Below are 72,089 nucleotides of genomic sequence, written 5' to 3' on the forward strand. Positions count from 1 at the left end.
AAAACAGGGAGAGTGAATTTTTTTAACCAACTCTTTTTTAGAGAAAGTAAAATTAAAGAAATTAAAAAAAAAATCTAATCTAAATCCTTCCCCTACATAAAAGATTAAACTTGCACACAGATAATGATCAAAAAGTTAGTGTGGGCTTGCACAAGCCTTAAATGATTTTTCTCGGTTACAAACTTTTTATTTTGCTCTGCTAACCCTATGCGCTAAGCTATTGCACCAATGCACTACATAACAACACAAAAGCACTATAGAAAAGACCCTATGCACTAAATTGTTGCTAGGATGCGCTAGACTGACTTCCTAAAGTGCTATGATTTTACCATTACCAATGGAATAATGATGCGCTAATGTAACTACTCAATCCGCTAAAGATAAGGTCTGATGCGCTAAATAGTGAGAATAATGCACTATAAAATGGTTTTTATGCGCTAACGAAGGAATCCCACATGCTAACTCAATGTTTCTACATACCTACAATATTAGTCCTGCATTTAAAATGATGTTAACTATGGGGTTAATCCCCATAGTGGGCGCCAAAAATGTGTGCAGGAAAAGTGGCGAGATGAAACAAAAAATGTGATTTCAAACTAGTCCACACACCAATGGGACTCTTGGTGCAAGTTAAGGAGTTATTGTAAAGTTCTGATGCCAATAGCTAACAAGATGAGAGGGGGGGTGAATCATACAAACTTAATCTTCTGTAAAATGAATAGATTCAACCTCGGTAACTTATACTTCAGAAATATAACCAAAAAATTGCTAAACATGCTAACTCATAAATACATAATCATCATAACACATATAACACCAGATTTAACATGGAAACCCAAATAGGGAAAAACCACTATGGGATTTTGGACCCACTAAGAAATATACTCTTCTAGAGTGTTGTTCACCAAAAGTGATAACCCAAGTATACCTGCAAATCTATCTCTGAGATAGCCAATCTCAATCAATGAAACACCTCAGGGCTTGGACAACATGACAAGGATATGAATCCTTCTACTCTTTAGGCTCTGTAAAACCTAGGCAGGTATACCTTTGATGCATTTAATTAGACCTATTACACACAAGACTGCATCAATCAAAAGCAGATGGATCTCAAAAGGCTCAAAAACTAAGAGGTAACTACAGATAGGCTAGATCCACACTTGCAACTCAACATTTTTGAATCATGAGATGGAGGGACACTTCCACATAACATAAAATATAATAAGATATTTTTATTTTTTATTTTTAAATGGTGTTCTGACAACCTTTCAATATTACAAGAGACCAGTGCCTTATCCAAGCCACATAGTCATGTATAAAACTGGATGAGAAATCTCAGATGCAAGTTCTTTTCAACATTAAATTTTCATGTATCGATGCCTTACATTAATACAATCCTCTGCTCTGTCACAAAACCATACTTATATGTATATATCCAATATGCATTCAAAATCATAAATGTTGGGTTTTAGGATTTAAATCCTTCCTTGAAGAATACCCAAAAGACAACATTACACTCTTAGAGGAATCTAAAAGAGACAACTCAAATTATCCTTGATAATATGAAATTATATGAATCTGAGTACATTTTGGAGATAATTTCATGGAAACTCACACATGCCTTGCATATGTGTGAACCTGCAAACTGAAACTAAACCTACAATAAAGACAACACTGAAAACATAAACGAACACACTGTCATTTGCATTGATAAAAGGATGCCATCACTGGAACCTTCAATTTTGGATTTCTCCCTTGGAGAAAATCTCTCTAAAACTAGAACCTCTACAACTGAGAAGAATGGGGAATAAGAAGGAGAGGGAACCAAATCAAATCTACAACTGAATTGCCAAGTGTCTCCTCTCTAACTGAATTTCAATCTCGACCAAACTACTTCAAAAATATCTAATATTTGCCAAAATTAACTTCATAATCGGATTTCTCATTTCGAGAGCTTTCTGAAAATATAGAACACTTCATACTTTGGCCAAAAATTGAGCCCTAGGCAAATTAATTTTCAGCATGGATCCATCATTTAAATTTTTTGAATTTTAATATAGTTTAAACTATATCATTTACTGATTTTAATTTTAATTTTTGGCTCTGATTATGCTATGACACTTTGCCATGTGGCAGCCTCTGATTGATCGATGGGGTTGATTGGATGCCACCTGGGATGACAACTCATCTTTTGCCACTTGTCGGCCACGTCACCGCCACTGGGCTGCTTTCTTGTATGTCACATCATCACCACATCATCACCACCTCAGTGTCATTGGGTGCCACCTCACCAGGACCCACCTGCTAGACATTTGACTATACCCGCCATCTGTCTGTCCACTTGGCTTTCGCCATTTCGCAGGCTCTAACTTTCATGTATCTTTGGTCTACAAAATCACGCGGGCTATCGATCTTGATCCAACATGCTCACTGGTTAACCTGTTGCATTTTCACCATTTTTCATTTTGCCATTTCGCAGGCTCTAATAGGCATGCATCTTGCCTTCGCGAAACCGTGTGCACTGTTGATCCATCTCGAACCTGCTCACTGGTTAAGTCGGCTTTTCTCTGCAAAATTTGCCCGTCTGTCTCAGGAAGCATGCCTGCATGGGGTCCACCTAGTCATCGCCCAGTCACCTCCTCCGTCACCTCGGGATCCATGCTCACACATGGGCCCACCTTGGGTGTCATCAAGCACCATCCGTCAAAAGCCTTTATGGCTTAGACATTATACATGCATTTGTTCTTACTTTTAAATATTAAAGAAGACCTCCGCCCAGCCAATGTGGGATTAAGTGATTTGCCTATAGCTACACTCTTGGAGGTTTTCCCTATAAGTTTAATGGAATCTTGGACTTTGCTGAAGATCTTGATGAAATTTTGAATGCAATAGAGAGGGAGGACTGGCAGATTGCAATGGTTCTAAGGTCTTTTTCTTTGCGTGGCCTCTAAACACCATGTAAAGGACCCTTTGTATTTGTCTGCAAGTTTATAAATCTTCCACCATTCACGCACTAGAGGAGAGGGGCTCTATCAAATCACATTTCACTTTCTTTTGCTTGGTCTTTCAATGCTTTAGGCATGCCCACATAGAGGAGAGAACATGGCTTTACAACTGCAAATTGCCTTTTACTGTTTTAACATTCCTCTTTTCACTTGTCACATGGGAGAGTTTTAGTTGCTGCATTTCCCTTTTGAAATTTGAACATTGCTAGTTCATTCACCACACAGAGGCTGGAGGGAGATGAGGAATGCTCTTGGAGGCCCACGCCACACTCCAAACACCATGCCAGCAGAGAAAGAAAAGAGGGAGGCACGTGAGGGATTAATTGGCATTAGTTAGAATGTTTTGTGCCTTCCTTAAGACACAACGCAGGAGGATTTTGGCTCAATTGTGGAGTTTGAGCTTTGCACTTTCCAACGGCCTTTATTTAAAAACATATTTTTCGCCCTCTCTAGCCATCATGTTGCAATTTGTTTGTTTGATGGTTTCTTGTGAGAAAGGGGGGTGCTGATTGCATTTGTTGGAGGTTTTTAGTGCCCAACACTCATGCAGACCAAGCATCTCCTTCATTTGCAGCCACATGAAAGAAGAAAAGTGCTCGTAGAGGTCATGGTAATTCATAGCATACACCTGCTACATTGTGATTTACTTATACTTTCATATGCCCTTCAAAAACTCCACTCTACCTACCATTGGAGTCTTCTACAAGTTTGATTTGCATTTCTATGTTTCAATGGCCTCCAACACCAATCACGTGGGAGGAGAAGCTGATGATAGCAATTTGCCATTTGTTTGAGTTTATTAATGCTTTTTAACAACATTCTACATGCCTCTTTCAACTCCTATACATTCGGAATCTCATATTGCAATATCAAACCATTAAAACTGACATCAAGCAAATTTCCTGTTTTATTTGTTAAAATATACTCCACTTGGCCCAAGTCTTCATTTATCCCTATATTTTCTTAATAGATATGGGAATCATGATTGAGCACAGAAGCTCAAAATGTAGTGGAATGACAATAAACTCATACCATGGCCCATTTCTTGGATATTGTGCATGAGGCAGAATGTTGGTCTTCAATCATCTGCTGGAGATACTTGCTGAATATCTTTCAAACCTGCAGCATATTGAATGTGACACTTGCCAATAGCATTTGATTAAAATTTAAAACCTTTTCACCCATACCATAGTTCACAATAGGGGAAAATGCCAGTGGAGATTAGTTTCGCAGCTATCAATTTACATTTCTAGAAAAATTAAAATGCATTCTCCACACCATTGAAATGAGTTTAATGTCTTCTAATCCATTTGTTGATTTTTTTTACGGCTCCTTTGTTAGCCACGTAGGAAGGAGGAACTTGCTAAATTTCAACATTCCAAAAGCATCACAATCCACATTTAAATATTCTAAAATTCCTCAATAAACAAAGTCGCCAATAAAATAATACGACACAAGCATGAGTCAGGTCAGGCCCCAAAGTGAGTCCGACTAATTTTTTTTTTGTTTTCATGCAACTGACCATCGAAATGCTTCAAACACCTTAAACACACCTCTGGAAACAATCAACATCATTTTTGGATCATTAATCCTCATTTTACAACCTTCAGGCAATTACGCCACAATTTTCGCATTTAATCGCGAAGACGTAATTTTCAAACCTGTCAAAACACCTTTCTGGAGCTTGCCATCTGACAGGCGTGTACTCTGATATACAAGGATGACTTCTACCAAACTGTTTCTCAAGATGAGTCCCAAGCGAAGAGATATTAATTTTTGAAAATGCCCAACTGGCTTTGTCGACAATGTGGACCTGATAAAGTCAATGTTCTGGCAACACATGACACCTTTCTCAAAAATATCAAACGACCTCCGTAGGTGCTCAAATTCAGAACATAGGTACCTTAAAGTACATATTAAATCTTTGAATTCTTAGTTTGATCACCAGACTAACAGAATGCAAATGACGTGCTCACAAAAATGGCTACACTAACTAATATAACAATGGAAGTGCGGATAACTGAAAATGATAGCTAAATGAATCCTTTTGAAAACCGATCAAACGGATTGATAAAGGCTTGAAATTTGAACCGTAGTTCATCATTTACACCAACATTATCTTGGAACACACATTCTGACATGATGCTTACTGAGGCAACTTTTAACCTTATGTGAAACAGGGCTCCGACTAGCTGTCGAAACAGGGACTTGCCAAAACACACAAACTGCAAACGGATTTGGCTATGAAAACTGAGCAAATGGATTCATCAAGACTTGAAATTTTGTAGGGTAACTCAATTTTATGTATAGAATTGAATCCACTTTGAATTTATCCATGACAATCAACAGGGAAAAAGATGTAATCGCTCAAAGTAGGCTACTCAATAAAATCTGCATTTGTGCCTAAAATGCACTTCCAGCTCACCCCTCAAACTGGGTACCTCATAAACTTATCCAAATTGAATTCTGAAAGTTGCACATCACTAAATAGGCCAAATGAAAGGTGTGGGACATGAATCCCGAGCCTTACCCTTTGAAAATCAACTGGCTTCATTTACCCCTTTTCTAACTAGGCCATTCAAATTGACTTATTCAAGTACTTTTCTGACATACAAAGCGAAATTTTGAAATAGGCCTCTAAACTTGGCTCAATTTTAAATAGTCCCAACAGTGGCTCTGACTGGGGATGGCTGATTGCAAGATCAACACAAGAACATAGAATCATTGGTTAAGAAGACCACCCAAAAACGGATCATTCTTCTCTCAATTCTTCTCTTCTCATTTCAAAAACATGGCTTCCTTATTCTACCCAAACAACAGGGCACTTTATTGAAAACCACACAACTGAAAGTAAAGTGACTATACAAAATATACAACTTATAAATGGCCCCAGGCCATCAAAACTGAAATCAATTCTTACCTCTATCAAACACATGATTTTCATTTCCACAAACTGGAGGTAAGTTAAGATCATCATTCCAATCTACCTGATCAAAAACACTTCCACTTCTAATCAGCTGATCACATAAAACATAATCATCAGAATATTCATAATCATGACATCTCTAAAAATCAAACACATGCTGAGAGGATTGGTCACTAGGTGACCAAAGAGTGCCACAGTTTTTACCATTACTTCTCTACTGAAATGAGAAGTAATCTGGCTCCCTCTGAAAGTTGCAAATATCAGATAGATCCTTATTGCTAGTTTGCTGAAATAATAAACACTCTTTCACAATAATATTCTGCAAACTAGAGAGGAAAACTTCCTCATAACATGACTGCACTTCAACTTGTTGATCACAAAAACTATCACCATTTTGCACACATGAAAATACATGATTTTTACTTGCCAATGGTTCATTTCCTCCTTGCAAATCTAAGAAAAACACCCCAGATCTGTCATGCCTTCTAAAAGGTATATCCTCATAATGCATATCAAAGCCAGAATTCATATCAACATATGAACCTTCATTATCATACCTATCAACCATATATGCATTATCATTTTGTCTTTCAAACATAGGAAGAGAATCAACATCATATGTATCATTTTTTACACCCTCAAAAATATCATCAGAATCAAAACATATACTGAGTGGGTATGAAAGATTGGGCACATTTTTGAATCCACATCTCTGAAAATCAGTAGCTAAGAGTTCTAAAATTTGCTCACTACATAGTGAACCTCCTTCTTCATTTTCATTTTCTTTGGCTTCATCCTCTAAGTTGTAAACATTGTCCCAATTTGATAAAGGTATTGGATCTGCAGTGCTCATGTCGTTTATTTCATCATCACAACAATTTGCACCTGCATCATATCCTTTATCATGCTGCTCATAATGTGTTGCTACATGTTGCAACATAGTTTCATAACTGGGGTTGCAAACATCTTGTGGATTGAAATCAACAACAAGGTGATCTACATCATTAGCATCTAAAACCTCAATGGGCTCATAATTAGCTGAACAATTGCTATTCTCACAAATTTCTTCTCACTCTGAATACACATCTGAACTTTCATGTTGAGAATAATCACATTCAGCATCATAGGAGGTACATCCACTTAGGGGCTCATCTCCTTCATTATTTTTAATCTTGTGTATATTTTCAGATTGGTTACTTTCAATCATATCTTTCCATTCTTTAATAGATTCAACACATTCTTCTCTTAAGGCAGTAGACCAATTAACTGAGTAAGGCTCATAAAGCTATAAGAATATCTCAATTAAAATAGACTCAGGGGGTCTATTATCAGTTGAAAGCTCATTCAATGCAGCTAAAAATCTTTCATAGAAGACATATGATGATTCTCCTTTACTTCTTAACCCTACTTTCCCTTTTAATAACCAGACAAATCTCTCTTGGATCATTTGAAGATATTTTTCAATTTCTATATTGATCTCTTTTAAATTTAACAAAGGATTCATGGATCTAGGAACTACATCTGGGTCCATCGGGTTTTATAACAGTCACTGAACCATTATTTTTTGACCATGCATCTTATTGTGTCATAAATTCATTCCAAAACATATGCAGTCACCAATTTTTGGAATCATACACACTTCTCACCATATTTCTGACTAAAAACTTATCTCAATGAAGTATGTAAATTGTAAATTTCTTTTCCTATTAATGGTGACTTTTTCACCTCATAAGGAACATGAATTGTCTATTTAATACTTTGAGGAATACCTAGAGTAAATTTGTTGCTGCTATTGCTACTCTGATATCTGGTAAGATCTCTCTGAGATCTTCTAACATTATACACTGATCTTCATACAGAGTCGCCACCTCCTTCACGGAGGAAAATATCTTCAATAGATTCTTTGGGATCTACAATTATAAAACCCCAAGCAGCCGCTAAATCTTTGATGCAAGTTCACCAAATATTTTAAAACTTTTACCACAATGAACACTAGTGCAGAGATCTTTCAGAGTCGCCACTCACTGTTGTGAGAATTTATAAAATCATTTGTAGAACATGAACATATCTGAACTCACACAAAGATAAAAGGACAACAAGTTTTCCACACTTGGCACAGAACACTACCAGGCACATAACTACAGATCTGAAAATGCTTTCAGATTTATAATACTTTTATGACTCTTTCCTCAAATGGATATGGCACAACTCTAGGATTTGATTCAACATGAGTTATTACAACACTTCCCCAGTAGAGTCGCCATTTTTTTTGTTCACCATAAGTGATAACCCAAGTATACCTGTAAATCTATCTATGAGATAGCCAATCTCAATCAATGAAACACCTCAGGGCTTGGACAACATGACAAGGATATGAATCCTTCTACTCTTCAGGCTCTGTAAAACCTAGGTAGGTATACCTTTGATGTATTTAGTCAGACATATTACACAAAAGACTACATCAATCAGAAGCAGATGGATCTCAAAAGGCTCAAAAACTAAGAGGTAACTACAGATAGGCTAGATCCACACTTGCAACTCAACATTTTTGAATCATGAGATGGAGGGACACTTCCACATAACATAAAATATAAAAAGATATTCTGATTTTTTATTTTTAAATGGTGTTCTGACAACCTTTCAATATTACAAGAGACCAGTACCTTATCCAAGCCACAGAGTCATGCATAAAACTGGATGAGAAATCTCAGATGCAAGTTCTTTTCAACATTAAATTTTCATGTATCGATGCCTTACATTAATACAATCCTCTGCTCTGTCACAAAACCATACTTATATGTATATATCCAATATGTATTCAAAATCATTAATGCTGGGTTTTAGGATATAAATCCTTCCTTGAAGAATACCCAAAAGATAACATTACACTCTTAGAGGAATCTAAAAGAGACAACTCAAATTATCCTTGATAATATGAAATTATATGAATCTGAGTACATTTTGGAGACAATTTCATGGAAACTCACACATGCGTTGCATATGTGTGAACCTGCAAACTGAAACTAAACCTACAGTAAAGACAACACTAAAAACATAGACGAAGACACTATCATTTGCATTGCTAAAAGGATGCCATCACTGGAACCTGCAATTTCAGATTTCTCCTTTGGAGAAAATCTCTCAAAAACTGGAACCTCTACAACTGAGAAGAATGGGGAATGAGAAGGAGACGGAACCAAATCAAATCTACAACTAAATTGCCAAGTGTCTCCTCTCTAACTGTATTTCAATCTCGACCAAACTACTTCCGAAATATCTCATCTTTTCCAAAATTAATTCCATAGTTGGATTCCTCATTCCGAGAACTTTCTGAAAATATATAACGCTTCATACTTTGGCCAAAAGTTGAGCCCTGGGCAAATTAATTTTCAACATGGATCGATCATTTAAATTTTTTGAATTTTAATATAGTTTAAACTATATCATTTACTGATTTTAATTTTAATTTTTGGCTCTGATTATGCTATGACACTTTGCCACGTGGTAGCCTCCGATTGGTCGATGGGGTTGACCGGACGCCACCTGGGATGACACCTCATCTTTCGCCACTTGTCGGCCATGTCACCGCCATTGGGCTGCTTGCTTGTATGCCACATCATCACCACCGTAGAATCATTGGGTGCCACCTCACCGAGACCCACCTATTGGACATCTAACTATACCCGCCATCTGTCTGTCCATTTGGCTTTTGCCATTTCGCAGGCTCTAACTTTTGTGCATCTTTGGCCTGCGAATTCACACGGGCTGTCGATCTTGATCCAACATGCTCACTGGTTAACCTACTACATTTCGCAGGCTCTAACAAGTGTGCATCTTGCCTTCGTGAAACCGTGTGCACCGTTGATCCATCTCGAACTTGCTCACTAGTTAAGTCGGCTTTTCTTTGCAAAATTTGCCTGTCTGCCTCAAGAATCATGCCTATGTGGGGTCCACCTGGTCGCCACCCAGTCACCCCCTTCGTCGCCTCGGGATCCATGCTCGCGCACGGGCCCACCTTGGGTGCCATCAAGCACCATCCGTCAAAAGACTTTATGGCATAGACATTAAAGATGCATTTGTTCTTGCTTTTAAATATTAAAGAAGACCTCCGCCCAGCCAATGTGGGATTAAGTGATTTGCTTGTAGTTGCACTCTTGGAGGTTTTCCCTATAACTTTAATGGCATCTTGGAATTTCCTAAAGATTTTGAAGAAATTTTCAATGCCATAGAGAGGGAGGACTAGTAGATTGCAATGGTTCTAAGGTTTTTTCTCTTTGCCTGGACTCCAAACACCATGTGAAGGCCCCTTTGCATTTGTCTGCAAGTTTATAAATCTTCCACCATTCATGCACTAGAGGAGAGGGGCTTTATCAAATCACATTCTGCATGCTTTTGCTTGGTCTTTCAATGCTTTAGACATGCCCACGGAGAGGAGAGAACATGGCTTTACAACTGCAAATTGCCTTTTACTGTTTTAACATTCCTCTTTTCACCAGTCACATGGGAGAGTTTTAGTTGCTGCATTTCCCTCTTGAAATCTGAACATTGCTAGTTCATTCACCACACAGAGGCTGGAGGGAGATGAGGAATGCTCTTGGAGGCCCACGCCACACTCCAAACACCATGCCAACAGAGAAAGAAAAGAGGGAGGCATGTGAGGAATTAATTGGCATTAGTTAGAATGTTTTGTGCCTTCCTCAAGACACAATGCAGGAGGATTTTGGCTCAGTGGTGGAGTTTGAGCTTTGCACTTACCAATGGCGTTTATTTAAAAACATATTTTTTTCCCTCTCCAGCCATCATGTTGCAATTTGTTTGTTTGATGGTTTCTTGTGAGAAAGGGGGGTGTTGATTGCATTTGTTGGAGGTTTTTAGTGCCCAGCACTCACGCAGACCAAGCATCTCCTTCATTTGCAGCCACATGAAAGAAGGAAAGTGCTCGCAGAGGTCATGGTACTTCATAGCATACACCTGCTACATTGCGATTTACTTATACTTTCATATGCCCTTCAAAAACTCCACTCTATGTGCCATTGGAGTCTTCTGCAAGTTTGATTTGCATTTCTATGTTTCAATGGCCTCGAACACCAATCACGTGGGAGGAGAAGCTGATGCTAGCAATTTTCCATTTGTTTGAGTTTATTAATGCTTTTCAACAGCATTCTCCATCCCTCTTTCAACTCCTATACATTCAGAATCTCATATTGCAATATCAAACCATTAAAACTGACATCAAGCAAATTTTCTATTTTATTTGTTAAAATATACTCCACCTGGCCCAAGTCTTCATTTATCCTTGTATTTTCTTAATAGATATGGGGATCATGATTGAGCACAAAAGCTCAAAACATAGTGGAATGACAATAAACTCACACCATGGCCCATTTCTTGGATATTGCACATGAGGGAGAATGTTGGTCTTCAATCATCTGTTGGAGATACTTGCTGAATATCTTTCAAACCTGTAGCATATTGAATGTGACACCTGCCAATAGCATTTGATTAAAATTTAAAACCCTTTCACCCATACCATAGTTCATGGCAAGGGAAAATGCTAGCAAAATCGATTGAGATTAGTTTCGCAGCTGTTAATTTACATTTCTAGAAAAATTAAAATGCATTCTCCACACCATTGAAATGAGTTTAATGTCTTCTAATCCATTTGTTGAAGTTTTTTACGGCTCCTTTGTTAGCCACGTAGGAAGGAGGAACTTGCTAAATTTCAACATGCTAAAAGCATCACAATCCACATTTAAATATTCTAAAATTCCTCAATAAACAAAGTCGCCAATAAAATAATACGGCACAAGCATGAGTCAGGTCAGGTCCCAAAGTGGGTCCGTCTAAAAAAAAATTTGTTTTCATGCAACTGACCATCGAAATTCTTCAGACAACTTAAACACACCTCTGGAACCGATCGGCATCATTTTTAGATCATTAATCCGCATTTTACAACCTTCAGGCAATTACGCCACAATTTTCGCATTTAATCGCGAAGATGTAATTTTCAAACCTGTCAAAACACCTTTCTGGAGCTCGCCATCTAACAGGCTTGTACTCTGATATACAAGGATGACTTCTAGTAAACAGTTTCTCAAGATGAGTCCCGAGCGAAGAGATATTAATTTTTGAAAATGCCCAACTGGCTTTGTCGACAATGCGGACCTGATGAAGTCAATGTCCTGGCAACACATGATGCCTTTCTCAAAAATATCAAACGACCTCCGTAGGCCCTCAAATTGGGAACATAGGTACCTTAAAGTACATATTAAATCTTTGAATTCTTAGTTCGATCACCAGACTGATAGGATGCAAACGACGCACTCACAAAAATGGCTACATTAATTGATATAACAATGGAAGTGCAGATAACTGAAAATGATAGCTAAATGAATCCTTTTGAAAACCAATCAAATGAATTGATAAAGGCTTGAAATTTGAAACATAGCTCATAATTTATACCAGCATTAGCCCAGAACAAAAATTCTGACATGACTCTTACTGAGGCAACTTTTACACTTATGCGAAACAGGGCTCCAACTAGCTGTCGAAACAGGGACTTGCCAAAGTACACAAACTGCAAATGGATTTGGCTATGAAAACTGAGCAAATGGATTCATCAAGACTTGAAATTTTGTAGGGTAACTCACTTTTATTCATAAAATTGAATCCACTTCAAATTTATCCATGACGATCAACAGGGAAAAAGATGTAATCGCTCAAAGTAGGCTACTCAATAAAATCTGCATTTGTGCCTAAAATGCACTTCCAGCTCACCTCTCAAACTGGGTACCTCATAAACTTATCCAAATTGAATTCTGAAAGTTGCATTTCACTAAATAGGCCAAATGAAAGGTGTGGGACATGAATCCCGAGCCTTACCCTTTGAAAATCAATTGGCTTCGTTTACCCCTTTTCTAACTAGGCCATTCAAATTGACTTATTCAAGTACTTTTTTGACATATAGAGCGAAATTTTGAAATAGGCCTCTAATTTTGACTGAATTTTAAATAGTCCCAACATAGAGTATGCTTGGTTAAAAGAAAATCCTATTAAAGATTACAAACACATTGCTAGATGTGACCCGGTTAAGGGATTTCCCTCAAATCTGTTAGGATCTTCACTTTGTTAGAAGTGAACATGTCAAAGGATTTCAAAAACTCATTTACAATGTTACCTTGCTAGAGGATTTACAAATAAGACTATTAGGTCAACTTGGTTAAGAGATTTTCTGTCACTTTACAAAATAACAGTAATAAAAATATATCTGTAACTTCACATCTAAAATGATAAAGAATATTCTTATTTGCTCAAAACAATCTAATCATAGGACTTATCTTGTCCCTCTGCTGGGCTCCCTACTTTGTTATTCAAACAGGCCTTCAAGCTTCTATGCTCGGTAATCACTATGTAGCATCCTTGTGCTTACACTTGCCCGCATACATTATTTATCAACAATTCCTTATTTATAAACAATTTGCTAACCACTGAATCTCCTTGATCACATTTCCCATGATCAATCATAACCATCAGATCATCAAAATTGACTAGGTTCAATGTATCCTTTGATCTGAAAATGTTTTACCTCACCTTGGAACTTGCATTCCTTCCTAGGAACTTGTGCTAGGTTATTGTGGTTCAATCTGTGCTGTAGATCTTCCTCTTGATTTTCCATTGCCGTAGATCCTTAACAAACTTCATGCGCGGCATACCAATCATTTATTCATATCTAGCTCATCAGCATCCTTCATTAAATAATTCTTTTATCCATCCAATGATGTCTGGCATAACTCAGTTGCAACTCGGTAAATACTAAACTTCGCTCAATAGACATTTTTCCTTCTTTAACCGATATCGATAACCTTAGGGTTTACCGACTAGGTTCTTTGCTTGGTGACATGGTACAGTATTAAACTTACAATCAACAACATATGTAGGATATCAAAACAATCTAAACATCATGATCTCATCATTGTCTAACTCGGTAATAGTTGTCCATTGAATAACTTATTATTCCCCTTAATTATCACATTCTTTCTGTGTCACTTACCTACCTCTTAATACTCATTAATACATACTTCTCAAGATATGGCAACATCATACTAAATCAAAATATCAATTTTATGACATTAATGACAAAATAATGTTATAAAGATAGTTATCATCCTTCTTTAGTTATATCAATAATCTCCAACAACCTTCTCAATATCCTTATTGAAATGCCAACAATCGCCTTTCTATTGTAATGCCAACAATCTCCCCCTTTGGCATTGATGGCAATAACAACTTGTAAATGGTAATAACAACAAGATATTCAAATTGATTCGGATTCAGATTGCTATGGAGACTTCTCTTGTTATCCTTGAGTTGTTTTCTTCTTGTGAAGTCTTCTAGGATTTCTCCCTCTTTCATTAGTTATCTAAGCTATTATCTTGCATTTTAGTCTTCTCCCTTTTTCAGTAATCTTCTCCCCCTGTCATTAGTCTTTTGTTATCTTCTTCATTTAGTCTTCTCCCCCTTTGACAACAATGCCAAAAAGTAAAAGAACTAAATCATGAACTCTTCTACTGTGAAGTGCTTGCTTTGTTATTTCACACATAAAAATGTAACATCTAAAACTCAATCAGAGCAATCTTTCCTTCAATATTATTTCTTGCACACATTTAGAAAACCTCCTAAAGTGTGTAAATCAACATCAATCCACACATGATATTTTGTAGATTCATCGAATTGATGCTTTCACTGAACTCTATCAGTGAATAGAAGATAGGGGTAGGACCCCTAACTTGCCTCTGAGATACTCAAAAGTGTCCCTTGGCAGTGGGTTTGAGAAGATGTCTTGTATTTTCTCCTTTGAACTGATATATTTCAGCACAACTTTCTTTTCTTGAACTTCTTCTCTAAGATAATGATACTTTATAGAGATATGTTTTGTCTTAGAGTACATTACCAGATTCTTTGAAATGTTAATAGCACCAGTATTATCATAGAATATAGTTACTAGCTTGGTAACTTTCTCATTTATACCTTCCAATAGTTGTTTGGTCCATGCAATATTGGTACAATTCAATGCTGCAGTAACATATTCATCTTCAATTGTTGATTGTAAAATGCATCCTTGTTTCTTGCTAGGCCAACTTACTAGTCTATCTCCCAAGAAGAAAGCTCCACCACTTATGCTTTTCCTGTCATCAATGTTTCCTGAACAATCAGCATCAGTATAAACTTTTAAATCAAAATCATTCCTCTTTTCATATACTAAGCCATAGTCTTTAGTGCCTCTCAGGTATCTGAAAAATTCTCTTGATTGTTGTCATATAAGTTTCTTTGGGATCTGCAAAAAATCTTTCAACAATACCTACTGCATGTACTATATTCGATATACTGTGCACAACATATTGCAACTTTCCAATCAAGGATCATTAAAGTGTCTCATCAATAGATACAGATTTATCATTCTTTGATAGTTTACAGTTAGTAGTCATAGGAGTACTTACTGGTTTTGAATCCTCCATTCCAAACTTCTTCAAGATTTCTTTTATGTACTTGGATTGAGTAATGAAAATCTCATCTTTCATTTACAGTATCTGTAAACCTATAAAATACTTTATCTCACCAATTAATGACATCTCAAATTATTTTCACATTTCATTTCCAAAGTTGTTGCATAGAGAATCATTTCCACAAAAAATAATATCATCAACAAAAATGGCTAAGATCAGTATTCCATTGTCCTCATCATTCTTCATGTACATATTGTTGTTTTCACTTGTCCTTATAAATCCAATCTTAATCAAGTAAGAGTGCAGTTGCTCATACCATGCTCTAAGTGCTTGTTTCAGACCATATAAAGCTTTGTTCAATTTACATACCTAATCTTTACTTCTGTCTTCAACAAATCCTTCAAGTTGTTCAATATAAACTTCTTCTTCTAGTATACCATTCAAAAATGCAGATTTAACATCCATTTGATATACATTGAAATTTTTGAAAGCAACATATGCCAACAATGTTCTTACTCCCTCAAGTCTATCCATAGGTGCAAAAGTCTCACCATAATATATTCCTTCTTCTTGAGCATAACCTTTGCAAACTAGTCTTTCTTTATTTCGAATGACCTCACCTTTTTCATTTAGCTTATTTCTGAAAATCCACTTTGTATCAATTACATTTTTGTCCTTCAGTCTTGGGACTAGTGTCCATGTTTCATTCTTCTTGATTTGATCAATCTCTTATGTCATAGCATTTACCCAATCTTCATTGTTAAATGCCTCTTTTACTATTCTTGGTTCAAATTCAGATATCAGACATGTGTTCTATCTCAGTTTGTTCCTTGTCATCACTGGATCATCCTTATCTCATATAATCTGACTTGATGCATGATTCCTTCTGACATATTTGGCTAACATAGGCTCAGTATGATCTTCTTCATCACTCGATAACTGGATATTCTCTTCATTTTATTTAGTAACTCTCTCGGTAGGACTTCTCGGTTGAATATAAACAAATTCTTTGTAATTTTCTAGTTCTTTGGAATTTCCTTCATCATTTCTTTCTGCAAATTCATCAATTTTCACATTTGCACTTTCTACTATTTTGTTAGATGATTTGATCAGACATTTAAATGCTTTACTTCTAGAAGAATAACCAAGAAATGTTCCTTCCTTGCTTTTCTGATCAAACTTTCCATTCTTGTCATCTTTGTGAACATAACATCTACTTCGAAAGATTTTAAAATAACTTACATTAGGTTTCTTGTCATACCAGATTTCATATGGTCTCTTCATAGTTCCTTTCTTTAGTTGTACACGGTTCAGGGTGCAAATAGTAGTGTTGATTGCCTCTCTCCAAAATGTTTGAGGTACCCTCTTTTCTATCATCAGGGTTCTAGCACAATCTACAATTGATCTGTTACTTCTCTCAACTATCCCATTTTCCTTAGGTGTTCTTGGTGCAGACACTTGCCTTTTTATACCATGATCATTATAGAATAAGTTAAATTCATCAAAAGTGAATTCTCCTCCTCTATCAGATCTAAGACATTTCAGCTATCTTCCTATTTCATTTTCAACTCTTGCCTTGTACCATTTAAACATTTGAAAAGCTTCTGATTTTTCTTTTAAAAACAATAACTAACATCATCCTTGAGTAATTATCCTCAAATAATATGAAATATTTATCACCATAATAACTCTGAACTTTCATAGGACCACAAAGATCAGTGTTTACTAGATCTAAAATTCCTTTAGAATTGTAGGACTTACTTGTAAAGCTTGATCTTGTCATCTTACCCATCTTGCATCCTCAGCACATAGCATTCTTAGGTTTAAACAAGCTCGGTAGACCTCTTACTAGATGCTTCTTACTTATTTTGATTAGATTATCAAAATTTACATGACAAAACCATTTATGCCATAGCCAGGTATCTTCTATTTTTGCATATAGGCATTTGTTCCGAGTTGAGTCAAGATGAAATGTATTACCTTTTGTTTGTGTCCCAATAGCAACCAACTTTGCATGTATGTCATGAACTTTGACACATCCCTTCTGGAATTCTATTCGATATCCTATATTGTTTAGCTGTGCTACACTCAACAAATTGTGTTTCAAACCTTCAACCCAGTATACATCATCACATTTAGCATTGTTAAGAAGTGTTATAGATCCTTTACCTTTCACCGGACATGGTGCATCATTACTAAATCTTACATAACCTCCATCATAATCTTCTAATTTAACAAATTTGTGTTTATCACTTGTCATGTGATGTGAGCATCCACTATATATGATCCAAGAATCATTATTATTTATGTGAGATATTAGGGCTTTTTCTTCATACCTTTCTTCATCTGATCCATCTTTAATAGCCACATAAACAACTTCCTCTATATCAGTTTCATCAGATTTATCATCGTTGGATTCCTCATCAGCTACTAGCCATGTCTTTCTGTCTCTCCTTTTGAAGTCTTGGTATCCTCTGTATTGGTTGTCTTTCTGCCTGTTATCATAGTATTCTCTCTTTTCACTAGATTCTTTGTCAGGGCAGTTAGAAGCCATATGTCCTATTTTATCACAATTGAAACATTTTAAAGGCATCTTTCTTTTATACTTACCTTTTCCTCTCAGTAACCTCCTGGCTAATAATGCTTCAAACTCTTCTTGCTTTTTGATTTCTTCATATAGTTTGTGTACCTCCTCCATGTTTTTGCGAAATCTTTCACTTGCTCCACTATGATTCCCTTATGAATAATTACTCATTTTATCATTGTAAACATTAGATTCACCAATATGAAAAGAATTGAATGCAAATTCTACTTTATTTACCGAAGACCCACTGTTATCAAAATTACTTAACTCAAATGCATGTAGCTTACCAATAGTAGCATTCAAAGAAACTGGCATATTTGGTACAGACCTTAGTTCATTGATTGCAGAGACTTGAATTGCATAAGTAGGTAGAAGGGTTCTAAGCAACTTACTTGTTACATCATTTTCTTCAATAGTTCCTCCTGCTCCTTTGATTTGATTGACAGTCTCTTTTAACCTTGTACTGTATTGGGTTATGTTCTCTATTGGCATTATGTGAACCGGTATGAGGACATAATGACATTGTATGTTGTCATTGATGTCAATATGCTGAAGAAGTGAGAACTGGCATATGAGAGAACCAATAGAACACTGTGAGCCGGCATTTGTGCCAAAGTGAAGCATGACATTGTATGTTATCATTGATGTCAACATGCTAAAGAAGTGAGAACCAACATATGAGAGAACCAGTAGAACACCATGAACTAACATTTGTGCCAAAGTGAAGAGGTGTGTTTGTTCATGATGAATTGGCATATAGTTATGTGAACCGGCTCATTGAAGTATTGTATGACTACTGGTTGGTAGTCTCAATTTCAGGGTTTCCAGTTTAAGTACTTCAAGCCTGTGTGGATCAACCGGTGACTTTGAGTGATGAGTTAGCATGGTAACAAAGAACAGATCATGTTGCCACATAAGCCTTGTGCGCATGAAGGATCTTGCATGAAGGAGATTGTTCCTATCTACCTCGGGAATGTGAGAAGTCTGTAAAACAGTGATAATGTGTGATGGGTTATCAGATGCCATAAAATCTATGGAAATGGATGATGGAGAATGTCTTGAGATTAGATCAAGAACTATTGCATTTAAAGTAGTGTACTTAGTGGTCAGGATTGAACCGTTTGAATTCCTTAACCTAACAGGTTTAGGGTTTAGGGTTTATGCTACCGACCTATCAGTTTTCCTATAAGGTCAATGTTGTGTCTCTTTCTGAGGTTGTTGGCAAAAGTTTTGTGTGTGTATCCAAGAGAAGGGATACGTGATTCTTGCCAGACCCAAAGGAGAGAAGCGATACCTACAGAGTGTAAGTGCAGAAGGTGAAGAGGAGCTTGAATGGATCTGCATTGGCATTGAGTGCTGTTACCGGATCATTATAATACCTGTTGATTTCTAACCACCTCAACAGTTGGAAAATCCCTTAATAGGGTAGCCTTAATCGACTTGCTATAAATCCTTTAACAGGGTAATTCAAAGCTATTGAGTTCAAAATCCTTTAGCTATTGAGTTCTTGAAATCCTCTAACAAGGCAACCTTTAATAAGGTTTAACCCTTAACTAGGTATTCTAGCCATCCCTTCACTGGGTGATCCCTAATAGGATTAGTTCCTAGCAGAACCTATTGTAATGTCTCTAACTGGACAAGGCTCCTAATAGAGCAGACTTCTAAAGAGTTCAAAAATAGCTTGTGGTTATTCATCCCCACCGTTGTTTTTCCCAATTGGGTTTCCACATGAAAAATATGTGTGTCATGTGTGATGCTTTCCTATTGTCTGTCAAGCATATGATGGTTCTATGTTTTATGTCTGTCAATAAAACATGTTGAACTAGTTGTTATTATGATTTGATGATAGATTACCTATTTATGCATAAGGGTGAAATGGTAGTGTAGTCTTGAGTTGAGTGAAAAGCTAAGTGAGTAACTGGTTAATGCTTGTCTCAGTCATTCTTAGCTTTACCGGTTGCACTCTATTTCAAACCGATGTCACTATTTGCTAGTCATTTGAAGTGTCTGTTGTCAAACTGGTTTAGGACTGTATTTTTGTCTGCACTGATTCACCCCCCCTCTTAGTACTAGGTTAGTACTATCCCTTCATCTTTGAGTTATCAATTGGTATCAGAGTGTCCTCTAGGTCCTCTGTGCTATAAGCTTAATCGCTTGAGGTAAAGATCCCAGTCTAATGATGAAGAGGGAAGGTCTAAAGTTTAACAGAGAAAATTTGAGTATATGGAAAGATAGAATGAAGATATACATCAGAAGCATGGGTGCTCAACACTGGAGCTATGTTGAGACTACCTATGTTGCTCCTACCGGTACCCTTACCAATGACCAAAAGAGAGAGATGAGGAGAATGGGCAAGTCATGGAAGCCCTAATTAGTAGTTTATCTAACATTGAGTTTATTGATGTTCAGAATAAGGTAAATCCCAAAGAGGTATGGGATACTCTTGAAAATATCTATGACTGTGATGAGCATGTAAAATAGGCTAAGGAAGAAAGCCTTAGAGGGAAATTTGAAGATATGCAGATGGTTGAACATGAGACCATTCAACAGTATGGAATAAGAATTAAAATAGTTGTTGGAGATATCAAGAGTGCAGTTGGTAAAATAGAAGATTCCATTGTGGTAAGAAAAGTCTTGAGATCCCTATTGCTGGTCAATGCAATAAGGGTTGCTGCTATTCAAGAGCTAAGATCAATAGACAAGACTAAGGTATCCCTAGACTCCATCATTGCAAAGTTGATAGCCTATGAGCTAAATAGTTTCGATGGCAATGTTCAAAAGACTGAATCAACTTTTAAAGCTTCCGCAGTACCATCCAGAAAAGGAAAAGAAACTAGCACTAGTGGTGAACCAAGTCAGGGCAGAGAAATGGATGATGAGGAGATTCTGATGGCATTTGAAGCTCTCCTTTCTAGGAAACTTCCTAAAGGAACCAACAAATACAAAGGTAAGCTACCTTTGAAATGGTTTTCTTCTAACCAGATAGGACATATTGTTGTAAAATGTCTTAATGGTGACAACAAGGATAAACCGGAAAGGTTCAAGAAACTCAAAGGAGGAAACTGGAGAAACTATTTTGTTGCAGTTGATGAAGGTGTCACAGATGAAGAATCAGAGGATGAAGAAAATGAAGATATTATGTTTGTTGTTGTAAAGGAAGATGTGTCAGACAAGAAGGCTCTTGTCTCCTAGTTTGATAATTCCAATGAGTGGATCATTGGTAGTGGCTGTTCTCACCATATGACTGGTGACTGGAGCAAGTTTCTATCCTTGGAGGAGTATGATGGTGGTATGGTTCGCTTTGGTAATGATGCACCATGCATAGTCAAAGTCAGAGGGTCCATCTCTCTGAATGGAAAGAGTAGTGTTGATAATGTGTATTGGGTTGATGGTCTTAGACACAACCTTCTAAGTGTTGCCCAGCTAAATGATAGTGGCCTCACTCTGGAATTCAAGAATGGTGAATTGGTGGCCACCGGCATGTAGACCAAAGGTAACCTATTTCAGCTGAATGCAAATATAAGTACATGTCTTATGGCTAAATTTGATGATAGTTGGATATGGCATAGGAGACTCTGCCATGTAAAATTTGATAACATTGTGAAGGCTAGTAAGATCAAGATAGTTAGAGGGTTGTCGATGCTAAGAAAACCAGATAATACCTTGTGCAAAGATTGTCAATTGGGGAAAATGTCTTCCTCAACCTTTAAAGGTAAATCTTTCACTGCTGATAACTTGCTTGACCTTGTGCATACTAATTTGTGTGGTCCTATGAAAACTAGAAGTGTGTAGGGTGATAGGTACTTCATGATTCTCACTAATGACTACTCAAGAATGATGTGGGTCATATTCTTGAAAGACAAGTCTGAAGCCTTTGTAAAGTTCAAAGCTTTCAGAGCATTAGTGGAGAAGGAAAGTGGTAAAAGGATCAAGTGTCTGAAAAACTGATCAAGGAGGGGAATTCACTTCTAGTGAATTCAACAAGTATTGTGAAGAACATGGCATCAAGAGGCAATTGTTTTCCCCCTAGACTCCACAGCAGAATGACCTAGCAGAGAGGAATAACCAGATTGTGGTTGAAGTAGCTAGAACCATGTTGATTCAAGGAAAGGTAGCTCACACCTTTTGGAGAGAAGCAGTGAGCACTGTAGTCTACGCAATGAACTAGGTACTCATCAAGAAAGGTAAGGATAAAACTCCTTATGAGTATTAGACTGGTAAGACACCTATGGTTAGCTACTTTAGAGTGTTTGGTAGCAAATGTTACATCAAGAGGAGTGAACACCAGAGAAAATTTGATGCAAAATGTGATGAGGGAATATTCCTAGGATATTCCACCAAGAGCAAAGCTCTCAAGTGTTTCAATAATAGGACTCAAAGAATTATGGAAAGCATCAATGTAAGAGTTGATGAAACCTTTGAGAAAACTGAGGAAACCGACAGTGAGCCAGCAGTAAACGAACCGGTTGCAACCTTTTGGGAACCGATTGATAGCCAATAGAGTACCAGTAACAATGTTCCTACATTGACAAATGTAGATGCTGATACTAATGGAGATTAGGATGAAGAAGAAAAGCAAGAGGAATCTATCAAGACCATTCATTAGTATGTCAAGCTGAATCATGATCCTAAGTAAATCATAGGAGATAAGGATGCAGGAATCCTTACAAGAAGAAAGATTAGAGAAAACTCATGTATGATCTCTGAATTTGAGCCTAAATCATTGAAAGAGGCACATAAGGATGAAGACTGGATCAAGGCAATGGAAGAGGAACTTGACCAGATAGAGAAAAATGGTATCCGGTCTTTGGTACCTAGACTGGAGCACAAAAATGCCATGGGTACTAAATGGGTTTTTCAGAAATAATCTAAATGAGGGTGGCATAGTGATTAGGAACAAAGCTAGATTAGTGTGTAAAGGATATGCTCAAGAAGAAGGAGAAGACTATGGAGAAGCCTTTGCTCCCATAGCCAGATTGGAAGGAGTCTGTATGCTTCTTGCATATGTAGCTTTTAAAGGTTTCAAAGTATATCAAATGGATGTAAAAATCTGCATTCCTAAATGGTGTACTTGAAGAGGAGGTGTATATTGAACAACCAGATGGGTTTTCCCTATTTGAAGATAGTAACATGGTATGTAGGCTACATAAAGACTTATATGAACTAAAACAGGCACCTAGAGCATGGTATGAATGTCTTCATTCCCATCTTGTGAAGATTGGATTTGAGAGAACAAGTGAAGATAGTAATATCTACTTGAAGTTTGAAGGAGATCAGATCTTTGGTGGAGATGACAAGATGAGTCATGAGTTTGCATATGAGATGAAGAAAGAATTTGAAATGTCACCCATAGGGGAGATTAAATTCTTCATTAGACTGAAGATCCAGCAAATGAAGGATGGAATCTTTATCACTTAGTCCAAGTATATCAAAGAGGTGTTGAAGACCTTTGGCATGGAAGATAGAAAACCAGTTGGTACTCCAATGGGGACCGGTTGTAAACTATCTAAAGAAGATGACATAGAATTGGTTGATGAGAAGGAATACCGATCAATGATTGGTAAGTTACATTATGTAGTGCATAGTAGACTAGATATTGCACATATAGTTGGCATTACTGCAAGATTCCAAAAAAGCCCAAGAGAATCTCACTTGGTTGTAGTCAAGCGGATTCTTAGGTATCTGAAGGGAATTGTTGACTATGGATTTTGGTATCCTTATAGCAAGGATATCAACTTGAAAGTATACATAGATGCTAATTGGGTAGGCAATATAGATGACCAGAAAAGAACAACAGGTGGTGCATTCTTTCTCGGTGGTAAACTGGTCTCATGGACGAGTAAGAAGCAGAGTTGTATTTCTAAGTCTATAGTGGAAGCAGAGTATGTTGCAACTTTCATGAACTGCACTCAGACAATTTGGATGAAGCATGTATTAAATGGCTTCAAAGTCCCTACATTTGAACCGGTAAGTATATTTTGTGACAATACTAGTGCAATTAATATCTCCAAGAATCCGGTTTTACATTCTAAAACCAAGCACTTTGAGCTTAAGTATCATTTCTTGAGGGGAAAGGTTCTGAACAAAGAGATTACACTGGAACATGTTTCCAGTCAGGAGCAGTTAGCAGACATATTCACCAAGCCTCTCCCAAAGGCTACATTTATTTACTTAAGAGGTGAATTAGGGGTGTTGCCCCTTCAAGAGGTAAAATAAAGGTACATGCTCCACATCAGTCAGGTATTGCATAGTCAAATTTTTCTTTAGGATTGATGTGTTGAAGGATGCTACTCCTCAGGGGGAGCAGCATAATGGAACAGGGAAGCTTGTGCCTCCACTTTAGCATTGTTGTCAAAGGGGGAGAAGATGTGAAGCAGAGAAGATATCTTTATTTATTGTCATCAATGCCAAAGGGGGAGATTGTTGGCATTATGTGAACTAGTATGAGGACATAATGACATTGTATGTTGTCATTGATGTCAATATGCTAAAGAAGTGAGAACCGACATATGAGAGAACTGGTAGAACACTGTGAACCAGCATTTGTGCCAAAGTGAAGCATGATATTATATGTTGTCATTGATGTCAATATGCTGAAGAAGTAAGAACCGACATATGAGAGAACCGGTAGAACACTGTGAACCGACATTTGTCCCAAAGTGAAGCAGTGTGTTTGTTCATGATGAACCAGCATATAGTTATGTGAACTGGATCATGGAAGTATTGTATGACTATTGGTTGGTAGTCTCAACTTTAGGGTTTCCGATTTAATTACTTCAAGCCTGTGTGGCTCAACTGGTGACTTTGTGTGATGAGTTAGCATGGTAATAAAGAATAGATCATGTTGTAATGTAAGCCTTGTGTGCATGGAGGATCTTGCATGAAGGAGATTGTTCCTATCTACCTCGGGAATGTGAGAAGTCTATAAAATGATGATAATGTGTGATGGGTTATCAAGCACCATAAAATTGGTGGAGATGGACGATGGAGAATGTCTTGAGATTAGATCAAGAACTGGTACATTTAATGCAGTGTGCTCAATGGTCAGGATTGAACCATTTTAATTCCTTAACCTAATAATTTTAGGGTTTAGGGTTTATGCTACCGACCTATCTATTTTCCTATAAGGTCGATGTTGTGTCTTTTTCTGAGGTTGTTGGCAAAAGTTGTGTGTGTGTATCCAAGAGAAGGGATACGTGATTCTTGCCAGAACAAAAGGAGAGAAGTGATACCTGCAGATTGTAAGTGTATAAGGTGAAGAGGAGCTCAAGTAGATCTGCATTGGCATTGAGTGTTGTTACCAGATGATTGTAATACCTATTGATCTCTAACCACCTTAATAGTTGGAAAATCCCTTAACAGGGTAGCCTTAATCAGCTTGCTGTAAATCCTTTAACAGGGTAATTCAAAGCTATTAAGTTTGAAATCCTTTAGCTATTGAGTTCTTGAAATCCTCTAACAAGGTAACCTTTAATAGGGTTTAACCCTTAATCGGGTATTCTAGCCATCCCTTAACTAGGTGATCCCTAACAAGATCGGTTCCTAGAACCTATTGTAATGTGTCTAACTAGACAAGGCTCCTAACAGAGCGAACTTCTAAAGAGTTCAAAAATAGCTTGTGGGTATTCATCCCCACCGTCGTTTTTCCCACTTGGGTTTCCACGTGAAAAATATGTGTGTCATGTGTGATGCTTTTATCTTGTGATGCTTTCATATTGTCTGTTAAGCATATGATGGTTCTATGTTTTATGCCTGTCAATAAAACATGTTGAACTAGCTGTTATTATGTTCTGATGATAGATTACCTATTTATGCATAAGGGTGAAATGGTAGTGTAGTCTTGAGTTGAGTGAAAAGCTAAGTGAGTAACCAGTTAATGCTGGTCTCAGTCATTCTTAGGTTTACCAGTTGCACTCTATTTCAAACCGGTGTCATTGTTTCCCAGTCATTTTAAGTGTCTGCTGTCAAATCGGTTTAGGACTATATTTTTGTTTACACTGATTCACCCCCCCTCTTAGTACTGGATTAGTATTATTCATTCATCATTGAGTTATCATTCTCACCTTCATTCATTCTCATGGATTCAAGTTTTCCTCTAAGACTATCTACTTTCTCTCTATAAACATGTTCATCACTGCCATACACAAATATGAGCTTGGTCCACATTGCTTTTGCATCATTACAACCTTCTAAATCATTAAACTCTAAGTCGGTCAATGCTGATGTTATTTCAATCATAGCTTGAATATGTTCTTGCTTTACCTTTATCTCTTCCAACGTCATTAGGTTAGTGCTAGGTGCTATGTAATCATTCTGCAAATAATATGTTGCATATTCTCCAATTCCTAATAAGTGTAGCTGCATCCTTTTCTGTCATGTGGAGAAACTTGACTTGTTTAGCTTTGGTGCATCCCTTTTATACATCTTCAGATCTTTGCCTCAAGTACCTTTAAACTTTTCTTTCGGAGTCCACAACTTTGATACCAATTGTAAAGTTCTAATGCCAATAGTTAACAAGATGAGAGGGGGGGCGAATCATACAAACTTAATCTTCAATAAAATCAACAGATTCAACCTCGGTAACTTATACTTCAACAATATAACCAAAAAATTGCTAAACATGCTAACTCATAAACACATTATCATCATAACACATATAACACTATATTTAACATGGAAAACCAAATAGGGAAAAACCATTGTGGGATTTCAAACCCACTAAGAAATATACTCTTCTAGAGTATGCTCACTTAAAAGCAAATCCTATTAAAGATTACAAACACATTGCTAGATGTGACTCGGTTAAGGGATTTCCCTCAGATCTGTTAGGATCTTCACTTTGTTAGAAGTGACCTTGTCAAAGGATTTCAAGCACTCATTTAGAATGTTACCTTGCTAGACAATTTATAAATAAGACTGTTAGGTCCACTCAATTAAGAGATTTTTTGTCACTTTACAAAATAACATTAATAAAAATATATCTGCAACTTCACATCTAAAATGCTAAAGTAGATTCTTATTTTCTCAAAACAATCTAATCATAGGACTTATCTTGTCCCTCTACTGGGCTCCCTACTCTATTATTCAAACAAGTCTTCAAGCTTCTGTGCTTGGTAATCACTATGTAGCATCCCTGTGCTTACACTTGCCCGCATACATTGTTTATCAACAATTCCTTATTTATAAACAATTTTCTAACTGTTGAATCTCCTTGATCACATTTCCCATGATCAATCATAGCCATCAGATCATCAAACTTGACTAGATTCAATGTATCATTCAATCTGAAAATGTTTTACCTCACCTTGGAACTTGCATTCCTTCCTAGGAACTTGTGGTTCAATCTATGTTGTAGATCTTCCTCTTGATTTTCCATTGCCGTAGATCCTTAACAAACTTCATGCATGACATACCAATCATTTATTCATCTCTAGCTCATCTACATCCTTCATTAAATAATTCTTTTATCCATCCAATGTTGTTTGTCATAACTCAGTTGCAACTCGGTAAATACTAAACTTCACTCGATAGACATTCTTCCTTCTTTAACTGATATCGATAACCTTAGGGTTTACCTACTAGGTTCTTTGCTCAATGACATGGTGTAGTATTAATCTTACAATCAACAACATATGTAGGATATCAAAACAATCTAAACATCATGATCTCATCATTGTCTAACTCAGTAATAGTTGCCCATTGAATAACTTATTATTCCCCTTCATTATCGCATTCTTTCTATGTCACTTACCAACCTCTTAATACTCATTAATACATACTTCTCAAGATATGGCAACATCATACTGAATCAAAATATCAATTTCATCACTTGAATGACAAAATAATGTTATAAAGATACTTATCATCCTTCTTAAGTTATATAAATAATCTCCAACAACCTTCTCAATATCCTTATTGGAATGCCAACAATCTCCTTTCTATTGTAATGCCAACAGTTATATTGAATAGCTCAACTTCCCAAGGGATATTCCATTGTTGTCTATTTCACAAGACCTCTCAAGCCAAGGCCTTTGCTCTCAAATCATTGATCAAAGTGACTTAGGGATGACAATCATGAAAATGAGGGATATCGACCAATCTAGCGTAGATGCATGATACTAAGTCTAACATGATTTAAACTAGCATGGATATGATAACAAAATGAAAGGATTAGTAACAAAACTATCCTAGCATGATATACTAGTCTAACATGATCATTATGTGATAATACAAATGCCTATTTAAGATGCTATGAATATTATTTCTATCAAAGAGAGGCTAAATGCTTGATTAAAATGATTTAGATTAGATGTTTAGTAAAATGTCTATAAGTTTGATACTAAAGACTTGGATATGAAAATGGAAGAATGAGAGCTCTATTTATAGGAAAAACAGGGCAACGAATAGTCAGGATTGGATGATCTTAACAAGGGCCAGGATTTAAAGTTATCAATCCTTGTTTACAATTTTCACCAATGAAATGGTGACAATTGTCAACATAAGACTGCTTGAGAGGAGATGTAAGAAGCATTAAATTCTTGAGAAGACCTCATGGTTACCTTAGGATGTAAGGTTAAAGTTAAGCTAAGGTTGTCTATTGGATAATGCTTTTACCCAAAGGATAAATTCTTGTGCAAGGGTTAAAGGAATAACCATGGTCAAAGCAATGAATGCTTAATGAGACCCTGGGGTTAGATGTGGGTTGAGTTAGAGAGAAAGTCTCTAATCATGAAAGAGGGTTGAGTTAACCATTAATGGTTTGGAAGACTTTCAAGGTTAATGTGTTGAAGAAATAAAGCCTTTAATGGTTTTCAAAGACTTTAAGGGTTTGAGAAGTGACTTCCCTTTGTTTAGGGATGTGACAATAGTTAGGGGATGGGTTAGGCTAAATTGGAAGGGATTAGAAGAATCTAGAAGGGGGTTTAGAGAGGCAAGTGGGAGATGTAGGATTTTGCAAGTGGATGGAGGGGAATTTTAATTAAAATAAATTACTTTATTTCAATTAAAAATAGATCCAACTTACATAAATACAAGTGGGGGTTAAAATAAATAAATTAGATATATTTATTTGCAATGAACAATCTAATTAAATGTAAATTTAATTAAAAAAGAGATAAAGGAGAATTAATTAAATAAAGTGATTTATTTAATTAAAGGGGTAGAAAAGACAGGTGAATTTAATTAAATAAATTGAATAACTTATTCAATCAAATATATAAATGTGAATGACTTAATTCAATAAAATTTAATTAACTAGAAGAATAAGGTTGAAATGAATATTAAATATTCACTTAGGAAAGTGGTCATTTTTATATGTCTACATATACATCTCCTTAAGTTTTTCACATCAATGTGTATCCCCCTTTGATATCAATGCCATAAATCTGACATAAATATCAAAGCAAAAACACAAACCAGTGAAACACAAAGCTAACTACTCACTCAAACTAGTAGCATCCCCACATCAATGCCAAAATGAATTATATCTCTGATAATGAATATTGCATTGATGCCAAAAAGAAACAATCAGTTCTTTGTCGGAGGGGTAGACACCCCTAACTTGTCTCTCACGTACTCAAATATTTCATTAGGCAAAGGTTTAATGAAAATATCTGCAATCTTCTCTTTAGTATTCATATAAACCAGTCTCACTTCATTTTCTTCCACCTTCTCCTTCAAAAAGTTATACTTGATAGATATGTGCTTTGTCTTAGAGTGAAATACCGGATTCTTTGATATGTCGATAGAAGCAGAGTTATCACAATGAATAACTACTAGTCCAATACAATGCACTTTTTTATCCTTCAACATTTGCTTCATTCATAGAACCCATGTATAGTTAGTAGCAACAGCAACATACTCATCTTCAGTAGTAGATAAAGAAGTACATGATTGTTTCTTGTTGATCCATGAAACCAAGTTCTTTCCAAGAAAGAAAGCTCCATCGAAAGTACTTTTCTAGTCATCAACATCAGCAGCCCAATCAACATTTGTATATGTACATAAAGTAGAGTCATCATCCTTAGGGTACCACAAACCATATTCAGATGTACCTTGCAAGTATCTAAAAATTCTTTTCACTGCACTCTCATGATTTTCTCTAGGATCACTCTGAAATCTAGATGCAATGCAAACAACATTCACTACGTCAGGCCTAGTCAGAGTCAAATAAATCATACCTCCCATCATATATTTGTATCTTGTAGGATTTTTTGGTGCATCAACATCTTTCCTTGTCAATTTCTCACTTCTAACCATAGGAGTACTTGCTGGTTGATAATCTCCCATACCAAATTTCTTCAATAATTCCTTAGCATAATTAGTTTGACAGATGAAAATAACTTTATCAATCTGAGTAATCTGCAAACCTAAGAAAAATTTCATTTCCCCAATCATAGACATTTTGGTATGGTTTTGTCATTGATGTCAACACCTACTAACACGCTAGCACTTTGGAGATCTAGCAACATTCACCGGCAAGCAAGTAACTATTGCACAGTTACTGGTATATGGTTCACCGGTAGGATATAATGATCACCAACACTCAGAATTATGTGGAAAACACTTGGTAATATTTAAGACATCGTTTGGACATCTTGCCCTAGATTTTTGTTCATTGGTATATTCATATTTGCATATTTTCTTTTACCGACAAATAGGTCCAGGGTCACCTAGGGTTACATCGGCATGTTTATCTTTTCCAGATCAGCATGGCACGCTAAGGAAATGATTAATTATTGTTGTAAATGCATTAAGCCAACATGTTAAATCAGTTATTGCATTGTTTGTAAAATGTTTTTATTGTAATATCTTGTAGAGCCAACCTACTAAAATTGGTCTTAGGTTATGGTATAAATGTAAGATCTTATTTGTAAGATCGAATGTGGAATGCGAAAAAGAATTGTGTGAAGGTATATGTGAGATTAAGTAGAGCTATACATGAAGACATCATTTGAAGGTGAAGTTAGGTTTCTATAAAAGCATATCAGCATTACACCGGTACTAAATCCAGCATATGAAGATGCTATTTTGTGCAATACATTCTTATTGGATTTAACCATCCAACTGTAGTCAGTGTGACTCCCATTTTGTGATTGAGTAGTGAGCTCTAGGCTATTGGCCTTTCTGCATGTGCAAACCCCATTTATGTACACTTACTATCAGCAGTAGTATCATCTGATTGTGGGTAAGGTTTCCCACCATGGTTTTTCCCCTTATAGGGTTTCCACATACAAATATTGGTGTCATGTGTTGTGGATGACTTTGTGTTTATGTTTCATGCACTAATCTTTACCGGTATAGCTATTAATTGTTAACACTGTCTACCAGCATACTTAACTAGTTTACTAGTATTAAGCATTAAGTTGTTTTTTGGTTTCAAATTATTTGACAACTAATTCTTCCCCCCCTCTCAGGTGTCTCCAGGACCTAACAATTGGTATCAAAGCCTAGTCCTCTTTTGCAGAAGTTTAACAACTTGAGGAGATCTAATGTCTACTAATTATTTCAGGAAAAATAGTCCTAAACTTGATGGAACCAACTATGGCATATGGAAGATCAAAATGGAGACACATTTAAATTGCATTGGCAAAGATGTCTAGGAAGTTACAAAGAAAGGTTACACTGTTGTTGCACCTAGTCTGCCTAGTCCAACTACCTTGGCTAAAGATGAGGAAAATGATTGCAAAGCAAGAGAAGCACTTTTGAGTGCATTATCAGATCAACATATCATGGGATTATCAGATAGGTCTACTGCTAAAGCTATTTGGGATCATTTGGAAACACTGAATGAAGGAGATTCCATAGTCAAAATTGGAAAACTTGAAAGCTTCCAAGTTAGGTATGAACATCTGAAAATGGAAGAAGATGAAAGGATTTCTACTTTTATGGAAAGAGTAAACGAAATTGTTTTGGGTATTAAATGTTGTGGAGGAACCTTAAGTGAGGATGAAATTATTTCAAAAATCTTAAGAGGATTTCCATTGACATATAAAATGAAGGTTACTGCTATAAATGAGTTAAGAACAATGCCTAATACATCAGTAACTAGGGATACATTGATTGGGAAACTTTCAGCTTTTGAAATTGAAGAATTTGGTCTTGTTGCTACTATAAAGATAGATTTAGCCTTTAAAGCATCAACATCATCTGCGCCATCATTTGATAAATCTGATTGGGAAACCTTTTATGCAAGAGAACTTGAAGAAAGTAGGAAAAAAAATGAACTTGAAGAACTTGAAGCACTATTTGCAAGGAAAATGCCTAAAGGTCCAATTAGAAGCAAGTATGAAGGTAAAGCACCCTTTAAATGTTTCAACTGCAATAAGATTGGTCATATGGCTTTGAGATTCCTTAATAGACATGCAAGACTAAGAGAAGAACCTAGAAGGACATAAAAACCTAATACTGAATATCAGATATACAGATTTAAGAAGAACAAAGACAAATCTTGTTACATTGCTGATGAAGGTGTGACTGATGATTCTGATGAGGATACAGCAAACAATGGATGGGTTTTTGTTGCTATAATAGAAGATCAACCAGCACCTGATAGTTATAATACTTAATGTAAGTACAGATCCAATAGCCAACAAGATGAGAGGGGGGGGGTGAATCATACAAACTTAATCTTCCATAAAAACATCAGATTCAAAATCGGTAACATATACTTCAGTAATAACCAAAACTGCTAAACATGCAAACTCAAAAGCATATAAACATCATAAACCTCATAACACCAGATTTAACATGGAAACCCAAATAGGGAAAAACCACTGTGGGATTTCAGACCCACTAAGAAATATACTCTTCTAGAGTATGCTCGGTTAAAAGCAAATCTTGTTAAAGATTACAAACACATTGCTAGATGTGACCCGGTTAAGGGATTTCCCTCAGATTTTTTAGGATCTTCACCTTGTTAGAAGTGACCTTGTTAAAGGATTTCAAACACTCAATCAAAATGTCACCTTGCTAGAGGGTTTTACAAATAAGACTGTTAAGTCCACTCGGTAAAGAGATTTTCTATCACTTTCACAAAATAACAGTAATAAAAATCTATCTGCAACTTCACATCTAAAATGCTAAAGCACATTCTTATTTTCTCAATACAATCTAGACATAGAACTAATCTTGTCCATCTGATTGGCTTCTATACTCTATTATTCAAACAGGTCTTCAAGCTTCTGTGTTCGGTAATCACTGTGTAGCATCCCTGTGCATACATTTGCCGGCATGCATTGTTTATCAATAGTTCCATATTTATAAACAATTTGCGAACCACTTAATCTCTTTGATCACACTTCCCATGATCAATCATAGCCATCAAATCTTCAATCTTGTCTATGTTCAATGTATCCTTCGATCTGAAAAATGTTTTACCTTGCCTTGGAACTTGCATACATTTCTTGGAATTTGTGCTATGGTAATGCAGTTCAATATGCACTGTAGATCTCCATGCCAATTTTCCTTTGCCATAGATTCATTAACAAACTTTATGCATGGCATAACAATCATTTAATCAATTCCAGCTCATCAGCTTCCTTCATTAAATAACGCTTGTAATCATTTAATGTATTCTATTATAGCTTGGTTACAACTCTGTTACAACTCAGTTACAACTCGGTTGCAACTCGGTAAATACTAAACTTCACTCGATAGACATTCTATCTTCATTAACCAATAGCGATAACCTTAGGGTTTACCAACTAGGTTCCTTAGGGTTTACCGACTAGGTTCTTTGGTTGGTAACATAGTATAGTATTAACCTTACAATTTACAACATATGTATGATGATAAAACAATCTAAACATCATGATCTCATCATTGTCTGACTCAGTAATAGTTTCCCATTGAATACCTTATTCATCCCCTTATTCATCATATTCTTTCTGTGTCTTTTACAGACATCTTTATACTCATCAAATCATGCTTCTCAAGATATGGCAACATCATACTGAATTAGAAAATCAATTTCTTGACATCAATGATGAAATAATAATATTAAGACATTAAGCATCCTTAATCAATTATATCCATAATCATCAACAACCTTCTCAATATCCTTATTGAAATGCCAACAATCTCCCATTTTATGTTATAATACCAAATGCCAACAATCTCCCCCTTTGGCATTGATGGCAAAACCAATTGATTTTACCTAATTGATTCAGATTGTTGTGAGTTGTTTGTGAGATTCTAAAATGCTCTCTTCCTGTCATCAGAATTCTCCCCCATATATTAGACTTCTCCTCTTTTCTCCAGTCTTCTCCCCCTTTTTCTTAAATCTTCTCTAGTCTTCTCCCCCTTTGACAACAATGCCAAAAAAAAATAAAGAACTAAAACATAATTTCTTCCTATATGAAGTGAATTCCTGATGTAATGTGTCAACTTAGTCTCGGTCAGAGCATTTTGTAATCAATTCCTATTTCCTATACTGTTTCCTGCACTATTTCCTGCACACCTTTAGAAAACATCCTAAAGTGTGTAAATCATCATCAACTCCTAAAAGATATTCTGTAGAGTCATCGAATTGATGCTTTCACCAAACTTGGTCAGTGAGTAGAAGATAGGGGTAGGACCCCTAACTTACTTCTGAGATACTCAAAAGTGTCCCTTGGTAGTGGCTTGGTGAAGATATCTACTATTTGTTCCTTTGTGCTAGCATACTCCAACACCACTTTCTTCTCTTGAGCTTCTTCTCTAAGATAATGATATTTGATAGAGATGTGCTTTATCTTAGAGTGCATAACAGGATTCTTTGAAATGTTAATGGCACCAGTATTGTCACAAAATATAGTTACTGGCTCAGTAACTTTCTCATTTATACCTTCCAATAGTTGTTTGATCCATGCTATGTTGGTACAATTCAATGCTACAGCAACGTATTCAACTTCTGTTGTTGATTGTGAAACACATCCTTGTTTCTTGCTAAGCCAACTCACTAGTCTTTCTCCTAAAAAGAAAGCTCCTCCACTTGTGCTTTTCCTGTCATCAATGTTGCCTACCCAATCAGCATCAGTATAAACTTTTAAATCAAAATCATTTACTTTCTGATATACTAAGCCATAATCCTCAGTGCCTTTCAAGTATCTAAAAATTCTTTTGATTGCTGTCATGTGTGTTTCCTTAGGATCTGCAGAGAATCTTGTAACTATACCTACTGCATGTGCTATGTCTGGCCTACTGTGAACAACATATTGCAACTTTCCAATCATGGATCGGTAAAGTGTCTCATCAACAAATGCAGATTCATCATTCTTTGATAGTTTACAGTTGGTAGTCATAGGAGTACTTACTGGTTTTGAATCCTCCATTCCAAATTTCTTCAAGATTTCCTTTATGTACTTGGATTGAGTAATGAAAATTTCATTTTTCATTTGCAGTATCTGTAAACCTATAAAAATACTTTATCTCACTGATTAATGAAATCTCAAATTCTTTGCTAATTTCATTTCCATAAAATATAATATCATCAACAAATATGGCTGAGATCAGTATTCCATTTTCATCATTCTTCATGTACATATTGTTGTTCTCACTTGTCCTTATAAAACCAATCTTAATCAAATAAGAGTGCAATCTTTCATACCATGCTCTAGGTGCTTGTTTCAGACCATATAATGCTTTGTTCAATTTACATACCTAATCTTTACTCTTGTCTTCAACAAATCCTTCAGGTTGTTCAATAAAAACTTCTTCTTCTAATATTCCATATAGAAATGCAGATTTGACATCCATTTGATATACCTTGAAGTTTTTGAAAGTAGCATATGCCAACAATGTTCTTACTCCTTCAAGTCAGGCCACAGGTGCAAAAGTTTCACCATAATCAATTCCTTCTTCTTGAGCATAACCTTTGCATACTAGTCTTTCTTTATTTCAAATGACCTCTCCTTTTTCATTCAACTTGTTTCTGAAAATCCATTTTGTACTGATTACATTTTTGTCCTTTGGTCTTGGGATTAGTGTCCATGTGTCATTCTTCTTGATTTGATCAATCTCTTCTATCATAGCATTTATCCAATCTTCACTGTTAAATGCCTCTTTCACTATTCTCAGTTCAAATTCAGATATCAAACATGTGTTCTATCTCAGTTTGTTCCTTGTCATCGCTGGATCATCCTTATCTCCTATAATCTGACTTGGTGCATGATTTCTTCTAACATACTTAGCTAATACAGGCTCAGTAGGCTCTGTATGATCTTCTTCATCACTCGGTAACTAGATATTCTCTTCATTTTCTTCAACAGTTTTCTTGGTAGGACTTGTCGGTTGAACATAGACAAATTCATCATAATCTTTTGGTTCTTTGGAATTTCCTTCATCATTTCTTTCTGCAAATTCATCAATTTTCACATTTACACTTTCTACTATTTTGTTAGATGATTTGATCAGACCTTTAAATGCTTTACTGCTAGAAGAATAACCTAGAAATGTTCCTTCTTCACTTTTATGATCAAACTTGCCATTTCTATCATCTTTGTGTACATAGCATCTACTTCCAAAGATTTTAAAATAACTTACATTAGGTTTCTTGTCATACCAAATTTCATATGGTGTCCTCAAAGTACCTTTCTTCAGTTGTACTCAGTTCAGGGTGTAAACTGTTGTGCTTATTGCTTCTCTCCAAAATGTTTGTGGCACTTTATTTTCAATCATCAGGGTTCTGGCACAATCCACAATAGATCTGTTTCTTCTCTCAGCTATTCCATTTTGCTGTGAAGTTCTCGGTGTAGAGACTTCTCTTTTAATACCATCATCATTGTAGAATAAGTTGAACTCATCAAATGTGAACTCTCCTCCTCTATCTGATCTAATACATTTCAGTTGTCTTCCTATTTCATTTTCAACTCTTTCCTTGTACCATTTAAACATTTGAAAAGCTTTTGATTTTTCTTTTAAAACCATTACCGACATCATCCTTGAATAGTCATCCACAAATAATATGAAATATTTATCACCATAATAACTTTGAACTTTCATAGGACCACAAAGATCAGTGTGCACAAGATCTATAATTCCCTTAGAAGTGTAAGACTTACTTGTAAATCTTGATCTTGTCATCTTACCCATCTGACATCCTCGACACATAGCATTCTCAGGTTTTGCAAGACTCGGTAGACCTCTTACTTAGTGCTTCTTACTTATTTTGATCAGATTATCAAAATTTACATGACAAAACCTTTTATGCCATAACCAAGTATCATCTATCTTTGCATACAGACACTTGTTCCGAGTTGAGTCAAGGTGAAATGTATTACCTTTTGTTTGTGTCCTGGTAGCAGCTAACTTTCCATGCTTGTCATGAAATTTGACGATTCCTTTCTGAAATTCTATTTGGTATCCTGTATTGTTTAGTTGTGCTACACTCAACAAATTGTATTTCAAACCTTTGACCCAATAAACATCATTGCATCTTGCATTGTCAAGAAGTGTTATAGATCCTTTACCTCTTACTGGACATGGCACATCATTACCAAATCTTACATAGCCTCCATCATAATCTTCTAACATAACAAACTTGTGTTTATCACCTGTCATATGATGTGAGCATCCACTATCTATGATCCAAGAATCATTAGTATTTATGTGAGATATCAAGGCTTTTTCTTCATACCTTTCTTCATTTGATCCATCTTTGATAGCCACATAAACTACTTCCTCTGTATCATTTTCATCTGATTTATCATCATTGGATTCCTCATCGGCTATTAAGCATGTCTTTCTATCTCTTCTTTTGGAGTCTCAGTGTCCTCTGTAATGATTATCTTTTTGCCTGTAATCTCGGTAATCTCTCTTTTCAGTAGATTCTTTGTCAAGGATAGTTAGAAGCCATATGTCCTATCTAACCACAATTGAAACATTTCAAAGGTAGTTTTCCTTTATACTTACCTTTGCCTCTCGGTAACCTTCTGGCTAATAGTGCTTCAAACTCTTCCTTCTGTCTGATTTCCTCATATAGTTTGTGTACTTCTTCTAGGTTCTTACAAAATCTTTCACTTGTTCCACTGTGATCTCCTTCAGAGTACTTATACTTTCATTTTAATCATTAGATTCATCAAGATGAAAAGAACTAAATGCAGACTCAACTTTATTTACCGAAGACCCACTGTTATCAAAGTTACTTAACTCAAATGCATGTAGCTTACCAATAGTAGAATCTAAAGAATCTGACATATTAGGTACAAACCTCAATTCATTGATTGCAGAGACTCAGATTGCATAAGCCGGTAGAAGGGTTCTCAATAACTTACTTGTTATATCCTTTTCTTCAATAGTTCCACCTGCTCCTTTTATTTGATTGACAATCTTCTTTAGTCTTGTACTGTACTGGGTTATGTTCTCACCTTCATTCATCCTCATAGATTGAAGTTGTCCTCTTAGACTATCTACTTTTTCTCTTTGAACATGTTCATCTCCTCCATACACTGATATGAACTTGTCCCACATAGCCTTTGCATCATTGCAACCTTCTAGATCATTAAACTCTAAGTCGGTCAATGCAGATGTTATTTCAATCATTGCTTGGATATGTTCTTGCTTTTCTTTTATCTCTTCCATTGTCAATGGATAGGTGCTCGATGTGATGAAATCATTCTCTAGATAATATACATCATATTCTCCAATTCCTGATAGGTGCAGCTTCATCCTTTTCTGCCATGTAGAGAAACTTGACTTGTTCAGCTTCGGTGCATCCCTCTTATACATCTTTGGATCTTTGCCTCAAGTACCTTTAAACTTTTTCTTCTAGAGTCCAAAGCTCTGATAACAATTGATAGTTCTGATACTTAATGTAAATATAGATCCAATAGCCAACAAGATGAGAGGGGGGGGGGTGAATCATACATACTTAATCTTCCATAAAAACATCAGATTCAACCTCAGTAACATATACTTTAGTAATAACCAAAACTGCTAAACATGCAAACTCAAAAGCATATAAACATCATAAACCTCATAACACCATATTTAACATGGAAACCAAAATAGTGAAAAACCATTGTGGGATTTTGGACCCACTAAGAAATATACTCTTCTAGAGTATTCTCGGTTAAAAGCAAATCCTGTTAAAGATTACAAACACATTGCTAGATGTGACCCGATTAAAGGATTTCCCTCAGATCTGTTAAGATCTTCACCTTGTTAGAAGTCACCTTGTTAAAGGATTTCAAACACTCAATCAGAATGTCACCTTGCTAGAGGGTTTTGCAAATAAGACTGTTAAGTCCACTCGGTTAAGAGATTTTCTATCACTTTCACAAAATAACAGTATAAATGTCTATCTGCAACTTCACATCTAAAATGATAGAGCAGATTCTTACTTGCTCAATACAATCTAGACACAGAACTAATCATGTCCATCTACTAGGCTTCTATACTCTATTATTCAAATAGGTCTTCAAGCTTTTGTGCTCGGTAATCACTATGTAGCATCCCTATGCATACATTTGCCCACATGCATTGTTTATAAATAGTTCCCTATTTATAAACAATTCGCCAACCGCTTAATCTCTTTGATCACACTTCCCATGATCAATCATAGCCATCATATCTTCAATCTTATCCAGGTTCAATATATCCTTCAATCTGAAAAATGTTTTACCCTACCTTGGAACTTGCATACATTTCTTGGAACTTGTGCTAGGGTAATGTGGTTCAATCTACGCTGTAGATCTTCATGCTGATTTTCCTTTGCCATAGATTCATTAATAAACTTCATGCATGGAATACCAATCATTTAATCAGTTCCACCTCATCAGCTTCCTTCATTAAATAACGCTTGTAAGCATTTAATGTATTCTGTTATAGCTCGGTTACAACTTGGTTACAACTCGGTAAATACTAAACTTCACTCGGTAGACATTCTGCCTTCATTAACCAATAGAGATAACCTTAGGGTTTACTGACTAGGTTCCTTAGGGTTTACCGACTAGGTTCTTTGGTTGGTAACATAGTATAGTATTAACCTTACAATTTACAACATATGTATGATGTTAAAACAATCTAAACATCATGATCTCATCATTGTCTGACTCGGTAATAGTTGCCCATTGAATACCTTATTCATCCCCTTATTCATCATATTCTTTCTGTGTCTTTTACAGACATCTTTATACTCATCAAATCATGCTTCTCAAGATATGGCAACATCATACTGAATTAGAAAATCAATTTCTTGACATCAATGATGAAATAATAATATTAAGACATTAAACATCCTTAATCAGTTATATCCATAATCATCAACAACCTTCTCAATATCCTTATTGAAATGCCAACAATCTCCCATTGCCTATTATAATGCCAAATGCCAACAACATGTATTGCTCAATCAGAAGAACAAGTCCTAGCAGCTAAAGTTGAAGTAAAGGATGAATGGATCATTGACTTAGGATGCTCACATCATATGACAGGAGACAAAGGTAAGTTCTTGAACTTTTAAGAATACAATGGAGGTTTAGTAAGATTTGGAGATGACAAAGCCTATTCAATCAAAGGTAAGGGTACAATATCTCTTCATGGTAAGCATAACACTGACAATGTCTACTATGTTGAAGGATTGAAGCATAATATTTTAAGTGTTGGTCAATTAGTTGAGAAAGGATTTCAGATACAATTTAAAAATGGAAAATGCAAAATCATGAATAGAACTAGTTTGGAAATTGCAACCGATAATCAGACTAGAGGTAATATCTTTCATTTGAATAACAGTGAAAAGACATGCTTGATTGAACATATAGATCAAAGTTGGTTATGGCATAAGAGACTCTGTCATGTAAACTTTGATTGCATGGCAAAGATCAGTACTACTAAGGCAGTTAGAGATCTACCTAAAATTATCAAACCTTAGAACACAATATGTAAGGAATGTCAATTTGGAAAACAAGTTAGAGCTAGTTTAAAAAGTATTCCAGAAAAATCCAATAATGCTCTTGATTTGATTCATACTGATTTTTGTGGTCTAGCTAGAACTAAAAGCTTACAAGGTGATAGATATTTCATGATAATCATTGATGACTATTCTAGAATGTGTTGGGTTACTTTTCTCAAAGAAAAATCAGAAGCACTTGGAAAGTTCAAACTATTCAAAGCAATGGTTGAAAATGAAACCCATAAGAAAATCAAATGTTTAAGATTAGATCAAGGAGGAGAATTCACATCTAAGGAATTTAATACATTCTGTGAAGTGAATGGAATCAGAAGATAGCTATTAGCACCTTGGACACCATAGTAGAATGGAGTTGTTGAAAGGAAAAACAGAACTATCTTGGATGCAACAAGACGTATGTTATCAGAAGAAAATTTACCACATGTGTATTGGAGAGAAGCAGTCAGCATGACAGTCTATACATTCAACAAAATTCACATCAAAGGTGAAACCAGTAAGACCCCTCATGGACTATGGTTTGGTAATACTCCTACTCTTAAATATTTTAGAATTTTTGGAAGTAAATGTTATATTAGAAGAGATGAGTATATTGGCAAATTTGATCCTAGAAGTGATGAAGGAATATTTCTTGGTTATTCATCTAAGAGAAAGGCATATAGATGTTTTAACAAGAGATTGTAGAAAATCGTTGAGAGTACAAATGTAAGAATTGATGAACAATTTAGAGGAACTTCAAGGTATATAGACTCTAAACCGGCAATAGAAATTGTGACAAATGAACCTACACCAAATCTACCAGTACAAAATGAAGATCCATTACCCCAATACCATCTGAGGATTCCACAATAATTGAATAACAACATCAAACAAAGATAACCCAGTATGTAAGATTGAATCATTCTGAAGATCAGATAATTGGAAATAAATTTAAAGGAGTTATGACAAGAGGAAGATTGGCAAATGAAGAGGTATGTCTTATTTCTCAAATAGAACCATCATCTATTAATGAGGCATGTGAAGATAAATTTTGGATTAAAGCTACGGAAGAAGAATTAGAACAAATTGAGAAAAATAACACTTGGACATTAGTTCCCCCGCGTAAAGATAAAAATGTAATTGGAACCAAATGGGTATTCAGAAATAAAGTTAAGGAAGATGGTAAGGTTGTCAGAAATAAAGAAAGACTAGTATGTAAGGGATATTCTCAGAAAGAAGGAGTTGATTACAATGAAACCTTTGCACCGGTACCTAGAATTGAGGCAGTCAGATTATTCTTGGCTTTTGCAGCACAGAAGAACTACAAAGCTTATCAAATGGATATTAAATGTGCATTTTTGAATGGAGATCTTGAAGAGGAAGTATACATTGAACAACCTGATGGATTTTCTTTGATAGATGACAATGATATGGTTTGCAGGTTAAGGAAAGCTCTGTATGGACTGAAACAAGCCCCAAGAGCTTGGTATTCAAGATTGGATCAGTATCTTTTAAAGATTGGTTTTACTAAAGGAAATGCAGACAACAATTTATATTACAAAATAATTAATGATGACATCTTGATTATAGAAGTATTTGTTGATGATATAATCTTTGGAGGAGAAGATGGTTTATGTAAGGAATTTTCTACAAAAATGCAGCACGAATTTGAAATGTCTATGATTGGAGAAATAAAATTCTTTTTAGGATTGTAGATTTCACAAACTGACAAAGGTATATTCTTGAGTCAATCCAAATACTTAAAAGAGTTACTAAATAAATTTGGGATGGAGAACTCTAAACCGGTAAGCACACCTATGACTACAAATGACAAATTATCTCAAAGGGATGAATCTACACCTATTAATCCAACTAGATACAAATATATGATAGGAGGTGTACTGTATTTAACACAAACCAGACATGATATTATGAATGCAGTATGTATTGTTTCAAGATTTCAAAGTAATCCTAGAGAAAATCATGAATCAACAGTAAAAAGAATTTTTCGGTACTTACAAGGCACTATAAATATTGGATTATGGTATCCTAGAGATGAAAACTTTGAGTTATGTGCATACATAGATGCAAATTGGGTAGGAGATGTGGATGATAGAAAAAGCACCACCGACAAAGCATTCTTTCTTGGAAAGAGATTAGTTTCTTGGTTGAGTAAGAAATAGAGTTGTACATCTTGATCAATAGCAGAATCAGAATATGTTGCAGCAGCAACTAACTCTACATAGGTACTATGGCTTAAACAAATGTTGAAAGACATAATGGTAAAATGCAAGGAACCTATTACCATATATTGTGATAACACTGCAACAATTGATATATCTAAGAATCGAGTACTACATTCTAAAACAAAACATGTTTCTATCAAACTGAATTTTCTAAGGGAAAAAGTTGAAGAAAAGGAGATAAAACTAGTTTATGTGAACACTAAAGAACAACTTGCAGATATTTTCACAAAACCTTTGCCTAAAGAGACTTTTGAATATGTCAGATATCAGCTTGGAGTCATACCACCACTGGTAGAGACTTAGACAGTTGATGATTGTCATGAACTGACAAAATTAAAAGATAGAACTTTTACTCCCGTCCTTGACGAGGAAGCTACTTCTCAGGGGGAGTAGTTGGTATTTTGTATATGAACTTCGTATTATTGTAACTTTGGCATTTGATGTTAAAGGGGGAGATATATATATGGAAAAACACATTATCTTTTGAAGATATTGGTATGGAAACTATGGATAACTCATGTTTCTCCTAGGGGGAGAGATTGTTGTTTGGGAGAGACTATTACTCTCTGTATTCTGGTTATGATCTTTTTAGAGATTGTTGGTTATTGGTATTTGCCATTTCTGTTTTGGCACTTTGATGGTTTTTCCATCTTGTGTTTCCATCAATGCCAAAGGGGGAGATTGTTGTTATTTTGGTATGGTTTTGTCATTGATGTCAACACCTACTAAAACACTAGCACTTTGGAGATCCAGTAGCATTCACCGACAAGCAACTATTGCATAGTTACTAGTATATGGTTCACTGGCAGGATATAATGATCATCGACACTCAGAATTATGTGGAAGACACTTGGTAATGTCGAAGACATCATTTGGACATCTTGTCCTAGAGTCTTGTTCATTGGTATATTCATATTTGCATATTTGCTTTTACTGGCAAATAGGTCCAGGGTTACCTAGGGTTACACCGACAGGTTTATCTTTTCTAGATCAGCATGGCATGCTAAGGAAATGATTAATTATTGTTGTAAATGCATTAAGATGACATGTTCAATCAGTTATTGCATCATTTGTAAAATGTTTTTATTGTAATATCTTGTAGAGCCAACCTACTAAAATTGGTCTTAGGTTATGGTATAAATGTAAGATCCTAATTGTAAGATCAAATGTGGGAATGCAAAAAAGAATTGTGTGAAGGTATATGCGAGATTAAGTAGACCTATACATGAAGACATAATTTGAAGGTGAAGTTAGGTTTTTGTGAAAGCATATCAGCATTACACTGGTACTGAATCCAGCATATGAAGATGCTATTTTGTGCAGTACATTCTTATTGGATTTAACCATCCAATTGTAGTCAGTGTGACTCCCATTTTGTGATTGAGCAGTGAGCTCTAGGCTGCTAGCCTTTCTGCATGTGCAGACCCCATTTATGTACACTTACTATCTATAGTAGTATCATATGATTGTGGGTAAGGTTTCCCACCGTGGTTTTTCCCCTTAAAGGGTTTCCACATACAAATATTGGTGTCATGTGTTGTGGATGACTTTGTGTTTATGTTTCATACATTAATCTTTAGTAGTATAGCTATTAACTTTTAACACTCTCTACTGGCATACTTTACTGGTTTACCGATATTAATTATTAAGTTGTTTTTTGGTTATAAATTAGTTGAGAACTGATTCACCCCCCCACTCTCAGTTGTCTTCAGGACCTAACAGAAAATACCTTTATCAGTCTTAGTAATCTGCAAACCTAAGAAAAATTTCATTTCCCCAATCATAGACATTTCAAATTATTTCTCCATATTCTTAGAAAATTTCATGCACAACTTATCTTCACCTCCAAAAATCTCACATCTTCAATCCTAGCTATAGGTGCAAAAGTCTCACCATAATCAATTCCTTCCTTTTGGGAATATCCTTTATAAACCAATCTAGGCTTATTCCTTACAACTTGACCATCCTCATTCAATTTATTCTGAAAAACCCACTTATTTCCAATAATATTCTTATTTTTAGGCCGAGGAACTAAAGTTCATGTTTTATTCTTCTCAGTTTGATCTAATTATTCTTCCATAGCTTTCAACCAACATTCATCCTTACATGCTTCAATTACTGATATCGGTTCAACTATAGAAATTAAACATACCTCATTAGTTGCAAGTCTTCTTCTTGTCCTCACTCCATTGTTCTTATCCCCAATGATCTGATCTTCTGAATGATTCAATCTCACATACCTAGGAGTCTTCTGACTCTTTATTCCTCTTCCCGGTTCTTCAATTATTGTTGAATTTTTGGATACTACCAGAGTAACTAGTTCAACATGTTATTCTGGTAAAGGTTCTACCGATTCAGATATAATCATTTCCACCGACGGTTCTTGCTCATAAACTCTGATTTGACTTATATTCAGCTCATCCACCTTAACATTAGCACTCTGCACAATTCTCTGCAATCTCTTGTTATAAAATCTATATGAATTTCTTTCATTAGAATAACCAAGAAATATGCCTTGATCACATATAGGATCATATTTTCTTATGATATCATCTCTCCTGATATAACATTTACTACCAAATATTTTGGAATACTTAACTATAGGTCTATTGAAAAACCATAATTCATAAGGTGTCTTACCAATTTCTCCTTTGATATGTACTCTATTGAATGTATAAACCATTGTGCTTACTGCTTCTCTCCAGTAGATATGAGGTAGACTAGCTTCCATTATCATTGTTCTAGCAACATCCAAGATAGTTATGTTCTTCCTTTCCACAACTCCATTTTGTTAAGGTGTTCAGGGAGCAAAAAATTGTCTCCTTATACCATGCTTCACACAAAATTTATTAAAATCACCAGATGTGAATTCTCCACCATGATCTGACCTCAAACATTTAATCTTCAATCATGTCTCAGTTTCCACTTTAGCTTTAAATATTTTAAACTTTTCAAATGCTTCAGATTTCTCCCTTAGAAAAGTAAACCACATCATTCTAGAATAATCATCAATGATTAGCATGAAATATCTATCACCTTGAAAACTTATAGGGCCACACAAATTAGTATAAATAAGATAGAGAATATCATTAGATTTATCTTGTATACTCCTAAAAGAGGTTCTGAACTTACCCATTTGACATTCTTTACATACCAGATTATAGGGCTTCACAATCTTAGGTATATCTCTATTTGCCTTAGTTGAGATGATCTTTACAATGCAATCAAAATTCACATGACATGGCCTCTTATGCCATAGCCAACTCTCATCAATTTGTGCAATCAAACATGTCTTTTCACAAAAATTCAAGTGAAATATATTACCTTTTGTTTGTGTATCAGTTGCAATCTCCAAACCAGATCTGTTAATGATTTTGCATTTTCCATCCTTGAACTATAATTGAAATCCCTTATCCACCAATTGTCCTACACTTAAAATATTATGCCTTAAACCTTAAACATAATAAATATTATCAATATTATGCTTACCTTCCAATGATATAGTTCCTTTTCCTTTGATCATACATGCTTTGTCATCTCCAAATCTAACCAAAGCGCCATAAAATTCTTGCAAAGATAGAAACTTTCTTTTATCTCCAGCCATATGATGTGAACAACCACTGTCAATTACCCATTGATCCTTGTCTTCATTTTTGGCAGAAAGTGCCTTATCTTCAAGTATAGTTTCTTCCAATGCTAGAACATATTCCTTGATAACCAAGAACACTCATTCCTTCCCATTGTCAGAGCAGAGTCTTCTGTCGGTTCATCATCAGAATCAGTAACACCTTCCTCATCCGCTATGTAGCATGATTTGTCTTTGTTTTTCCTATATTTATACTCGTTCTGATATCCAGGGTTAGGCTTAACATATATTCTAACTCTCTCTTCAAATCTTGAATTCCTTTCAGGACATCTAAATGCAAAATGACCAATCTTATTACATACAAAACATTTAAAAGGTGCTTTTCCTTCATACTTACTTCCCATCAGCCCTTTAGGTACTCTTCTAACAAATAGTGCTTCAAGTTGCTCAAACTCATCATATTCTCTCTTCATATCTTTTGATTCCTTTGCATATAAATCTTTCCAATCTTGCTTACCGGTTGATGGTGCAGATGCATGAAAAGTAGGTTTAGACTTCATAGCTCCAGAAGTTCCAAATTCTTCAAGCTCAAAAGCTAATAATTTCCCAACCAAGGTATCTCTACGGAAAGAAGTATTAGCCATTGTTCTCAATTCATCAATTGCAGTAGCCTTCATCTTGTAAGCCAATGGTAGGGTTCTCAGAACTTTAGGAATAATGTCATCATCACTTAGAGTTCCACCACAATATTGAATTCCCATAACAATCTTATTTACCCTTTCCATGAATGTAGTAATCATTTCATCTTCTTCCATCTTTAGGTTTTCATATCTCACCCAGTAAGCATCAAGTTTAGCAATCTTTATAGTAGGGTCACCTTCATTAAGATTCTCCAACTTATCCCATATAGCCTTTCTAGATGATTTGTTAGTTAATCGCATTATTTGTTGATCAGAAAGTGCACACAAGAGGGCTTCTCTTTCTCTAAAATCATTGTCAAGATCATTATCCAAGTTTGCCAAAGGAGGATTGTCAGATGTCAGATTATGATGTGTAACACCATTCCGTGTAATTCCCAAATCTCCTTACCGAGACATCTCAGACGAGTCTCCATCTAAATCTTCCATATTGTGTAATTTGTTCCATCAAGCCTAGGAATATCTCTCTAAAATATAGCTCTAGATGAACTAGATGAACTTGAACTATTAGTTGCCATAGGATCTTCCTCAAGCGGTTAAGCTTTCTATAGAGAGGACCAAAGATCTGATACCAATTGTTAGACAGTTTAAATAACTAGAAGACAACTGAGAGGGGGGGTTGAGTCAGTTGTCATAGATTACCAAAACATTTAGCAATTAAAAATTTAATACTGGAACCCAAAACATTAATACCGAAATAATAGTTAAACTAATTAAGCATAACCAATAATCAAAGAATAAATACCATCAACATGACACAAAGATTTATATGTGAAAAACACGGTAAAGTGAAAATCCATTGTGGGAAGCCCACCCAGAGTTAGATAATACTTCTACAGTAAGTATTTAAATTACAATTGAGGGGCCTCCACTTATAGGAAGGCCAACAACCTAGATCACACTGTTCATCACAAAAGGAGTCCCATTGACTACATATAAATCTAGACTACAATTCAGAAGAATGAATGAGTTGCAAAGATAGCATCTCCTATGCCTGAGTATAGTTCTGGTTAAGCTCAATACTGGAGGACTATGTTAGGTACCAGAGACAATTGAGAGGGGGGGGGTGAATCAGTTGTCAACTAATTTCAAACCAAAAACAACTTAACCAACTTAATGCTTAATATCACTAAACAAGTTAAGTATGCCGGTAGATAGTTTTAATAGTTAATAGCTATACTGGTAAAGATTAATGCATGAAACATAAACACAAAGTCATCCACAACACATGACACCAATATTTGTACATGGAAACCCTGTAAGGGGAAAAACCATAGTGGGAAACCTTACCCACAATCAGATGATACTACTGCAGATAGTAAGTGTACATAAATGGGGTCTGCACATGCATAAAGGCCAACAGCCTAGAGCTCACTGCTCAATCACAAAATGGGAGTCACATTGACTATAGTTGGATGGTTAAATCCAATAAGAATGTACTACATAAAATAGCATCTTCATATGCCAGATTCAGTACCGGTGTACTGCTGATATGCTTTCACAAAAACCTAACTTCACCTTCAAATGATGTCTTCGTGTATAGGTTTTCTTAATCTCACATATACCTTCACACAATTCTTTTTTGCATTCGCACATTTGATCTTACAATTAGGATCTTACATTTATACCATAACTTAAGACCAATTTTAGTAGGTCAGCTCTACAAGATATTACAATAAAAATATTTTACAAATGATGCAATAACCGATTGAACATGTCAGTTTAATGCATTTACAACAATAATTAATCATTCCCTTAGTGTGCCATGCTGATCTGGAAAAGATAAACCTGTCGGTGTAACCCTAAGTAACCCTAGACCTATTTGCTGGTAAAAGCAAATATGCAAATATGAATATACCGATGAACAAAACTCTAGGACAAGATGTCCAAAAGATGTCTTCGACATTACCAAGTGTCTTCCACATAAATTTGAGTGCCAATGATCATTATATCCTACTGGTGAACCATATACCAGTAACTATGCAATAGTTACTTTCTTGCCGGTGAATGCTTCTGGATCTCCAGAGTGCTAGTGTTTTAGTAGGTGTTGACATCAATGACAAAACCATACCAAAATACCAACAATCTCCCCCTTTGGCATTGATGGCAACAAAAGATGGAAAAACCATCAAAGTGCCAAAACAGAAATGCCAAATACCAACAATCTCTAAAAAATATCATAACTAGAATATAGAGAGTAATAGTCTCTCCCAAACAATAATTTCTCCCCCTGGGAGCAACATGTGTTTTCTAAAGTTTCCATACCAATTTCTCTAAAGAATAATGTGTTTTTCCATAGATATCTCTCCCCCTTTGACATCAAATGCCAAATTTACAATAATACCAAGTTCATATACAAAATACCAACAAATCCCCCTAAGAAGTAGCTTCCTCATCAAAGACCAGAGTAAAAGATTTGTCTGTTAATTCTGCTAGTTGATGACAATCATCAACTGTCTAAGTGTCTACCGGTGGTGGTATGACTTCAAGCTGATCTTTGAGATATTCAAAAGTCTCCTTAGGCAAAGGTTTTGTGAAAATATTTGCAAGCTATTCTTTAGTGTTCACATAAACAAGTTTTATCTCTTTTTCTTCAACTTTTTGCCTTAGAAAATTTAGTTTGATAGAAACATGTTTTGTTTTAGAATGTAATACCAGATTCTTAGATATATCAATTGGTGCAGTGTTATCACAATACATAGTAATTGGTTCCTTGCATTTTACCTTTATGTCTTTCAATATTTTCTTAAGCCATAGTACTTGTGTATAGTTAGTTGCTGCTGCAACATATTCTGATTCTGCTATTGATAAACATGTACAACTCTATTTCTTACTCAACCAAGAAACTAATCTCTTTCCAAGAAAGAATGCTCTGTCGGTGGTGCTTTTTCTATCATCCACATCTCCTGCCCAATTTGCATCTGTGTATGCACATAATTCAAAGTTTTCATCTCTAGGATACCATAATCTAAGATCTATAGTGCCTTGTAAGTACCGGAAAATCCTTTTTACTGCTGATTCATGATTTTCTCTAGGATTAATTTGAAATCTTGAAACAATACATACTGCATTCATAATATCAGGTCTGGTTTGTGTCAAATACAGTAAACCTCCTATCATAGATTTGTATCTAGTTGGATTAATAGGTGTAGATTCATCCCTTTGAGATAATTTTCCATTTGCAGTCATAGGTGTGCTTACCAGTTTAGAGTTCTCCATCCCAAATTTCTTTAGTAACACTTTTAAGTATTTGGATTAACTCAAGAATATACCTTTGTCAGTTTGTGAAATCTGTAATCCTAAAAAGAATTTTATTTCTCCAATCATAGACATTTCAAATTCTTGCTGCATTCTAGTAGAAAATTCCTTACATAAACCATCTTCTCCTCCAAAGATTATATCATCAACAAATACTTCTATAATCAAGATATCATCATTAGTTATTTTGTAATATAAATTGTTGTCTGCATTTCCTTTACTAAAACCAATCTTTAAAAAATACTTATCAAACCTTGCATACCAAGCTCTTGGGGCTTGTTTAAGTCCATACAGAGCTTTCCTTAATCTGCAAACCATGTCATTGTCATCTATCAAAGAAAATCCATCAGGTTGTTCAATGTATACTTCCTTTTCAAGATCTCCATTAGAAAATGCACATTTAATATCCATTTGATAAACTTTGTAGTTCTTGTGTGCTGCAAAAGCCAAAAATAATCTGGTTGCCTCAATTCTAGCTACCGGTGCAAAGGTTTCATTGTAATCAACTCCTTCTTCCTAAGAATATCCCTTACACACTAGTCTTGCTTTATTTCTGACAATCTTACCATCTTCATTAAGTTTGATTCTGAACACCCATTTGGTTCCAATTACATTTTTATCTTTAGGCTGGAGAACTAATGTCAAAGTGTTATTTTTCTCAATTTGTTCTAGTTCTTCTTCCATAGCTTTAATCCAAAATTTATCTTCACATGCCTCCTTAACAGATGATGGTTCTATTTGAGAAATAAGACATACCTCTTCATTTGCCAATCTTCCTCTTGTCATAACTCCTTTGAATTTATTTCCAATTATTTGATCTTCGAAATGATTCAATCTTACATACCGAGGTGTCTTTTTTTGTTCTTAAGTTATTGTGGAATCCTCAAATGCTATCGGGGTAACTGGATCTTCATTCTGTACTAGTGGATTTGGTGTAGGTTCATTTGTCACAATTTCTATTGCCGGTTCAGAGTCTATATACCTTGAATTTCCTCTGAATTGTTCATCAATTTTTACATTTGTACTCTCAACAATTTTTTGCAATCTCTTGTTAAAACATCTATATGCCTTGCTCTTAGATGAATAACCAAGAAATATTCCTTCATCACTTCTAGGATCAAATTTTCCAATATACTCATCCCTTCTGATATAACATTTACTTCCAAAAATTCTAAAATACTTAATAGTAGGAGTATTACCAAACCATAATTCATGAGTGGTCTTACCGGTTTCACCTTTGATGTGAACTTTCTTGAATGTATAGACCACTGTGCTGACTGCTTCTCTCCAATACACATGTGGTAAATTTTCCTCTGATAACATACTTCTTGCTGCATACAAGATAGTTCTATTTTTCCTTTCAACAACTACATTCTGCTATGGTGTCCGTGGTGCTAATAGCTATCTTCTAATTCCATTCACTTCACAGAATGTATTAAAGTCTTTAGATTTGAATTCTCCTCCTTGATCTGATCTTAAACATTTGATTTTCTTACCGATTTCATTTTCAACCATTGCTTTGAGTAGTTTGAACTTTTAAGTGCTTCTGATTTTTCTCTGAGAAAAGTAACCCAACACATTCTAGAATAGTCATCAATGATTAACATGAAATATCTATCACCTTGTAAGCTTTTAGTTCTAGCTGGATGACATAAATCAATGTGAATCAAATCAAGAGCATTATTGGATTTTTCTGGAATGCTTTTGAAACTAGCTTTAACTTGTTTTCCAAATTGACATTCCTTGCATATTGTATTCTAAGGTTTGACAATTTTAGGTAGATCTCTAACTGCCTTAGAAGTATTGATCTTTACCATGCAATCAAAGTTTACATGACAGAGTCTTTTATGCCATAACCAACTTTCATCTATATGTGCAATCAAGCATGTCTTTTCACTGTTATTCAAATGAAAGATTTTACCTCTAGTCTGATTACCAGTTGCAATTTCCAAACCAGTTCTATTCATGATTTTGCATTTTCCATTTTTAAATTGTAACTGAAATCCTTTCTCAACTAGTTGACGAACACTTAAAAGATTATGCTTCAATCCTTCAACATAGTAGACATTGTCGGTGTTATGCTTACGATCAAGAGATATTGTACCCTTACCTCTTATTGAACAGGCTTTGTCATCTCCAAATCTTACTAAACCTCCATTGTATTCTTGAAAGTTCAAGAATTACCTTTGTCTCCTATCATTTGATGTGTGCATCTTGAGTCAATGATCCATTCATCCTTTACTTCAACTTTAGCTACTAGGGCTTGTTCTATTGGTTGAACAGTAGGTGTCAGTTGATCTTCTATTATAGAAATAAAAACCCATCCATTATCTACCAAATCCTCATCAGAATCATCCATCACACCTTCATCAAAAATGTAACAAGATTTGTCTTTGTTCTTCTTGAATCTGTATCTTTGATATTCAGGATTAGGCTTGTATGTCCTTCTAGCTTCTTCTCTTAGTCTAGCATGTCTATCAGGGCATCTCAAAGCCATATGACCAATCTTATTGCAGTTAAAACATTTAAAGGGTGTTTTACCTTCATACTTACAATTGGACCTTTAGGCATTTTCCTTGCAAATAGTGCTTCAAGTTCTTCATTTTCTTTCCTACTTTCTTCAAGTTCTCTTGCATAAAAGGCTTTCCAATCAGATTCTTCAATTTCAACAAGACCAAATTCTTTAATTTCAAAGGCTAAAAGTTTTCCAATCAATGTATCCCTAGTTACTGATGTATTAGGTACTGTTCTTAACTCATTTATAGCAGTAACCTTCATTTTATATGCCAGTGGCAATCCTCTTAAGATTTTTGAAACAATTTCATCCTCACTTAAGGTTCCTCCACAACATTTAATACCCAAAACAATTTCATTTACTCTTTCCAGAAAAGCAGAAATCCTTTCATCTTCTTCTATTTTCAGATGTTCATACCTGACCCGAAAGCTTTCAAGTTTTCCAATTTTGACAATGGAATCTCCTTCATTCAGTGTTTCCAAATGATCCCAAATAGCTTTAGTAGTAGACCTATCTGATAATCCCATGATTTTTTGATCTGATAATGTGCTCAAAAGTGCTTCTTTTGCTTTGCAATCATTTTCCTCATCTTTAGCCAAGGTAGTTGGACTGGGCTGACCAGCTATAGCAGCAATGTAACTTTTCTTTGTAACTTCCCAAACATCTTTGCCAATGCAATTTAGTTGTGTCTCAATTTTGATCTTCCATATGCCATAGTTGGTTCCATCAAGTTTAGGATTGTCCTTCTTGAAATAATTAGTAGACATTAGATCTCCTCAAGTTGTTAAACTTCTGCAAAAGAGGACTTAGCTCTGATACCAATTGTTAGGTCCCGCAGACAACTAAGAGGGGGGGGGGTGAATCAGTTGTCAACTAATTTCAAACCAAAAACAACTTAACCGACTTAATGCTTAATACAGATAAACTAGTTAAGTATGCCGGTAGATAGTTTTGATAGTTAATAGCTATACCGGTAAAGATTAATGCATGAAACATAAACACCAAGTCATCAACAACAAATGACACCAATATTTGTATGTGGAAACCATGTAAGGGGATAAACCACGGTGGGAAACCTTACCCACAATCAGATGATACTACTGCAGATAGTAAGTGTACATAAATGGGGTCTACACATGCAGAAAGGCCAACAACCTAGAGCTCATTGCTCAATCACAAAATGGGAGTCACACTGACTGTAGTTGGATGGTTAAATCCAATAAGAACATACTACAAAAAATAGAATCTTCATATGTTGGATTCAATACCAGTGTAACGTTGATATGCTTTCACAAAAACCTAACTTCACCTTCAAATGATGTCTTCGTGTATAGCTCTACTTAATCTTGCATATACCTTCACAAAATTCTTTTTCACATTCCCACATTCGATCTTACAATTAAGATCTTACATTTATACCATAACCTAAGACCAATATTAGTAGGTCAGCTCTACAAGATATTACAATAAAAACATTTTACAACAATATAATGTCTAATGCAATAACCGATTGAACATGTCGACTTAATGCATTTACAATAATAATTAATCATTTCCTTAGCATGCCATGCTGATCTGGAAAAGATAAACTTGTCAGTGTAACCCTAGGTAACCCTGGATCTATTTGTCGGTAAAATCAAATATGCAAATATGAATACATTGATGAACAAAACTCCAGGACAAGATGTCCAAAAGATGTCTTCAACATTAGCAAGTGTCTTCGACATAATTTTGAGTGCCGGTGATCATTATATCCTACTGGTGAACCATATACTAGTAACTGTGCAATAGTTACTTGCTTGTCGGTGAATGCTTCTGGATCTACAAAGTGCTAGTGTTTTAGTAGGTGTTGACATCAATGACAAAACCATACCAAAATACCAACAGACTAAATCCTCTTACATAAACCCAATTCAATCTTCAATGATTGACCAATCCTCTGCCTGAATGATAATACATTATTCTCACATTACATATCCATATCCCATTCCATGATGATCTACAATGAGATCTTACATCACATATATATACAAACCCTCGACCATAAACAATCAGGTTGACCACCAGACAATAAACCAATTACATAATTACAAAACATGTCAGCCTTAGACCAAACAAATAATATCCAACTCATAATGCATCCCAGAAACACACCGAGAGGTCCACATGCTAAAACAATGATCCCAATCTGCCAAGTCTCGAAAATGATCACCATCACCATCCTGAATACATAATAGAAGTTGCACCAAGACCACTTTTTCATATCATCAAATATCTTCATTAAATTTGTGTCGATGAAACCCTCATCGGAAACACAAACAAAACCTCCAAGCAAACAAGATAGCATCCGATCACCAGACCAAAACCAACTAACTGAATATGAACATGACTAGCATGAATAAGAAAATTCCATAGAAAAAACATACCGGAGCATACCAAATCATGCCAGATCCAAACCAACCAGAAACCACTCAACCTACCTGAACCAGAAGGGTGCCGGTAAATAATCCAAAACATCTAGTGTTGACATCAATGACAAAATATCAATGCAACACATAATAAATTCCTCCAAATGGCCAACAATTTGTTCATAATGGTTAATTATTTAATGAATTATGTTATGTGTTGCATTAGTTGATATTTAAAAAAAAAATTATTATCTCCATTTAGCTTGTTAGATGCTTATTTTCTCTAGGGTATTTTGATGGGTATTACACGCTCATAGTGTATGCAAAATAGGTTGATTGCTCTCTAAGAAGAGTTTTGTTTAAATTTCCATTTATAGTTACTCCACTGAATTCTTTGGATTTGCAAAATTTCTTTATCAAAGTAGGTTAGTTTGAAAATTAGCTGAACTATTGAGGTTCCAATTTTGAGGAAACTAATAGACATGACTTCAAGTAGTTTCTTAGGAGGAAATCTGCTTCTAATACGTGAGGAAAGATCATAGGCAATTTTCTTCATAGAAGTAGTTACACACTCAACAATCTTGTTAAACTCTTCCCTTGTAACTCTTGCTAGTCGCTTCTTGGGGCGCTTTCCTAGTTCCTCAGGCTTTAGCATGGGAAAGAAATGCATTGGTATCTCAACTCCACATATATTGGCACATAACTCCCCATTTGCATTGATATGTAAAAGGTTATCAGTATTTTTCAAATCTATGAGTGTCCGCCACTTAGCAAATTTTTGATCAGATAATGTTGGTTGAGATCCATAGAGATTATCAAAAGTGAGGGATGTCATCTTACATAGCTTAGCATATTCTACAATATACATAGCTCTTTGCTAGGATTTTTTCATGATATTCCTCATTTTCTCTAGCATGGGGAGAAGAGCTACTAAAGATAAGAGTGTCTCTATATTACTTGATCTCTAAAGCAGGTTAGAAAATTTTGGTTGCTCTGATTCATTGTGATTTGTGTGTAATAGTCCTTGAATCAAGGATGGATATTCTGAAAAAACTCGATGTGTTGGTCCATCTAAAGAGATCCATCTAGTATCATTATCCTTAAGAAGATTTTTCCCATCGGTTATTCCATCAACAAAGTGTTGCAATTTCATAAATCATTTGGGACTTCGACAGAAGTGTGAGTAGAGAACTCTGGTTAAATGTTCAATTTTTTTTACTGGAGCACGCTTGCTCACAATTTCAAAAGCTAGATTCATTATGTGGGTCATGCAGTGAATGTCAGTTATGTAGGGTGCACAAGAAGTTTCCATCTTTGCGCAAAGACCATTCTTGTGATGTTGCATTACTAAAGCTCCATCCGCTCCAACACACACCAACTTTTGGGCAATTGTCATGTCATCCATACATCCATATTAAATTAAACAACTCTTTATTAGTTGAAATAAATTTTTTGCTATCACACTATCCTTCATTTTAGCAAAAGATAGTAGATGAGGTTGGGGGACATGATTTTGTACAGTATAAATATGTATGCATACCCATGAAGTATTATCTACTATCGTAACTTCGTCTAAAGACAACACAATAAAGTTTGACTCTCTTATTTTTTCCTTTACATCTTCTTTATCAACCTCAACAAGACAACTTGCCCATTCCCATCCACTATTTACTGACCAATGACTATTAGGATAGTTAGGAACTTTAAAAAATGTAATAAATCACTCATTGATGGGTAGTCTGTCATAGCACACCCTTTGATCAAAATATAAAAAACAACACTTAACAAATTTTCCTAGTTGTTCTATTTGCATTGTTTTTCCTAAAGTGAACCATCTTGCACACCAAACCTTAAAACAACAAGCAACTCAGGTAGATGAGAATTAGCCATAAAATGAGAAAAAATGATAAAGCCACAAATGGGAAGGGACCAATCCCTCATTTTGTGAGAGTTCAACAAGTAGTCAAGTATATCATCATCATACAAAGAAGGATTCACATATTCATCAACAACTGAAAAAACTAAAGAGGTATCAAGAAGTAGATCCATAATTATGGTAATAAATCAAGACACAACTTCTACTACATGTGTACAAACCATATATTGATCATAAATCTTTAGTTTTGTCCTATGCTTGTGTCATGCAAGCATGTAATCCTAAATAGATATAATCTCAAAGCATTGGTTTAGACTAGAATTTTTTATATATTTGAGAAAGGTGTTATCAAAGATAAAATAAAATAAAAAAATGTCAATGTGATTCATATTTTTGTAACAGGGCCTTCTAAAAGGAGAAGGGATATTAAATACATAAATTTAAATATTTATTTTAAACCTTATAACTAATAAAAACTTTGAGTAACATATTTTTAAGTTTTATATTAAATCCCAACATGTATATTGGTTAACTAAGTGTTTTCAAAATATTTTAATCATTATTTTCTCATAACAAAAAACCTATATATTGAAATTATTTTTTTGCTATGAAATAATACACACGAAATGAAAAATTGTTTTAATTGTAGATAGATAAAACTAATATTAATCATGAAAAAATAGAAACACAATTTGCTATTTCTAATAGAATCTTTATGATGTACGAAAATATGTTTTGGATTGAACAAAGGTGATGTTGAAGTTAAATTTTCTTTCAATGATCATTGATTGATATGGAGACACGCCATGTGCTTTTGGTTGAGTATTCTACAAGTATTCTCGCATGATTATGCTAGTAGTCGGAGAAAATGTAGCCATCCTATTATATTTATATATTATTTCTTATGAATTGTTTACAACTTTCTTACCACCAACTATGCATTATTTAGCTATCAGATATGATTGAAATGATTCATTGAATAAGGAAGAAGGGAAAACAAATGATTGGTATCTTATATTTCATATGGTTTATATTTTCAGTGGTAAAAAGAAAGGTTTAATAATTCATACAATATTTATCTTCACTTATGATTTAGATTATTAACTAAATAGACTCATATAGGTTCGTCTTGATATTTTAATTTATAAACATTACAATTTAATGATGTAATTAGTGTAAAAATAAATGATATTTTTATACTTTGATTCAATTTGATATGATTGCTTGATAATACCTTAAGAGCATATTTTGAATATTATAATCGAGTTTAAATTTACATTAATGTGGCTCCATCCCACTTGATAATACCTTAGGAGCATATCATAATGTAATTTAATTTTACATTAATATAACTCTATTTCATTTACTTTGACTATGAATATTATTCCAATATCACCCAGAATAAACTTATAATTATTTTTAAAATTATATTTTGGATGACCATAGCCTCAACTCCCACTAATTGATGTAAAATTATAAATCTTAATATAATAGGTCACTTGCATTAAATGCCACATGCCCAACAATAGAATTACTAAAATAATACTCCACTTGGAATGATAAGCCAAATGAACAAGACTAGAAACAGTGGAACAATTCTCCACTTGGAATAATAAGTCACATGCACAACATTAGAATGTAAACCATTACAACATACTTCACATATAATGATGTCTTTCATCATATGACCTTGATTATTCCATTTCCAAGACAAAATGTATACTCTTTCTCAACAGTTAATCTCCCAAAATTGGCAACAAAATCAAGTTGTGCGGTATAGTTATTTGGATAGTATGCCAAATTTATTGAAGAATAAGACAGAGTCTGAAGCTTGTTTCTTCTCTTCAGACCAGGCAGTATTGTATCATCACCTGTTTCTTCTCTGAAGTTTCTGTTAAAACTTCATATCAAGATTTAATATTACCCACTTGTTTCTTTTTCAAAAGAAAATAACCCCCACTTTCAATTAAATATATATTGTCTTTCATGCTGATCCACTTCATCACAATTTTCATATAAAATAAAAAAAGGAAACGTTCAAAAAAAGATGACGATAAAATCTTGTCAATTTCATTGCCAGGCATATTTTGGGTAACCTAAAATATAAAGCTGACAATGACATCAACGTCGACTAAAGTGGTATCCATATTCCACGGTAGAATAAACGAATTTGTGCACTGTTTGTTCTCGAACTTGTATGAATGGGAGTTATTTTTGGAGGCAAATTCAATCGAGTTGGTAGCTTGTAGCTTGTCAATCTAAGATGGGTAGGGACGGCTCTTTAATAGTAAACATAGATATTTCGAAGAATTGTAATATCTATAAATTAAAGAATTCAATTTTAGTAATCTTTTCAATAAAATATAAATTTAGTTGCTATTAGTAAAGTGTGATGATTAAGTTTTAGTGGCATTGTTCTTTTCATCAAGGTACGAATTCAATTGAAATGTTCTTGTTGAATATTTATATTGGGAATGAGGTCCCTTGTTGTGACCTCACTTGCTCATAGCTCCCAATCAATGTGTTTACCCTTCAATAAAAAAAGTTAATTTAGAAAAGTTTATCGAAAAATTGGGTGCATTTTGTTTTTCCCTTAAATTGTGAGTTGCAATTGATGATTTATTAAATAGATGAGATAAAATAGTAATTATATTAGAAGTAAGATAAAAAAACCTTAATGAAATTAAATTACATAATTTTCTTAGAAGCTCTTCAATTTAATCTAATGATAACAAAAAACTTCATATACGAAACTGATTTGAAATAGTATTTCCAATTATATGCTATGAGGGATTAAAAAAAAAGTATGATGTTCCCTTTTAGTTCTTCATTTTATTCCTACTTTTGACAATCTTTTAATAATCAAATTTTCTTATTTTGTGCATAAACTAGCCTTATCCCTAAATGTATCAACAAACAAACAAAAACCCCAAAAAAAAACCAACAATTGTGAGTTCCTAACTATATAAATTACTCATACCATCCAACATTCCTTCACCCCAAACTATATTATAGGTTTGGCCTTGTTCTCTCTCCTTCAAATATGGTTTTCTCATTCTGAAAGATAATTTCTTCACAAGTTGATCTTTACGTCTCTTCCCACACCCAAAATCCTTGAGTTAAGCATTTACAATCTTGGTTTTATAGCCCTAGGTCACTAATGTGAACATGATTGGATAGTTATAAAAGCATTATTATATGGAGTTTGTAACATCACTATAACATTACCTCGCCACACGCATCGACATTAATACCATAGGCATCACATTATTTTGTTGATCTTTCTGTGATATTTTATGGTTACTCACAATCTATGCACACAATATTGAAGCATCTAGATGGAATTATAATAAAGATTTAAATTTTATATATGTTTAGTAATAAAAAAACATCCAAAAAATTGTTTTTTTAATTAAGGGAAAAACAGGTCTTACGGGGACCCAAAACCATATACAACAGGTTTTGAAGGGACCTAAAACCCTCCATATTTTACTAGGATCTGGAACCCAACAAACAATGCTGCTCAAAGATACTAACAATGAACCACAATAGCCAAAATCCAGCAAAACAAGCTAACACTAGCAAAACACCAGTGCAACCACTAACAGAAAGAGCCAGCCAAACAATCAACAGATAATCATTACAAATTAGGTTAGCACCACCAACACTACTACAGTAACAAACTATAGCACATAAGAGAAAAAATCGAGGGTTTGACAGGCACCCTCAACCAACCAACAACGATTTTTTGGGTTCCCTTGACTTGAGATAAAATTTCCAGGTTGCTCAAAGCAAGCCCAGACCTTAATCAAAAATAACCACAATCCATATTGGGCCGTTGAAAATTGTCAACAACCAACCAAACAAGAAACCACACAATAAACATTATAAACATTAAGAACTGAACATAGGCATGGGGTTTTCGAAAGGATCCCCTAACCTTTGAGTTGGGTTTTATAAAGGCACCCAAAACCACCAGAAAGAAGCCAGCCATCTCAGAGTATCTGAAAATCACACCTCTAACAACATGACACCTCTCTAGCTCTATAGGATGTTAGGATTAATGATAGTCCCAAAGATACTGAGAGGGGGGGAGGGTGAATAAGTATCTAACTATTTTACACAATATTTAGCCTTATTAAGTATTTTGCATTCCAAAACAGTGTACCGGTAAATAAGAATTAATGCAGTAAACAAGAACAATAAAGAAAACATAGAAAACACACCATAACACAAGATGTTTAACGAGGAAACCTGGTGTGGGAAAACCTTAGTGGGATTTGTGACCCACAATATTCACTCACTGGACAATGAATAAATATTACTTACAATGAGGGGCGTGCACATGCAGGAAGGTCAACTGCCTAGAGCTCACTGCTCAATCTACAAAATACAAGTCTCACTGACTTACAAAATGGATTATAAAAATCCAATACAATGTACTGCTTCAAATTAGCATCAACTATGTCAAGTTCAGTAGCGGTTTAAGTTCATACTATAACCATAAACCTTATACAAAATTTGTCCTTATTATTCACTCATTCCTATCTCATCTCCTATTCCTTCTCTTCTCTACATCAAAATGATTTACAAGATCTCATACATATATGAGTCTATTAGAATATTCCATGTTGGCTTTACAAAAAGATATTTACAATTAAATATAATAAATAAAAGTTTATTCTTGTCAGCTGGAGTGCCGGTATGCATTGTTGCCGCTAGTGGTGAAGTGTCTGCCGATGGTTTACCAGATGAATGCCACAAGGTTGCCTAAAGGTTTCAACAAGGTTCCCATCAATGACAACACCTTCAATTCTCATTAGAGTGTATAATGCCAACATAGGATAGGGACCCACCTCAATAGGGGTTGAAAGGAAGGATACCTTCAACAAAGAGAACAAAGCTTCTAACCATGAACCAAAGTCCAACAACTGAGAGATGGAACCACTAAGCTTTAATGGATAGCTAGGTTTTGAAAAGGCTCCTAAAACTTTGCACTTAGATAGAGGCCTGATCCAAATAGGTAGGTTGTAGACAAGCTCCTCCACAGTCTCCACCTCTATAGGAAAAAAGAGAAAGAAGCCTGGCAACAAGGAGAAAGTATCATTCAACATTTCAACCTAAAAGAAATGGGCATTGAACACCCCCAACAAGATCCATCCTCCCAATCTTAGCCAACAACTCTTCCTCTCTATAGAAGAATGATCCATCTCTATAGGACTGACTAAGAAAGGTCAAACAAAGAGACCCTAAACAAAACCAAAAACCAGGGTCAAGTAGACCCCCTTAACAGAAAACCTCTACAGGAGCACAATGCACATGAAGGGTTGAAGATGGTCATTCAAAGCACAGTTTGAGGGGAGAGATAAACCATCAAAAAACCTAAACAATGGGGAAGAAGGAATAGGGTTGTCCATAAAAGCCCTCATAAAGATCAGTGAAACAAGCACCCAATCCGAGATTGAAATGCTTTCACACAACCCTCCGCAAAAAAGAGGGACAAGGGAAAAGCCAAAATAAGACAACCACAAACCCTTCAAAACCACCCAAAGTATAGGTAAAACAACAAACCCATAGATGATCCAATGATCAAAAGCTCCACCCGGATCCCAAATATCCCCTCCACTCCAAAACACCAAAAAGGAGTAGGGAGGAGAACAACAGTCAACCCCTCTGACCATTGAGGCAGAAACAGGAACCTATCCATGACTAGTATGATTCAAATGCGTGAACCCAACCTCTTGAGTCTGGGCCCTCTCCATGGGAGACCAAACAAAGGACATAGGGAGGTCCACGTCCTCCTTGGCCCCATCCCAGCTCACACCAAGAACCGCGGCAAAAAAAGACCCCCAATTCTTCTTACAGCCCACCAAACAAAGCAACAAACTCTCTCTGGTTCTCGAAAAGTAGACATGGGCTTTGGCCACAAAGAATTAAAAAAACCCACCAAAAACACCCTCTCCATCCGCTTCGCCACACTCAGACCAAGTGCTGATGTGTCTACAAAAAAGAACGAACCCAAGAATGACACATAAGCACAAACTAAGAGGAAGAGAGACGTGTCCTCTCCATCAACATTGCCATCCTCATTGCTCTCTCTAGAAGCTTTGGTTTCTGAAACCCTAGCTCTACCGCCCGACCGCTCCACCATTCATAAAGTCCACAAAAATTATTATTAATGGCTTCCAACATGAATATACAATACTCTTAATTATAATTTAACTCAATAACATATTATGAGCATGACCACCAACATTAGAATCATTAGATTGATCACTCTTTTTGTTCTCTACCTTAATTCTACTTGGACAATTCTTAATCCTCATCTCTCCTTACCTTATGGTACTCTTTGATTTGTGATTTAATGCTACTTATTGTAACATAATAAAATTATTATTGTTAACAATTTCATGATGTTTAGGACCTGTTTTGGCACTTGTGATTGATCATATGAAAATGTTCCTATCATGAGACTAGAATGGCAAACTTGATAACACCCTACGGTGTGTGTCCCTTTGAACTATAAAATTGAACTAGACACTAGTTAGTGTTGGGAACTAGTGTCCTCTCAATTTGGACCTTTAAATTTCCATAAAGGCTAGAACACTAGTGCCTAGCTCTCTAGTGTCTTTGGAATTTGGTCTAAAATTCAAAATTTTAAATGTTGGCTTCAAGCCCTCAATGGATATAATCTTGTTGTTGGCATCTCCCAAAAAGTTTCTTGTGAAAAGGAGTTAGTTGCATATAAATTAAAAGAAACTTCATTTATAATTTGTAACACCTTCTAATAATCTATCTCTCTAATCCTAAGTATTCAAGAAAAATCAAGTGAAGAATTCTTAAAGTATTATCAAGCATAAATTTATCTACTATCAAGTATCGCTCATTGTTTATGATTCACCATTATTATCATTTATACTAACATTTTGCAAGACTTAATGAAAGCAAGTCAACATCACCTTAAATGAGATTCAAGCAAGGGTTTTATTCCTAAGGTAACCATTTTATTGTATGTTTTTTGTTTACCTCTTCTCTTGAGGAAGCACATGATAATTTATCGTCCACTATTATTATTGTGGAGGTGGGAACACGAACATGGGTTTCCACTTAGGAAAGCCCCTATATAGCATAATTTTTCCCCTCTTTCATGTGTGCAAGTGAAAATATATATGATAATGATCAATATAAGGATAAAAACAAATGTAGAAGATAGTGATGAACATTCTCATATTTCAAATAGAAAAAAAAAGTATCAGACAATAGAGCTAGGAGCTAGTGATTGAATAATTTGTTTAAAACTTTGAGGATAGCTACTCAATAACCTCCTAACTTGGTTTATAAAATTGGCTTGTGATAGAACTTTTGTTAAAATAAAATCTCCTAACACTTTATTCTATCATAATAAGCGCCAAATTTCAGCACTAGGTTCTCCTTTGTATCTCATTTCCACATCTATAACTCTTGTTTGCACTTATTTTTATATTTTGCCAATCTTGTTCAATTTGGCCTTCCTTATCCTAGTTCATTGCACATGCACACAATCAATTGTAAAAGACAACATATAACCAATAGATTTTTGACTCTACAATTGATTGGCCCTTTCTTGTAGACAACAAGATAATCCCACTTGTTGGTGTTTCCAATTGATTGCCCAAATATTCCTAAGAATTGGCCTAATTTTATCAATAGATATATGAATGAGAGGCCAATGAATAAGAATTAATTAAAGAATGATTAAATTTTTCTGCACATTAGGTTTTTCTAGACCTATATAGGTGTATCTTTGCAATATTTAATGATCTTAAGAAACTGTGAATAAATATTACATCAAAGTAGATGATTCTCAATAGAATTTTACCAGATTATAGATATTTCACCTTGAATTTACTTCATTCATTATTATTTATCATCATTATGCAAATAATCATCATACAACAAATACATTCTCCTCCAGAATCAAGTTAAATCTAACTATTACATCTGTGCATTGCATCAATGTTAACTCATTATTCTTCTTAGACTCTACTTAATGATCACAACTTATATCTATTGGCATTATTGTCATTGATGTCAATAAGTGTTGGAGGGATGCCAAGAGGATGCAAAGAAACAAGTGTTGTAGGGATGCCAAGAGGTTGTAGAGAAACAAGTGTTGGGGGATGCAGAGAAATAAGTGTTGTACGTTGCAGAGTGATCATATCGGGATAACTCAGCCAATGAAGTGTTGTGCAGGTGAAGTTATCATATCGGGATAAATCAGCCAATCAAATATTGTGCAAGTGAAGTTATCATATCAGGATAACTCAGCCGATCAAGTGTTGTGCAAGTGAAGTTATCTTATCTGAATTGCTAAACATGGTTGGAGTAGCAATTTTGTGTAAAATTGATAAAACAAACTACTTCAGCATCATTGTATCAGAATAGCTATGTCGAACAAGAGACTGAGGATGTGTATCAGAGTAGCTATTGAAGGTGGAATGACAAATTCCCACTATGTCAATAGACCACACTATTTCGATAGAGGAAAATGAAGAGAAGACCCCTTGGTAAGTCTATCAGAATAGCATATGTCAATGTTGATATGTTAAAGGACTGTGGGTATGTGATTTCAAAATAGCTATGTCAATGCTTGTTCATGTTGGGTCATCAGAATAAGTTTGTATTGATGGGTTAGTATCTAGATTTTAATCCAATAGTGTTGGTTGTTTCGATGGGGTTGTGTTCAGGGTAACTAATGCCGATAAGGCGTGTCAACATGGAGATTGTGTTTTGGGATAACTTATGGCAATATGGGAAATCAAAGGTCAGGTTCTCATCGGAGTAACTTATGCCGATGAAGTGTGTCATCTTGGAGTTTGAGTTTTGGAATACCTATGTCGATAGAGGGAGGTTTACAGTATGTTATCGAAATGAATTATATTGTTTTTTCAGCATGATTTTCCTATGCCGATAGTTAATGGTAATTCTAATATGTGGTCATCTAATCTAGAGGTTCTTGTTCAGGATAACTATAGTGATGAACATGAGTAAAGAAATATTTAGTTGACAGAGTAGATCAGGATAAGTGTTTATTCTCAACCCAATACATGCAACATGTTTGTATAACATGAAGCTTAGTCACAACATGAAGATAAATTGATCTGAGAAGCCTTATTGTCCACATGGAATTTGATCGACCTTGACCATTTAATCTAGATGAATAATATGAAGACATGTGGCTCCTTGGTGGACAGAACAAATTAGATATGTAGAAGTCAGTGATAGTGGATCTCAGTATGGTTGTTGTTGATCTTGTCTGGGTAGGTTGATAGAGGATAGTAATCACATTAATGGAAAACCTTTTGTAGTCTATTGATGTGCTCAAGATGATTGACAAAGGTAGGATCAGATCTACTGGATAGATCAAGCTTGCTAAAAATAGCAACCTAGTGCAGAAAGTGAACAGAACAAAGCTAGACATAGGGCAGAAAACTGAGAAAGGTCATTCAATGTAGGTGGTTGATCCAAGGAGGGAAACCTAGTCTATTGCAGACTGTATCCTTGAAGACAAGATTGAGATTACTTGTTTTAGTAACCTATGTACAAAATGACCCGAAGATAGATAAAACACATTTAACGTGAGTGGCTAGTCTGAGATCATACTAAAGATAGAGAATAAAATCTTGTCAACTGATATAGAGAGTTGACTGTAGGCAGAGGCAATTTGATGTGATTTGACAAGAGTAGATGAGATAGAGATAGTGGTGGAAATAAAGACAACTCTCAAAGTCGATTGAAATAGTGAGGTGAAGTGCTGAAGAGATGTTCATTGTTGAACAGATTAGATAGAGGGAGTTAGAGAGTCAAAGAAGTTACAGTAAGAGAGAGAGAGATCAGTAGTAGAGATGAAGAGTTAGAGAGTAGCAAGAACCAGAGATCAAAACAATGTAGAGCCAAGGCAGATAACGTAGTGAGTTATGTATATTGTGTGAGGCAGAAAAAGAAGACAAAGAGTAGAGAACAAGAAGAGTAGAGAACTAGTTGCAAAGAAGAGAATATGATAGAAGGCAAATAGAAGAGATTGAAAACAAAGAGTAGAACAAAAGTGAGTTGCAAAACCTCATTTGGAACAAGGTACCTAATTTGTATTTGAAATTTATACTCATTCTATTCTTTGAGTGGGTTCTCAAAGCAGGGGTAGGTTCTCCTTTGAGTAGGTTTTCATAATACTAGGGGTTGGTGCTCAGAATATTAGGGGATGGTGCTCCTTGGGTTGGTTCCCTAAAACATATTGTACTTATTTCTACTTGTGAGGTTGGATTGGAGTAGTAGACTCCAACAACTATTCTCATTGATATTTTTCCCACATTGGGGTTTTCTCGTACATATGGGGTTATGTGATATGCTCTTGTTTATGTGTGTTTATGTTTGCATTACATACTTAAAATCTACTCACTAAACTTAAAGTTTTAAAATACATTGATTCATGCCCCCTCTTAGTGTCCATTTGTGTTCTTCAATATCCTCAAATTCATTGTAACATACTCATAGACATTAATTCTATCCTTGAAAGAAACCCATTGGGCATATTAAACATTCACACAAATGAGTGCAAAGACAAACGAATACATCTTGAACATATTGATTCATGTAAAGAGGAAAACATAAATTTGAGATAATCCAAAATAACCATTTCATTTATTTCTCAAAATATTTGATACAATTCTATGGATTCAATGACTTTACAAATTTCACTTCATATATAAGCAAAAATTAGACAAAAATACTATATATCCCCCAAAAAAATTTATTTTAGAACCCTTTATCAATGATACTAATTTGAAAATTATGGGAGCAACAAGATTTAGATCAATTGGAATACTTGGCAAAATCTGATTCAATAATAGTTGAATATGCCAAATTATCTTTACATTACATAAAAGACAAAAAACAATTCTCACTATTAGAGGGAATTTGTTCATGAAATTGAAAATTTTGATTGTGCTAGCATTCTCCAATTCATTTATTAATGATGTGGATTCCTTTCAATTAAACTGCAAACAAGATAAGAAAAATGACAAGGGCACACAAGACTTCAAAATAAATGTCACACTAGATACACATAGAAGATACCCTATTATCTTTGTGACTTGATATATATCCATGGCCACTAGGCCTAGCAAGGTTCTATTTAAGTGCGGTATGATTTATATGTGCATTTTCCTTATCTTGTTTGGACCAAAAATAATTTTATTTAAGAAAAATGCTTGATATACTCTTGACTAGCATATGTGTCATTGATACTATTAAGTTGCTTCTTCTCAAACTCCAATGCAAATATTTTATCCAATTGAATACTAATGATCTCAACAACCTTTTCTGCATCACTCATGACAACATTAGTAGTATGTGCCTGCATTTAGATGATATCAATATTCCAATGCTCTTGAATTTTTAAACTACCATATGTATCACTAAAAAATGGAGGGAGAGGAGTCTTGCATTTGATCATATCCGTTCAACTCCTTAATCAACATTTTGAGAAAATTTCTATGAACTTAATGCCACTCATCAATCTACTTCATGACATCCTTTGAAGTTATTCTTACCTGCCCTAATTATCCTTGGGTGAGACCCTTTGAAAGTTCATTCTTCTTTGAATCCAACCTTCCCTGCAAACTTTATATGTTCCTCCATGGCTTTATAGGTGCCTATAAAAATAATCCAAAACTTATCAATGTGCAAGAGCACCTTCTCAAATTGGAAATTTATTAGACTAGTGACAATATAAGCCTTAGAAGATTTTAGGTCCTTTTTTAACTATTTTTCTTTTTTATTTTATTTTTTATCTTCTTTTCTCCATTGTGTCGTAGGTGCTTGCAAGAAGTTGAGTCCACTTTTTGGCCAAAAAGTGAATCTGTTTTCCCCATTTTTTGGAATTCGTCCTATTTGACCTAAAAATTTGAAGCACTTAAAGAATGAATCTTGGAAAAAGTCAATAATAGAAAATGTAGTGATTGAAGTCTAGTTTCCAAATATGTAATTTATTTTAATACACAGATGACAGAAAGCAATTTTGAATAGGCATTTGTAAATCCTATAGTTTAAAATCCACATTTTCAGGACCATACCATCCCCATCTACGACAAACATAATTTGACCTAAATGAAAGTATTTTTCTAAATCCTTTTGGGAAAAGATTTGTAACTCACTTAAATTTGATGACAATATTTTTTTAATAATATTTTTTTGAATATTTTTTTTTGTTAATTGTTTATTGGGCATAATTGTTGTTCTGAAAAACCCTCGTGTATGTCAAGTGTAACTTGACCTAAACTTAACAATTTTTTAAAAACTATATAGAATTGTCTCTAAGTTAACACCATATAAAATTTATTTCATAAAGCTTAAAAACAAAAAAAGTTTTAAAAAAAATAACCCTATTATTTCAAGTTTATGGACCTCTTTCATTAAAAATTATTTTAAAAATAAAAATATAATCCAATTTTTTTTAAAAATTATATATTTGGAATTTGGACAGTCTCATATAATGTGTTTTAATTTCTTCAAAAAAAAATTTAGAAAAGGTCTTCAGATATATGTCCAAACTCAATAGTTTGTATGGACACTGACATGGCCTTCAAGTTGTAGGTCAAACCAGTCTAAGGGCAAGAGTCAACTCTCCAAGCCTTTTTCCGAAGTGAAATCTGAAGAAAAAATCAATGTTGCAATTCTTTTGTTTTTTGAAATGAGATCCCATTTCAAAAACAAAATGGGATCTCATTTCAAAATGGGATCCCATTTATTTTTTATATTATTTATTTTTTTATATTGTTTATTTTTTTAATGGGTATGTGTAGGATCATGGTGTGCCAAACAAATCCTTAAGTGGCAATGAAAATAAGAAAAATAGTGTTAGGCAACTTGACCTAAAACTTTGAATAAGTTACCAACATTATTTCAAATATATGCAAGAATAGAATTTATAGAAAATTGAATGTATTTTCTAGGCTATTAGTTGTTTTCTGAAAAAGTAAATAAATAGTCTATTTGATGAAAATTTAAAATTTCAATGCAGTAGTACTTAAATTTTAGGAAAAATATAGGAAGTAGTTGTTTGTTAAACCACCTTAACCACAATCTATCATGATCCATATTATCTATAATTATTTGATTAGGAAAATAATGCTTATTTTCCATTTATGAAATGAAATCGAAATGGGATTTTAAGTAAAATTGGATGATAATGAAATGGAGATTTAAATGCAATGGAATGACTTAAATTGTTTTCCTTTTTCAAATGTAAATGCAATTGAATGATCAATATTATTTTTATTATAAAATTAGGGATCAGCATTGCTAATGAGTAATTGAGTGCAAGTGAATGCAGAAATAGGTGAACGCGAATGAAGACAAGAATACGGTTTTGGTAGAGTTGCTTTAGCTCATGGACTTCACTAGAACAGATGGAATCTCACACACCACTTTAGAATAAATATATGTATCTGTTGCATGATTTGATTTGACGATTTAATTGAATCTGAATTTTCACAAGTGACTCCAAAAATGCTATGTTTTAATTTAAAGTAAGTTTTACTTTTAAATTATTAGATTTAATATGATTATTGATTGTAGATTTATATATTTTTGTGTGCACATATCTGTGAATGGATGCAATAATGTACTTATTTGTTTACTTGTGTGTTTGTGTGTGTGTGTGTGTGTGTATGTATGTGTGTGTGTGTGTGAGTTTGAATATTGAGACAATCATATACATGTATATAATTATGATATATATAGCTTTTAATCATGAAAGTTTATATATTATTTTATGTATTTATGTATTTATATATACATATACATAAGCTTTTGATATAAATCATATATATATGCATGTATATATATACATATATACATATATACATACATACATATATATCTACAGTAGTATCATCTGATTGTGGGTAAGGTTTCCTACCGTGGTTTTTCCCCTTATAGGGTTTCCACGTACAAATATCTATGTTATGTGTTGTGGATGTTAAGTTATATTTGGGTTGAAATTAATAGACAACTGATTCACCCCCGCCCTCTCAGTTGCCTTCGGGTCCTAACATATATATATATATGTGTGTATATATATGTATATATACATATATATGTATATATGTGTATATATATGTATATATACATATATATATATATATATATATATAAATTATATACATATATTTATATATAGACACACACATATATATGTATACGTACACACACACACACACATATATATGTATGTATATGGATGTATACATTTGTATATATATATGTATATATATGTATACATGTGTATATATATGTGTATATATATATGTGTGTGTATATATAGGCGGACTTATTAATAAGCTTGTGTTTATAGCAAAAAAACTACATTAATAGTAGTGGGAGTCGATAGTAATATTGACTACCCATGTAGCAAAAATCCATGTGAATGGAGGCGAATACCCCACATAACATGTGCATGAATAAATACAGTGGGAGTCGATGTATAGGATCGACTAAGCATTTGCTTAGCCTACCGAATGCATGGAGTTTGAAGCAAATTATGACTATAGTGTTAACTGAGCCTACGTGGTAGGATTGAATA

Source organism: Cryptomeria japonica, chromosome 1 (genome assembly GCF_030272615.1).
Source record: "Cryptomeria japonica chromosome 1, Sugi_1.0, whole genome shotgun sequence".
Lineage (NCBI taxonomy): Eukaryota > Viridiplantae > Streptophyta > Pinopsida > Cupressales > Cupressaceae > Cryptomeria > Cryptomeria japonica.